At 35.2% G+C, this 61,502-nt stretch overlaps 2 protein-coding genes across 4 annotated transcripts; both read left to right on the top strand.

The window, feature by feature from the left end:
- Positions 1–1,899: 1,899 nt before the first annotated feature.
- Positions 1,900–3,120, top strand: LOC136035793 (lysophosphatidylcholine acyltransferase-like). The gene has a single exon (XM_065717765.1). The coding sequence runs from the start codon at positions 1,900–1,902 to the stop codon at positions 3,118–3,120; it is 1,221 nt and encodes a 406-aa protein (XP_065573837.1).
- Positions 3,121–5,233: 2,113 nt separating this feature from the next.
- Positions 5,234–52,273, top strand: LOC136035659 (uncharacterized). 3 transcript variants are annotated; one of them, XM_065717568.1, is made up of 6 exons: positions 5,234–5,417; positions 14,229–14,416; positions 25,443–25,655; positions 45,782–45,967; positions 47,256–47,442; positions 51,728–52,273. In XM_065717568.1, the coding sequence occupies exons 1-6, from the start codon at positions 5,338–5,340 to the stop codon at positions 51,825–51,827; spliced, it is 954 nt and encodes a 317-aa protein (XP_065573640.1). In that variant the 5' UTR covers positions 5,234–5,337; the 3' UTR covers positions 51,828–52,273. The 3 variants fall into 3 exon arrangements, with proteins under 3 accessions (XP_065573640.1, XP_065573639.1, XP_065573641.1); XM_065717567.1 differs by having other exon boundaries at positions 14,229–14,461; XM_065717569.1 differs by lacking the exon at positions 5,234–5,417 and adding an exon at positions 7,733–7,837 and having other exon boundaries at positions 14,229–14,461.
- The last annotated feature ends 9,229 nt before the right edge of the window (positions 52,274–61,502 follow it).

The raw sequence follows: 61,502 nt of genomic DNA, 5'->3' as shown, positions 1-61,502 counted from the left end.
GGAAAACGCTTAGAGTGAAGAGATCATGATGAAACTCGGTGGGAGTAATACGTACAAGTCCAAGATACGTGACTGACATAACCGGAATGGATCTATTATTTTCATTTGAAAAATTCTTATATATTATTTAGTTTGGTTTATTTGGATTGTAACCTTATATGTACAAAGGTATGGCCCAGTGTTGCCAAATGTCTGGCTTTTAATCATGCCCCTAAAGTACCATTTTTCTAATGAAATTTCACTGAATGTACAATTTTCTCTAAAAAAAAATGTGCCAATTTGAAAATTTAAGTGAGCAACTGCCTCAAAAAAGCACCCAAATGGCGCAAATTCACCCCAGATGGCAACTCTGGTATGACCCTCAGGACAGGGATCAGAAAATTTTTCCAGGGAGGGGGTGAGAGCAAAAAAAGTAAATTTTTAGACAGTATTTTCTAACTTTCCCTAGGAGGTGGATTCCAGAGTATATCTGGAATAAGACAGCCCACACTTTTATTATGTTTGTCTCTTATCTGTTTGTGCTGTACATGCCTGTAGCAGGTGTGTTCATGGATAAGGTCCTTGGGATGTCAGGGATACTTTATTTTTTACTCACCATCTACTCTTAGAGAAATATAAAAGCGTATTTGTAAGGGTATTGTTCCCGGGTGGTCTTCAACTGGAAGTGCCTAAAGTAGCAAAACCAGAACCGACAGCGTTTGCGATTGCTGGTTGCAGCAATCGGTTGCTGCGATTGCAGCATTGCTATATGTCACCTGGTTAATACCAAGTGCCATAAAAAAAAACATTAATTACTAAAAAAAAAGATAATCCGAAAACGTCAGCTCCACATGTTTTGTTGTTGTTTTATGGCATTAACAAAGTGACATGTAGCAATCGCAAATTCTGTTGGTCTGTCAGTCCTGGTTTTGTTACTTACATTAACATTACATTACATTAACGACATTTAGCAAAAAAAAAAGTTGTTAAATGGCCAATTTTCACCAAAACGAAATTCCTTTTAGCAGCCAGAAATATAAGTCAGCACCCATTTTAAAAGTTACAACTGTAAATAATTACAAGCACAAATGTGTTTTTTTAGTCACTACAGAGCGCCTCTGTTCTTGGATAAGAGCCTTTTTCAGGTATGGTTCTTGAAGATGATTCTTGTTTACTAGTAACTGACTGTACTTCTGAACACCTGCATTTAATGATGAGAAAGCTCATTGACTAAAGAGTCAATTTTGATTCCAATTTACTTCAGTTGGAGAGCACATAAAAAAAATAAAAAAGCTCGTCTCTTTTTATTAAATATATCCCGAGTATATTTTGACATCGTAAATCTTATTTCTTCTTTTGCACGCACTATATCAACACCGTTTATGTGACGTCATATTTATTGGGAATCTTTTCCAAATTATAAAAGCATCAATGCAGTTTAGAAAACATGACGTCATGCTTTCTATAAACATCATAACAATTGGACACCATGACGTCATTTTCTTAATATAAGGAAAACTGAACCAACAATCTCAATCATTTGAATAAAGTATCGCTAACTTAAAACATGTTCATTTTTAAAACCATTGTTATTGGGATTCCAGTCTCAGTTGCTGGAATATCAGCTTGTTGGGCTATTAAAAAATACATGGAATGCAAAACAGCTGAATGTTCAATAGAAGGTGAAGAAGCACAGAGCTCTGAAGGCAACAAGGAGAGTGAACCAAATCCAAGTGTTGTCGAAATAGAAAAGAACGAAGACCATAATTACACACGTAAAGAAGAACCCGAAGAGGAAAAATGCTGGAAAAGACCACAGCCTCATGCAGTACTGTTACCGGAAGCAAATGTGATGTAGGCCAGGTCAAACTTCAAACAAATCCCTTTAGACATAGAATAACTCTTTCTATCTATGATAAAATGAAGATGTTTATCTCGTCTGTCGTCCTTCTTCCTCTGAGAGTGATTGGTGTTGCCACTTGCCTAGTTACATCTTATTCGATTGCTTCTATTGGGCTTTTGGGTACAACTGAGGAACAACTAAAATCAAAGCCTATGCAAGGATCGAGACGAACGCTGCGAGCCATTGTATCTAAAATAATGGTTGGGCTCTTTTATTGTTCTGGTTTCAGAGTAAGAGTAAAAGGGAGACAAGCGATGGCAAGAGAAGCACCCATTCTGGTACTGGCACCACATTCGTCGGTTTATGATTCGCTTGTAGTTTTCTTCCTAGGGTCACCTTCCATTGTTGCAAAAGAAGAAGTGAAGAAATTGCCGTTTTTTGGAAAATTGGTCAATTTTACTCAGCCAATATATGTGGATAGAGAAGATCCCAATTCTCGATTAAAAACGATTCAAGAGATGGTGCGTCGAGCAACATCTGAGGATTCCTGGCAACAGACTTTGATATTTCCTGAGGGAACCTGTTCAAACGGGAAATCTCTAATCACTTTCAAGCCTGGTGCATTTTATCCTGGAGTTGCTGTACAACCTGTGTGCATTAGGTATCCTAATAGGCTTGACACTCCAACTTGGACTTGGGATGGACCTGAAGCATGGAAGACTGTATTGTACACTATGACCCAGTTTGTTACTTATGCTGAAATCGAATTTTTACCTCCATATGTTCCGTCAGATGAAGAGAAAAGAGAACCGAAAATATTTGCCTCTAATGTACGCTCTGAAATGGCCAAATGCCTTGAAGTACCCATTGTCGATTATTCCTTTGAAGATTGTCAACTTATGATGAAAGCAACCAAATTGGAATTGCCAAGTGAATCGGGCTTGATAGGAGTGGCCAACTTAAGATCCAAATATGGGTTTGATAGAAAAGACCTGGAGGCAGACCTAGATAGCTTCGCCAAGATTGCAAATAAAAAGGATGGGGTTATTAGACTTCAAGATTTGGCTTCTTACTTGAAAATACATGGAAATAACCCTTGCCTTATGCAAATATTTAAAGCCTATGATCAGGATTCTAAAGGTTTTAAAACCTTTAAAGAGTTCATCGTCGGCAAAAGGTCTGCTACACTTCTTTGCCATCAAAGAACAAAATGTGAAAGCTGCCTTTCAGCTTCCGGAGCGTGGAAAGAAATGCTATGTACATTTATTGACAAAAACATTGCTAGTCTCTCTGCATAGCTTATCAAGATTGTATGATTGACTATTGTATTGTACTGAGTATATTAAGATTGTACTGAGATTGTATTGATTGAAGCTGGTTGAGCAGTTAAAGCTGATTCAAGTATTATAACTATTGTTTCGACTAATATTTTTAATAAAGTTATTGCACAAAAAAAAATTATTTTATTGAGAAGTACAGTTATTGAGAATTGCAAATTATTTAGAATTACAGCCCCCCTGCTTGAACTAAGAGGAAAAACACTTTTCTACGTGGGAAGCAGAGTTTTGTCCCCCTTTTTTCACTGGAGCATCATAGAGAGCTGTTTAAGGGGTTAATTGATTTTTTTTTTCATCTACGAGTATTTCCAAAATTCGTCTTGGTAATGCCGTCATATCTATCTTTACAGATCCTACTATCTCTCTTTACAATTTAAATCTCTCATCACATCATAGCTCTCTTTATAGAGAGCTGTTTAAGGGGTTAATTGATTTTTTTTTGTCTACGAGCTTTACTAAAATTCGTCTTGGTAATGCCGTTATAAAATGCGATATATCACCAATATTGAAACTTTTTGGGTCATTTTTTTAGCAGAAAGAATGGGAAGCAGTTGAATCGAATGAAAAGGTTTTTAATCTTTGGTTAATTCAAATGTGTGTTTTGTTTTATGCTGCTTTAATGCAAAACAGTTCCTCCTACCTCCTTTTCTAAGAAAAACAAAAAATTATCTTTCTGTCTATATTTGAAATTAGCAAAACTTTTCATTCGCAGGGCCCAGACACGCTTGAATTTTTGATACCGGAGGTTACCAGAAGCTAAACGACATGTCAAAAAAAAACTGTCTCGTAAGAAAAATTTGCCGTAATTGTGTTTTTGCGCTGACTCAGGAATTACGATTTAGGAATTATTATTTCGGTTTATCTTAGCAGTAAGTTTTTTTTTGCGGAGACAAATCTATAGGAGTTTATAAAACCAGCTTGAAATGATGACAAGTCTCCTTCTCTTTTTTATAAAACAAATAAAAGTTATGTTTTAACTGAAAGCAAGGAGCGACATTAAAACTTAAAAAGGAACAGGAATCATTCCGTATATGAAAGAAGCTGTCCCTTCCTCGACGCCTCGCTCTTTACGGTAAAGTTGTTTATTGTTTTAAAAAGTACACCTGTGACAAAGAGTCAAACTTTTTCGCAAAGAGCTAGTCATTGAGAAGGGGATATCCTCTTTCATGTACGGAATAATTTCTGTTCGTTTTAAGTTTTAATGTCGCTCTTTACTTTCAGTTAAAAAAAATGTTTTTTTGTTGTTGAATATTAGTAGAAGCAGTTCCTTGTCTGCGTAATTTAATTTAGAAAACGATAATCTATTGTCTACGGTTGTAAATTATGAGGCATTAGTATTTCTGGTCTTGGAAACAGAAAAGAATTAAAATTTTTTTATAAAAATCAAACCTTAGCCATCATTTTCTTTTCTGGCCTAGTAACTTCTGTATTCGGAGGGGGGGGGCTATAAGTCATTGAAGAGGACCTTGACACCTGTTTCTAGTCTTTATTTCTAGTTTCTAGATATTGAAAAAAAACACGTCCCCCTCCCCCTAAATTTTGTGAATTTACGCCACCGTGCCGAAAGTGTTGACAATGTTTTCTGGCTTAACTGACCTGTTATTGTTTAGAAAAATGCTGGACGAGACTCCTGAAATAGACTTAAATACGGATTGGAAAGATGCCAAAAGGCTTATCAAAGAGGATCCATGATATCTGAAATTTTCCAGCAGTGAACACAAATGCGGGAAAGAATTCAATGAATACATGAAAGACAAATTGGCGCAAGCCACGGAAGACTTCAAAATGCTCTTACAAGTAATTTTTTTTACTGGTATCGCCTCTGATTCCAGGGTACCTGTCTTTCATGATTCAATCCTAAAACATGATAGCCTGCCTAAGAATTCAAGTGGGGAAGCCTATTAGGCTTGTCAGTTGTTCGCCTTTGAGTCCAGGCAAATTCAGTCCCCCGTTTTGCATACAAGTCCGTCATGAGTCAACCCAAATATCTTGATAATCCCTTAGTTCTATCATTATCTACCTTAGTTCCGCCCTAGGATGGATGGATGTATGATAGAGTACCTGTCAACAATGACTTCGATAAAAGAGTCCGAGCAACACCTACGAGATATAATCGACATTCTTAAAAAAGACAAAAGGTATCATGTCCTGTAGCCAGTTGCTGAAGAGAGAACTGAAATGATTATGTCCTATCTCGAAGAGCTTGAAGCTAGAGGTCCACCTCCCCCTCCGACAGCTACAGAACCATCAAGGAGGAAGTAATTGTTTTTAAATTTGTATTGCAGTGCTATTACAATTGTGTTTATTCATTTAGAATTTTTTATCATGGGTTTTTATCACATCACATCACAGTTGAAAGTGGTTGTTGGAAGTTTCTTTTCTTTTTGATTTTTCTTTCTTTTCTTTTCTTTTTCCTTTTTTTTTTCTTTTTCCTTTTTTTCTTTTTTTTTTATCAATGAAGATAGTTAGTAAATGAAAATAGTTTAAATAGTCAAACATATGTTTAAGTAGTCAAATAATGAAAATATTATTGAATTTGCAACAATATTATATGTTATTTAATTAATTATTAAATATTATGAGAATAATATTAAGTATTATTGAACTATGTGAATAGAGTAAGATGGTGATCTATTGAACCTTTTATAAAACATTTGAATGGGGGGGGGGAGAGGGAATGCTATAACCAAATTTCAATATGAAAGAATAAACTGGGTTGAAATGTTTAAGCAGTAATGGCTGTTAATAACTGTTAGCGGAATATTCCGTTGAAGTTTTTTTTCGATAATCTTTAATTCTTGCGTTTTTTCGGTGAAATTGCAGTGCTTTTACATATTATATTCGTTCAGGATAAATTTAAATAGTAATTTAATGCTAATAACAGGGAAAATAGATAAAACCACGGTTGGCTCTGGAAGAATCTGTTTTCTGCCCATTTTATGCCATTTATGCACATATTCTGCCCATTTCCACAGCTCGTTGATTTTATACAAGTATGCTCTATGAGGCCAGATTCGACAAAATGGCTGTTTATATCAGAATCAGAATTGGTTAATTTCTGTCATTTGATCCGATAAAATTCTAATCCGATTGTCTATATTTTTTCAGCATTAATCAGGCATAAACAGTTTTCTTAGAAAGAAATTCAATTTTTATGTCATTCTTTTGCGTTAACCTGGCAAAAAAATTTCTTATAATAAAAAAAAATGGTAGCTGCTACTTGTATTAGCCTACTGTATCCCCGACTCTCCCAAGAGCGAGACACGGCTTTGTCTCGAAAATACCTGTGTTGATGGATGAAATTATGATGGACATAAAGTATTAAATGTTTTTGGCATTTTGATTGTGTAAATATTTAAAATTCTTGTTTTTTGGGGGGTGGGGAGATAAACCACCATTTTTATGACTATGGACATCTTAAGCAGTATATTTGTGTAATAGACGTGTATTTATTACTGTCCTTCTTTCCATCAGCCGGATAGCATTGGAGAAATAATTATGTCTTACCTATTTGCCTTACCTCACCCGCTTTCTATTGTGCTTTCTAATGCACTGTCCGACATTGAATAGTTCTTTTGTACTATGTCCTATGAAAAAAAATAGACACGCATCGGTGATCATTCTTCTGGCATAAAAAAAAAAACAATACCAAATCTTCAGATTTTTACAGATGGGAGCTTGACTCTACAGTTGGATTCTCTGATATGCTAAATCCTAGGGCGCAATATTAATTTAAGGTAACTTTGCCTTTTTGGGGTCTTTCCGTCCTTTTTTGAAAATCACCAACATTTTCTCATGCTCGTAGCTTTAATAGATAAAATTGAACTTAATGAATTTTATATATTATATATATATAGAATTTTACATATTTCCTGGTTAAAACTCAATATTATTAGACTTTTACGAAGCTCCTTAGCACGTTAGCTTATTTTTACACAATAATCAACAAATCACTGCAAATACATGAGGTTAATTATAGACTGACCGGTGGCGTGCCACCGCGCCAGTTGTACCGGCTTTATACCGTCAAATTTTTTTTTAAATTTCGACGTGTTTTTTATCGGTGGCTAGCTGCTGATAAATTGTCGTTACGAGGGGGTTGCTTCCACTTGAGATTGCCCCTCAAGGTATCTTTTCTTGCACCATGATCCGACCAAGAAAATTGACAACAATAATGTTGTCATCACTATCGCGTTTACCGGAGTCATGCTACAATCAACTTGTAGCGTTAACTCTCTGTAATAACAGGGGGTAAACATTAACTACTTTAACCCTCGGACTCTTGCGAATCTTTTATAATTTCGACCTTATGAGTGGAAATAGCGTATGATCACCTGAATGGTTTCGGGAAATTCTCGTTTAAATTTCGGATTTTCACAAAGGTGGCATTTGGATGTTCCAGAATAGCTTTAAGTCTCGTCCTATTGGTGTACCATTTCAATTCAATGATGACAAATAATGATGCATTATGAACTTGGAAAATAACGGGTTCCTAACGTTCAAAACATTTTGCCATGCAAAGATTTCAGGTTAAGAAATTGCTCTGGAAAATCCCTGTAGTTTGCCATCTATATTATTATTTATGCATATTCTGCGATCCATCCTAGCCACATAGGAATTTACAGAATAGCCTATTTCAGAATTGAAAAATGGATAAAGCAGGAAATGCTTTGAGAAGGTATTTGTATATCTACTGGATCTTAAAAATGTTTGTAGCCAAATTTCAAGTGTGTGCCTTTTCATTACCTTGGCAGTTGTTCTGCTTGGAAGATGAAATTGCAAGTGGGGGATCTGCAGAGAAGAAGCAACCATAAAATTTTGCAAGGGGGGGGGGTATTCTTAATTAAATTTGCGGGATGACAATAGACTAAAGGATATGTCTCTTGATTAGGATATTTGGCTGAATATTAAACTTGAAGGAGTATTCACAAACCCTAAACTGTGCTTCAATAAGGTATTTGGAGCATGAGACCTAAATACCGGCTAGACTTAGCCTATGGTTACAAGATTTGGTATAATTTTACTTCAGCTACTTTTGGCTATTTTTATTAGTAGTTAGGCTAGGAAAATAAAACTTTCAGGGATGAGTCTACAGGCTAAAGAATGTCCCAGGAAGGTATTCTGAATTAGGCCTGCCTACCTCCACTCCTTCTCCCTCTATAATGCCCTGAAATTCGCTGACATGAGAGGTCTATGTGAAAGGCTTGTGAAAAGGGTGTGAAGCTGAAAACAAATTTGTTGTGCTTCATGTAGGCTAAGCAGAAAATCTATTTTGCAAGTTTTTAATTTTATAACAAATGTTTTTAAAGGTCATCAAGGGTCAGGATATTCAAGAGGAAGAAGGATTAGAGGTAGGTACTTCAAAACACCTTCCAGGGACATACTTTGGTAAATAAATTACAGTTCATATAATTGACCTTCCAATAAAGTAGACATATCACTCAATGCCCTTTTTATGCTCTTTACAAATATATTAATCACTTCTATTACAAGTTCAAATTTAAGTACTTTTTGACCTAGGCCAATTTAATTATAAATAATTTTGACAGTGAGAAAATATAATATTATTTTGTTGAAAACAACCAAGAAAATAGTGCTGAGAAGATATAGTATTATTTTGTCAAAACAACTGATAACTCATACTTTAATTGAAAATTCATCATTTCAAGAGCTCAAAAAGTGCTTGAATTTGAGTTTGCAATGGAAACAACTATTATATTTGTAAACAACTCAAAAAAGGCATCAAGTGGTATGTTCACTTTATTGGTAAAATAACCAATAACTCTAATTGGTAAAATAACCAATAAAATTTGTTGTTTTTAAGAGCTCAAAAAGTTCTTATATTTGAATTTGCAATAGAAGCAATTATCATATTCATAAAGAGCATAAAAAAGGCATCAAGTGGTATGTTCACCTTATTGGTAAGTCAATTACATGAACTATGATATATTTACCCATACTTTAGCATATAGACCCATCCCTGAAAGTTTTTTTTCCTAACCTAACCCCTGTCCAAGATAGCCAAAAGTACCTAAAATAAACTTTCACTCTAGATTCCATTACTCATTAGTGACAAGGTGAATACACTACTGGATGCCCATTTATGCTCCTTCTAAATATGATAGTCATTTTATGCAAAAATATAAAACCAACCATCCCCAACCAGAGCTGTTTCTAAGTTTGATTATTTCCAGGGCAAAATTAATTACAGCAACCTCCTCCTAGCTCAAATATAAGCACATAAAGCCAAATCAAATGGGTAAGTCTCTAGCAATAGTGCCTTGAGCAACTTTCCTGGTTGCCCCTTTCCCTTTGAACAGCTTTGTTCCCCAACCCCATCTGATGGTCCTACACATATACTTAAATCCTATACACAGACAACCCTATGTGTGCAAACCCTGTAGGTTTGCACACAAAAAATACCCAAAAGCTTATTTCTTGCTTTATAATATGAGGTAAGTTTCATTAATCAAATCATGTTTACTTCCATTGTACACATGTCCCCATGCTATACTGTGCTCCAAATGAATAATCTTTAAAGTTGCCCACCCTGAAATTATGTCAAAAGAGGGGTGATTTAATAACAACCCAGAAGCTGCTGAAATCCTGGTTAGTGAAATAAGTATTTATTACTTTTCTCCAAGCCAAATTAGAGGCCACAGTATAAAATTCCATTTTCCCTGGTTTTGAAGAAGAGAGTGGTAAATCTGCAGTTTATAGCATAATTTAGCTAAGATGAAAGTGAATATATAGCTTAATGGTGTTTTGTGTGTTTTTTCATAATTTAATAATTGGTTCTCAGATAAATTCCATTTTGAGAACTTAAAGGGCTCAAAATAGTCCCTAGTCACCAAAAGTTCAAAAGCATGTTTCTAAAAAAGGGGGTAGTGATCAAAAAATTTCCATTTGCATCTGCTTCAGGAATGGTAATTATTATATCCCTTAGTCCTAATAGTAAATTGTTATTTTGAAAAAAATTGAAATTTTTTAAAAAGAGCTAGAAACGCCTCAAAAATGAGGTTAGTTTTGCTATACCATCATTTTTGAGGGATTTCTGGCTCTAAAAAAATTCTGTAATTTTTTTTTTTTAATAACATTTTACTATAAAAACTATGAGGAATAATAATTACCACTCCTGAATCAGCTGAAATTCCCAATTTTTCAATAGTCAGTTTTGTTAAATTTTCGGCAACTATGGACTGACACAACTATGTTTACATTTTGGGACCCCATTAAAGGCTCCAAATGGTATTTTGAGCCCTTAAAAATAGAATGCAAAAATATGTTATAAACTGCAAATTTACCAAGAGAGCAATATAATTTCCTAATGTTTGAATAGTGTCACTGAAGAATGGGTTGACAGAAAATACAGTTACTATAAATTCATTTAAAGCTGGGGATGACAAAGATTGGGCCAATACTATCTAGAAGCTTATTTGGGACTCAAACATAAACTGAAACCATCATACTGGGTATATGAAGAAATCTACAGGAGGTCACCACCTTATTTTGCTGGTAATTGCAACTAAGGTAATTCCTGAATCATTTCAGATGACATTTGATGTTCAACAGATCTGAGACTTTTGTAATCAAAAATTAGGTAGGCTTATGCCCAAAATTAGGTAGTAGATCTTTGCTGCTTAAAGGAAACCATTTAAAAAGAAAAAAAAGCTTCAATTGATGCAGAGCAACAGAGAAGTATATTAATTAGGGCTATGGGACCTTCAAGAGGAGTGTTAGTGCAATTTTGAGTAGAATGATGAGCCTATTATATTTATAAAGAGCAGAAAAAGACAGTGAGTAGTGTGTTTACCTTACTCCCATGCCATTTGCAGAATATCATATTTGCCACAAACAATTCTATTTCTTTCTTCCCAAAAGGGCACTAGGTCTTAAATAAATTTCAGAAAAGACTTTATAAAAGTGAAGGGTAACTGTTATAAAAATGAAGGGTAAAGTTCTAGTTGAGATACTCCTTACTATATTCAAAAGTAGTACCTTGGGAAGGTATTACCAAAGTGTTTTTATTTCTATGGGTTTGAAGTTTATATACATAACAGTTTTATGCTCATCTAGATTTGGATATTTCTTTTTTTTTACGTTTTAGTATAATTCTGGGATTTCAATCTATTTTTCATTGGTTCTAGTTTTTTTAAAAACAAGTATTATTTCAGTAGACTTTTAGCCACATCAAAGGCTTTTTTTCTAAAATATTAAAATTTTATTAACCAGGTTTAAGCAAAGATAAATCAGCCTATGGAATTTTAGAAACCATGACAGCACAGTTAAAAATCAAACAAGTCCTGTACAAATTCACGAAGTTCAAACTTGACATAGTTGCCATTAATGTTGCTAGGTTGAAAGATGGTGAGAAGAGAATGAACAGTGGGTATACAATGTTTAAAGTGTTATGTAGCAGAAAACTGAGAGTCACCTTGCTGGAATTGGAGCAATATCTACAGGGAATTGTAGCAATATCTAAAGCTACAAATGTTCAACAGCTAGCAACACTTTATGCTCATGGATATTGACTATGCTCATTGATATCCACATGGATATCATGGATACACCTTATGCTCATGAATATCTACTCTACTAATGGATATTCCTATGGTCAATACATATTACTATGTCCAACAGATACAAATACCTTATGCTCATGGAAATCAATTATTGAAAGAGAACTGTATGCATGATGTGCTTCTAACCATGTCAAAATGTCACTGATCATGTGCTATGCACTTGCAAATGATGCCATTAAAGATGAGTTGTATGATAACCTTCGATCAGTAATTGACTCAGTCCTGCTCCACAACATCATTTGTATTGCAGGTGACCTTAATTTAAAAGTTTGGTATGAAAGATTCTACTGCTCTGAAGTTATTGGACACCACAGACTTGGCACAATAAATGAAAATTGTAACTAAGTCTTCTGAAAGAGCACAGAATTGAATGAATTAATTTATTGATTACCCATTGAATTAACAAAAATAATGACAGCAAAGAAAAGAAAAAAACTGAGAAAAATCACAAAACAAAGGAGTCAACAAATAAATCAAACATTACATATAAATAAACAATTACTAATAAAACAAATCACTTGGTTACTGTAGAAGTAATTTGTGCCACTGGTGGTTGTGAACCTTTGAATTATGATTTTGAATTTGCTTCTCAACTGATATATATGGTTCTCTGATCTTGTAGTGTTTAATCAGTTTTGTATTTCTAGTCCATAATAAGTTCATTGATTGATGATGATGTTCAGAAATTTATTCTAGTTAGGAATTTTGATTTTTGTCTCAAAAAGACATAAATGTGGCTATACATGTAACCCAAAACAGCTTCTACATCATGACATCACTATTTGACCTTCTTCTGTGTAGCACAGATGTTGACACCCAACAAGCTGCTACAGGATACTACACAATTTCAAGAAATGCAATGCAAGTGTATTATGTCAGTTTCTAGGTGTTAACAGACCAATGCTTCTCAACTATAAAATATTGCATGAACAGATACAAGGGCATATGCAGAGAAAGGGCTGTTCAAAAAACATCCAGAAAAAAGTGTTTATATCAAGAAAAATGCTTCAACACCTCCATCCCTTGCACAATACAAATTTTGACAAATATGATAACAAGTTAATAGTCATTGCAGGATTCTATACTGCATCAAAAACGTAACTCGTGTGCATTGGGTCAATTTGTAAGTTAGGGGCGACCAGTGCTCAAAACTATTCAAAATGTATATAAAGGCACAAGGGTATCCATAGATGAGGATGACTTTGTTTTCACCCCTTCTTGTGCGACTCCCTCCCAATTAAAGGCTATGAATGTAAAAATTGTGCACCACTGGTAAACTCCAGAAAAATGATATATTTCTAGAAAAAATTCCAAGCCCTTGACTCCTAGAAGATATTTGTTTCCAATGTCAACTCCCTCTGCGCCATGCAGATTTCTTAGTGATTTACAGATGGTATGCATCTAAACCGTCATTGTTCCTCTTTGCTAACTGGGAAACTGTAATCTTTGGAATAGTATGCAAGTAAATTTGTGCAGAGCAGTAGAGTCTTAGAGTCCACCAATGTTGTCTTGATAGGAGTGTTTAGCTTTCTTATTTTGCTGGTTAAGTGTTTATTAAAACTCTGGTGTGTCTTTTGAAACTTGTATTTTGTCTTGTGAGTCGAAGAACAGATCAACCACCTCAAAATCTTTTACTATTTCCTAGAAAATCTACTTAGACATGGTCTTGGTGCTTAAAGTTACAAGAAATCTCTTATATATACCTACCTTTTACCTCTCCACTAGATCTAAATCTTGTAAAATAAATAAAGTAGTTGTCTGCTTCTGTGTAATCCAAAATTAGTTGTTGGATTATAATTCAATGACAAACGACTGTAATTGTAGCCATTCTTATTGCTCAGTTTTCTTTAGTTTCATATGTTGAATGCCCTCTGTTTAACAATAGATAGGGGCACATAGGTGGGTGGACAGGCGCCCCCCCACTCCCCTACAGCTTCGCTGAATGCTTAGGCTCTGATAAAACAAGTGATAAAATTCTGTTTGAGAGGAAAATTGTCATTAATATCAATTATTATTTAAGTAAAAAATTAAGATCCATGCCTCTCCTCATAGCTCATTATCCTCCTTCTTCTTTGGCAAAAGTCTCTTGGACTCACATTCCTTTGGGCTCCCTGTCACTTCAAAGTTGGTTGATGCTCCTCCATGACATTGATTTTTTTCTTCCAAGGGGAAAGAACAACTACTTTGGTATTTTCATAAGGGCAAAAAAAGGGAATCATAGGGCCCTGTTAACACCCCCTTGCCATAGGTTTGCTGAAATAGAAGAAGAGGGTCATCACAGTTTGAATTTGAGGGGGAAATCCTTGGATTTTTCTAAAGGTTCGTTTTTAGGTTCCTATCCCAGAGGGAAAAAATTTGGATTACCAAAGGGCAATATTGAGACTAATATGTTCAGGGTTGGGTGTCCAGCTTTAGTAAAATTGTTGAGAAGAAATTTCACTCCCTCTATGTGCAAGTGTGTGATGACTACAGCTGATCTTTTTCTAGGAGTGGTGTCCGATTGATTGGAGCCAGTAAAGGCCACACAGAGCTACAATTATTGATTTCTGAATTAAAAAAGCTAAAAGCCACAGTAGCACAGCTGGGAAAATCAAAATTATCTTCATCACAAGATTTACTGAACTGGACAACTACTGAAGGGAATGCAGCACTGCAAGAAGTGTCCTCTTATAATGGTGAATTGAGTGTGCTTTTTCAAAATTTTACTGCTGATGTTTGTGGTAACTATTATTTTCATTTGAAATATTTGTATATATTATTTAGTTTGGTTTATTTGGATTGTAATCTTATGTTTACAATGGTATGACCCAGTGTTGCAAAATGTCTGGCTTTTAATCATGCCCCTAAAGTACCATTTTTCTTGTGAAATTTCACTGAATGTACGATTTTCTCTAAAAAATGTGCCAATTTGAAAATTTCAGTGAGCAACTGCCTCAAAAAAGCATCCAAATGGCGCAAATTCACCCCAGATGGCAACTCTGGTATGACCCTCAGGACAGGTACTAGAAAATTTTTCCAGGGAGGAGGTGAGAGCAAAAAAAGTAAATTTTTAGACAGTATTTTCCAACTTTCTCTAGGAGGTGGAGTCCAGAGTATTTCTGCAATAAGACACCCCACACTTTTTCTTTCTCTTGTCTGTTTGTGGTGTACATGGCTGTAGCAGGTGTGTGCATGGATAAGGTCCTTGGGGTGTCAGGGATACTTTGTCTTTTACTCACCATCTACTCTTAGAGATATCTACACCACTGGCATGGAACCATTGCTGTAGATCCCAAAGATTTCTTAGCTCTTTTTACTTTGAGGGGCAGGTTCTCAAATTCTCAAAACACACTTTAAAGGCTTTATGTTAGTTATATTAGCAGTGAAGTTAAAACATAAATATATATATATATATATATATATATATATATATATATATATATATATATATATATATATAGATATATATTTATATATATTAGTACTGAACTAGTTTTCAAGGTGTCAACATCTAAACTAATCGAATTATATTTCATTTCACTTACTTGATAATCTGAGGTATGAATTTTAATTCCACATCGTTGATCTCGCAAAATTTGGCAAAAGATCCGTTTTAATTAAAACTTGTGTGAATGTTTGTCAAGGTGTCAATATATAAACTAGTCTGACTGTTTTTCACTTTCACATACTTGATGGTCTGAGGACTTAAATTGAATGTAAAGAGAGAAGGGAAAGAAGGAAAGGAGAAAAAAGGAAGGAAAGGAGAGAGAGAAAAAAAAGTGAGGCAGGATTATTTGAATAAACAATTGAACAGTGTGAAATGGAAGACAAATTAATTTTGAATCCTGTTTTGAACTTTTTAAGCCGATCTCTAATTGATGGAGTTAAGCAAAAGTTAGTTCAAAAGGCAGGCGTTGCTTACTTTGATTGCAATACTATCATCCAATCAAAAAAAGTTCTCTATGCCAAACCAAATGTTCAAACACAAATGGTGACTCACTCTAAAGACGAAGATAATATTTTTAAAATGTGTAAAACCTTAGTTGCTGCTGCCAAGCAAAACGTAAAAATCCAGAAATTTGTGATTCCTAGTCCATGTGAAGTCCCAACTAGCCTCTCAGACCAGTCATTGGTCTTGCCCCAAAGCTATGACTCAATGCCCGAGCCCTCGTATGCCGTAATACTAAAAAACCCTCCAAAAGAGCTAAAAGGCCCAACTGAGCGCCAAGCATTTATAGAAGCCTTTGTCCTAGCACTGGTAGCAGTGTATCTGAGTTACGCTGTGGTAAGAATGAATGGAAGCTTGTCACTTCGTTTAAGGAAACCGCTAGTCTAATTTTTGAAAGGCAAAGCGTTCTGAGCCCACTCTAAATGTTACACTTAAAGAGCCTGTTTTAATTGCTGTTGTTAAACAAGTACTGGATGAACTGGTTGACTCGTCACTGAAGGACTTAATCCCGAAATGCATCTAAACACCTAATTGTGGTGCATCACGCACATTCAAAGTGTATTTCAAATCATAAAAAGACTTAGATCAGTTCGTTCAAGAGTTGGTGAAATTCGGCTATGAGCGGCTTCCCACCCAGGAGTTTGTTTTTGCCTCATCAATGCTTTAACTGCTATGTGACTGGCCACCTTTCAGCAAACTGCACAAACACTATACTGTGCCCCAAGTGCGGAGCTAGTGATTATAAGTCAAATTCTGAATTCCCGTGTAAGAACGGTCCTTTTTGTGTAAGTTGTAAAGCTCCAGGCCATATTTGCTATAGCCTTAACTACCCTACAAGCCGCAAAACCGTGAGCCCATGACTCATGTGATAAATTTCCTATCTCTTAATGCATTCTCGCAAAAAGACTTAATACCAGAGGAAGGCCCTCCAGAGGCTTAGGGATTTTTGTGTTGTCGTCACTTAGGTCTAGTCTGTTTCAAGCAAGTGATCATCATTTAGCCATTCGAGTTGAGAGTTGTCTTTTTACAAATTTTTATTTACCAACAAATTACAACAATGATGAATCTGAGCGTCTATTTGCCCTGTCGTGTAAAAAATTAGGATTGTTTAGAAAAAAATAAAGTGTTTAGGGCTTCAATGTACGATCGTAGGGGATTTTAATTGCAATTTATGTGAAGTAGGCTACAAACTATATATGAGAACTAGTCTGATTAAAGGCCTTTTTGGTGATTTTTTTGTGTGTTGTCGATAAAGAATCTGTTTTTACTTATATGCGCACATCCTCCCATAAATCAAATCTGGATCATCAGTTTCCTCTGATCTTGTTATTAACCGGGTAGAAGTCCTGTGCGAATTCCAGCTTTCAGACTATCTTCCAATAGCTTCTTCTTTCTAATTGAAAAGTTGGCTCCTCATCCCATCCATTGTAATATCCGAGTCTCTCAATTTGTTAGCGATTGGTCAAAAACTAATTCGGAATTATTATTACTTTCGTCAGATTTTATTCTGGATAAGATCCGTATTCCCTTCCACCTTTTACATAAATCTCTTCAGTTTCCTGACATTGAAATGCAGCTATGTTTGGATGTTTATTCTGCGGAAATTTGTCATGCCCTTCGTTTTGCGGAAGATCAAGCAGCTCCTCTTTGTAGAGTTTGTAAGGGTATTGTTCCCGGTTGGTCTTCAAATCCTGAACTTATTTCCTCTTGCCACCATGCAAAAATTTGGTTTTCGTTATGGAAAGATTGTGGTCATCCGACAAAAAGAATGTTTTCAAATGCTCTCGCAGTTGATAGGAAAAAAACCTCATAAATAGTTATTCTGCTAGGCCAGTGTTAGACAGGAGTTATCTTTTCAGAATGGTTTCACAAACGTGGTTGATGCTTCTTCTGCTTATGCCTCTGATATTTCAGATTATGAATGGTATTCGTACTATGGATCCGAATTTTCTTCACCGGATCTTGAGCTTGAGCAACTTTACGAAGCGAAGCTCAAAGTAATGTCGGCTGCTTCCCAGCACGCCCACTTTGTCTTTACTACTAAGTCTGTTGAAAAGCTATTTATGAACTGGAGCAGGAATCATTTAATGGTAGTAATTATGTTAGTGCTATGCATCTAAAGCACGATGGCTCTCTTCTTGTCCAGTATATCACACTTTTAAAGCAAATGATTTTCACTCAGTGCAAGGTTCCAACTACATTTTGTATTGCTGATCTTAGACACATTCCTAAAAAAGGGCGGGTAGACCCTCAATGTTCCTCTATTCGACCATTACTCTTGCGCCATCTCTCTGTAAACTTTTTGAACTTCTCCTCATAGACGATCTTGAAAAGACATGTTACACTCCACCAATTCAGTTTGGGTTCAAACGGGGAACTGGATGTGCAGATGAAATCACAGTCGTGGCAAACGCACTAATTGACGCAGAATCTGCGGGGAAATGTTCTGCTCTTGCTAGTCATGACGTCAAAAGTGCCTATGGTTCGTTAATGCACCCTGCTATGCTTCTGAAAGCTGTCAAGCGAGGTCTAAGCCCTGCAGTTATTCACACTTCGGGACATGTATTCTCGACTGTGCATTCGACTAAAATTACCGCCTGATAAGAATATGCCTCCACTTGCTCGAACAAAGCTTATTCCGGTTTTAAAAGGTGCACGCCAAGGAGCAGTTTCTTCACCTGATATAGTTAATACTACGTCCTTGACCCTCAGGATCTATGTCCCTCTTCATTAATTTTATGGTCAAGAAATTTGTCACTAACATGTTATGCTGACGATGTTCTGGATCTTAGTCGCACCCCGCAACGAGTCAGTGATGTTCTTTCTATCCTCCGAGCAGAATACCTTAAGCTTGGTCTACATGTCATTTCTGCCAAGTCGGAAATAGTCATTTTGAACTGGAAGAGCGATCTACTAAATTCGATCAAACTTGGGAATTCTTCGGTTCATCCTGTCGATCATCTCGTGTATCATGATCTCCCTATAGTTTCACCTATTGGCCACACCCGGTACCTCCTTACTGAACATCTAACCCATCACATTTCCGCCTCTTATGCGTCAATAATTTCCTGCAAGTTCAGATTCAATCGGCATTTGCTATATAGCCTTTTCAATCCAATAGCTCTCCCTCACATTCTGTATATTTCACCCTTTTGGAAACCACTTACCGAACTAAAATACGTTCACTATTCTTCCGTTTTGCAAAATATTTATTCCGTCTTAACCCTGGTAAAGCAACACAAAAATTGTCCGTCAGTTTAAAATTGCTGGCCTGAATATTGCAGTAGCTAGAGTAATAGCTAAAAACAATAAAAAAGCGAATATGACTGCCCAGGAGTGGTATTCTGTATTATTTCAGTAGTCTGTGCCTTTTTTTTTTAGTTGCTTATTTCGTATTTTGTGCTATTTTTACTTGTGTTGTTGTTGTTTGTTTGTTTTTTTCTTCTTCTTTTTCTCTCTTTTTCGCTCCGTCTCGCTCAAAACTTAGTATTTTTGTATACCTTTGTAATGACCTTATATCATACAGTAATTTTTTAATTTGTTATTAATTCATGGTTAATTTTTATCCGCAAATGTTATTGTGATCGGTTTCTTCTTCTTCTTCTGCTTTTCTTTTGTTTTTGTTTTTTTGTGTCTTTTTTCTTCCTCTACTTCGTCTTATCATAATCATCATCACCATCATTTTACTTATAACCCATCACAAAAAAACTGGGCAGAAAGCCCAGAAAAAGACAGAGTAAAAATCAAGAAAAAACAAAAAAGAGACAGCAGAAATAAAAACACACTTTGATAACTACAAACAAGGGACAAATAGAAATGACTAAAGATGGGAAGACATCTGGCATTCGGTAGAGAAATCACAAATACCTTTCTCAATTACCTCAGCTGGGTTTACCAATTAATACTTTCTTTGCAGAAACGAGTTAATTGTCCAATTTGGAAGTTTCTTATGGGGAGAAACTAAAATTTCTCATAATTTTGCTTCTAATTCTGATACGACCTTGATGTCTAAATTCTGATACGAATCCTGATTAAATAATACTTATTTTTTATGGTAAAGATTTTTGATAGCCACATCTCCTTATCAAGTTAGTATTAGAAATGTTTCTGGTGCAATATCTGTCTATTAATTATTAGCTGTTTCAAAATGTTATCAGTTATCTGCCATAAAGATAAGAGTTTAAAAATGATAACTTGTACATTATATATTCTAAAATTTAGACGATTTATTGATATTGGACGTTTTATTTTACCATGAATGAATGAATGACTGTATTTAAAGCCATTTTTCAGGCCGTATACACACATATATAACAACAAACAAACTAAATTATGTAACAATCGACTTTCGAATAACAAGACCCTTCCGGACAAAATTTGCCACTGCTACTATATTTATTTTCGACGTCGACTTCAAAGTTCCAAGAAGGGGCTCACGACCACCCATCCCAAGAAAGCTCCCTCTTAGCTCATTTAGCCCCTGACACCTGAAAGAAAATGGTCTAGCCCATCAAGATCACCGCAAATTGGGCAAGTATACCGCATTTCCGGGTGGCACCTATTTTTCCAAATACTGTGAAGAGGGAGACAGTTTGCTCGCACCTGCATCCAAGACCTCAGGGATTTTTTTTTGGAATCCCTAATTAAAAATATAGCTCTTCACCATAATTTTCTTTCACCTTATAGTAAGAACTTAAACTTTCCGACTGGCTAAGGTCATTCCACCATTTCTGAATTTCTTGGTCTTCCAGCCTTGTTTGGATCTCTGACAGAAAGGCTTTTTGATCTGAGATTGGACCCTCTCCTCCATTCCATGCATACGATAGACCTGTGCTGTCCAATAATTTTTTGACATGGAAGGGCCATGACGATTTTTGTCCCAGGGTAAGTAATTCATCATACGCTGCTCTGATGAGTCTTGAGCAGGGACATTGCAGTATATTCAGCCAAAACTTAATTAATTGGATCTGTCTATGTTTTCTCATGGAGAAAAGTCCCAAATCTCCCTTGATGAAAAGTGTGTGAGTGGTGGCGGGCAGACCTAGCATTCGTTTATAATATTGTAGCTGTAGAGTTTCTAATGAATTTGCCACTTACAGGCCCCATACTTCTCCTCTATAATGCAAGATTGGCCTTATTTTTGAGTTGAACACATTCTTGTGCATCTTTAATGAATTTCTAATGAATTTGCCACTTCTAGGCCCCATACTTCCCCTCCATAGTGGAGGATTGGCCTTATTTTTGAGTTGAACACGTTTTTGTGCATCTTGAAGTCACCCATTCCCGTCAAATTACTGTTCCTGAACAGCGTTGCCATTGATGCTTTTCTTCGATTTGCCATCTTCGAAATATGATTGCTCCATCTTCCATTCGATGTTAGATGGAATCCTAAATATATTGCCTGAGACACAACCTTCACAGCTTCACCATTCAAATTAAAACTTTCTTCATCTTTATTTTCTTGTTGATTGTCTACGGCAAAAAATCATCATCTCTGTCTTTTTTGTGTTAATTTCCAGTTTCTTTTCCTCTAAATATTCAGCTGTTAAATCTAACAGAGTTTGTAGCTCTGAATTGGATCTGGCGAACAAGGCAATATCATCGGCAAATAATAGTAATGATAATACTTTATTTCCAAGGTGTACAACTGGCGCCCACCTTTTTTCAAGGTATTCGGCAAGATCATTTATAAAAGTAGCAAAAAGTTTCGGTCATAGTGTACTACCCTGTTTTACACCTTTTACATTAAAAAAAAAACTCTAGATATACCGCTTCCTGCTATCTTTACCACATTTCTGGTCAAACAATACATCGAGAGAAAAACCCTTAAAAGGGTGACGGAATTCCTGTTCCTAAAAGCGTTCTAAACAGAATTATACGGTCAACATTGTCAAATGCTCTACTTAAATCAAGAAAAGCCACGTACAACTTTCCGTTTCCCTTGCAATACTTACTAATCAATGCATTTAGAACAAACATTCGATGTTATCAAACTGGCGAAACCGTATTAGTCAAAGAAAGATAAGAACTTACAAAAGTCATTTATCTCTTAGTCATAAATTATATTGATGCAATGAGGTTTGAATTATAATTTCAGTCTTATCATATATTTGCTTTCATACTTACATATACATTATATATAGAGCTGATGAATGGGGAAACTTTTCCGAGATTCCTTCAGTATGTTTTCCAGGGGGAAAAAATATCATTTTTAAAGGAAGAAATTGGGTATTGTAGGTTTGTAGGCCATCCTTTTTATTAATTTAAGATCCGGTATTGCCTTCCTCCTTCCGTAAAATTTTTACTACATGCATTTTTGTTCATGTTATTATAAGATATCTACCCATAGGGGAATAGAGGAAGGATCCCCCTTCCCTTGGAGAGAAACATGAAGGAGGGTCAAAACTGGGACATATCATATAATTTAAGGGATATGTTGCATCTGTTGAGGGATATATAGATATATGTTTTTTTATATCTTATGTTTTTGGTCCCAAATTCGTGGTGTTGGGCATAATTAAACATCTGATTTGCGCTAGTCTTTTATCAAGGTTTTCAATGACTATTGAGCCATCTTTTGAAGGAGTCAAAAGAGAAACTTTTAGGGATGACCTCGACGAAGATTATTCCAGATCAAAGTGCAACATGGAATAAAGTTTTTCTTCAAATACATTGTTTTCGGATACCATCCTCAACCTCAACCAACCTTGAGGACCAACCTCAAGATAATTGGAAGAGCTGTGTGCCTTTGTGTCTGCTTGTCGGTATGACAAGGGGGGCACAATACGATAAAGCCTTACAAAAGGAGGTAAATTTATGTACTTGTAGAAGACGGCCATCAACGCTACATCAAACTCTCGCTAACAGTCTAGAGAGAGTCGTGGGGGATGACTGAACCAGCCGTAATAGCCCTATTCTGAATCTGTTGGAGTGGTGCCAAAAATATTTTGGAGCACCAGCATACAGTGAGCATCCATACTCGGCAATTAGTCTGATGCAAGACTTGCAAAGTCTGATGGTCGGACTGGGCGATAGAAGGTTTTTGAAACGAAGGGTAATACCTAGCTTTATCGTGCTGGAGAGTCTCACTGAATCGAGATGGGTTTTGCAAAAGTAATCCAAGGAGATGAAACCCGTCGACTTTCTTTATAACTTGACTCATGGAGATGAATTTGGGGTTTATAAGTGGCACTTTTGATTGGGAGATTATCAGTTTCTTTTTTATATGTAATTTAATTGACTATCCAGGCATTAGACCATTTTTCTATATTTCAAAGATCAGTTTCTAGGGACAGGGAGGCTTGGATTGGGTCTTCTTGTTTTGGGATGACCATGTGTCACGGTATCATCAGCAAAGGGATGCAGAGGGCTACGCAAGGTTATATCCCATTTCATTTATGTAAGGAATGGAAAGCGCAGGTTCCAATATACTACACAGGGATGCGCCAGCCTTTATTAGATATTTGAGGGAAGTGGACCCCTCAAGAACATCCCGCAGTGAACGATCAGAAAGAAAGCTCACGATCACCTTTAACAGACGTCCTCTAACAACGTACCGTGAAGTTTTTCAGTAGGCTACTATACCATTCTCCGTCAAAAGCTTTAGTAATGTCGAATGACAATAACTTGATATCATGTCCTTTTGCTAGAATTTTGACCCCATTTTAGTCTTTAGCCTGGTTATTTCCATTCCTAGTGTTTGGCGCGTACACACTCTTAAAACGCTACATCTGTCCGGACCTTTAGATTCTCTTTCCAAGCTTTGGGTTCCCTTCTCTGCTATGTAACACTACCGCACGTGCATTCTCTTCAAACGCTATGTCTGTCTAGCCCTTTGGATTCTCTTTCTAAGTTCAGCAAGCTTAGCTAAAGCAAGAATCAGTCATGCAGCATTTGAATGGACGCAAACCTCAATGTTTAAACATCTGTGTTTAAACATCAATGTTTAATAATGTTTAAAATTAAAAAAACATCTTAGAGCAAAAGAATGAAATCAGTGTTGCTTTATTGTATGCAAAATCTCTTCGGTGGTTGCTTGTCTCATCATTTTATCAAGTATCATTGTTTTTGCGAATAAAGAGAATAGCGCTAAAGTAAATAGAATACCGTAAAGTAAGAATAAAGTAAAGTAAAGAATAAAGTAAGTAGAATAAAGTAAAGTAAATAGAATAAAGTAAATAGAATAGGTTGTCTCTGAACAGGATGGGAGGGTTTTCTGATTAAGGAGAAAATGAGAACATCTACGAAAAGTGTAAAGAGAGGGACTTTGGATAGATTGGGATGGCGTGAGTATTCGTAGCCGTGTTTCAAATGGTTATCAATTCGTTAAGAGAGGAAGGCACGGACTTCTAAATCGTCTTATACCAACTGTCAAAGGAATTTTGTCTATCAACTCTAATGCTCATAATTTTCTTTTTTAATCAGTGTTTAATTAATTGCACGAAGGGAAACCTTTTGGGACTAGGCTCCCAGCAAATCTCAATAACAATCCCCTGAGATGTTTATTATTTATTTAAGAATCAACGACGCTTCTTGACTACTATGGTCCCTGCGTTGGCCCTGCGGTGCACTCCTGCGTGATTCGATCTCTGGGTCCCATATTACCAAGCTAAGGTCAAATCCACTGCGCCACCACAGGACAATCCTCTAAGATGTCTCTTATATTTATGCTATTTTGAATTTTTAGAATTGTCCCCTTTCCTCGCACCAAAAAGTTTTGCATACGTGCTTGCCTGCAGCCTAAGCTTTCTGAGATTGTAGGGTCTTTTGCGGTATTTTTTGAAGAGATAGACTAAAATATTATTTTACGTATCTGATCGACAAGTATATCACTGGATTTAATATATATTGTGAAATATATTTCGCAATATATCAATTCGCAACTAAAATCAATCCGAGTGATGTACTTTCGGTACCTCAAATACATACTTTATTTGCCCCGATCCTTTCGGAATCATGCTATTGTTCGCAAATACGATGCTACGGATATTTCGATGTCATTTGAAAGATTAAATACTGTTTCAGCTGATAATGCTGTTTATTCTCTAGTCTGTTTCCAACCGTTAATTCGATCGTTTTGACTTTAATGGTTGTGCATTATATTTGTGTATAATAAAAACGCTTGTGTTTTGTTGTTTTGTAGCGGGTTAAAAATAAGTTGTTATTATTATTATAAATGCTGTTGCATAACTATTTAAAAGATATGTTAACAAAGAAGGATGTGTTGTATTCTGTTTTTAATATATTGTTAATGTTTTAGGGTGTAAATAGGAGTCATCATACCTCCGGAAAAAACATAAATTCACACCTGCATGTATTGAATGTATATAACAAAATAGAAATATACAAGAACCAAAGTAATGACATTTTCGCATATTTTGAGTAAAATTATGTATTTTAGATATGCTTGGGGAGGTTTGGAACTGACGGAGGAGGGGGGTTATTTATACAGGCATTCACTGATTATCAGCAAAGTCTATTTTATTTTACCATATTTTAACTGAAATTTGCGTAAGTTTTGGTACCCTTTCCTCAAAAATAGAAATTAAAGACAAGGAATATTAGCTAAAAAATATAAAGAATGTTATATGTATAATAAAAGAAATCTCTTAAATTTTAATTTTCGCAATTATTACCAATTTTTAACTAAAAAATGGAGGGGGGTGCATGGCAATTCTGATTAAAGGAAAGAAGAAGAACTTCAACACGAATTTTTCTAGAAAAAAAAGAGTGTTTTTATTTAATGACTTATTACAAAAAATGTTTTATTTTAGATGTATTGAGGGAGGTGCGTCATGGTTACGAAAGTATTTTGGTAACTGAAACTTACATTGAGAATTTCAAAGAAGAAATAACAACTGCTGAAGCTAAGGCTGCTAAGTTACAAAAGGACGCTAAAAGAAGCACAAGGAGAGGTACCAAAGAAAACCCTGCCGACGAAAAAGTCAGAGAAGCCCAAGGGCATTGTGAGAACTTGCGCAATGAACGTAAGTATTACTTTGAGCTGATCTTAGTTAAGATAAAGTCTTAAAAGATTATTATAAAGCACAGGAAAAAAAACAGCTCATATAGTAACATTAATAGGTAAATATAGTAAATGGTAAAATATGGCACATAAATAATGGTAAATATGGTAAGGTAAAAACATGGCATTTTTTCCCTTACAATCCCTATTGGTGGTGCTAATTTCCGTTTGATAGCACTTCAGCCAGGAAGTGCAGTGGGGGCTGGGGGTCAAATATCCTGTGCTGTCGCACACCGTTTCTGTTTACCTTACCCAGATTTTTCCAGGTACCCATTTAGAGTCGAATCGACTTGCTAAGCTTACAGAGTCACGCTGCATTAATAGGCTCTCAAATAGTTTAAGGCCGTGATTAAGTGAAATTGAAAACATCGAGGTTCAAAATTTAACTTAGGGTAGCCTTCTGTCTCTCAATTCTCTAGAGACCGTCGATTGTCAAAAACCCTTCAAATAGCGTTTATCCATTGGCGGAAGTAGCACGTTAATTATACCAGCTTGTCAATCTAGTCTTTAGGGGTGTTATGGGCGATCTGAAACGATTCTTTCTGGCAAAAAACTTGTAAAAATTTTAGGTAGCTGAATATATTTTATGGGACTGTTCGAAAGCAGGAAAATCCATCGAAAATGGTTGCAATCACCTTAAAGGTTATTGTCTTCTGCTCATGATAGTACCGATTTTGTTCTAAAAGCAATATCCTTTGTAGGGATATTGCTCTTTTTCACTTGTGAAAAAGAGCTAGACATTTTCTAAGATTTCTAAGCAATTAGAGGAAATAAAGCAGACTCCTAGCAAACGTTTTGTAGCATCTTCAAGAAGCTACGGCCTGATATTAAAAGCGTTATCTTCCGCCAATGAATACTTGAGTACTTTTTAAATATAAATTTTCAATTTTAACATGGGATTTTCGAGTTCCATCAGTTCACTTAATCACGACTTTAATTTAATCATTGAACTTCCGACCGTTATTCTGCTGAAATTATGAGGCTAAACTTTATGAGCTGGGAATCTCTATGACGCTTGCAGAGCGTCATACCCGGACTCGGACTTTGGTATGATAGGTTCTGTCGGGGATGCCTGGAACTCCATTCCTGTTGGGACTCGACGGTCCTGTACCCTATCCTCCTTCAAGAAACTGTTAAAGAAAGTTTTATTGAAAAAAATAAATAAAAAAAAATTATAACATTGATCAGATATTTATATTTATTAATTATTTAAAAAGATGTATTTTTTAAATTAGATGTTGTGAATTTTGGTTCCTTGATGTCTTACTCTGGTGGGGATTGGTGAGTAGAATTCAAATATATCTTAAATATATAAGTGTGAATATACTTAATATTTATTTATATTTTTTCCCCAAGTAAAGGGCCATTGAGCCCTTTGGGATATTTTTGTTTATAAATGGAAGTATATTGGCAATAAAAGGAACTTGTACTTGCTTAGGCAGTATAGATGCTGCCAGAATTTATGGCAGTATAGTGCGAACAGTTGGGAGGAAATTAGTGTTTGATGCATCAACACAAATTAGTATTTGATACATTCACACTAATTAGTGTTTGATGTATCGACATAAATTAGTGTTTGATTCGTTAACGCAAATTAGTGTTTCATGCATACCGAGTAATTTCTGTTCGTTTTGAGTTTTAATGTAGCTCCTTACTTCCTTTTAAAAAAAAACTTTTTTATTTATTTAATTGCTCATAAAGATCGTGGATTGAATGAGGATATACACAAAAGGGTAGAGTAGCCAGGTTACAAGATATTCTTTCGTAGTAAAAAAAAAGGTTGGAAAAAAGATAGGAAGATGAGTCTGAGAACTATGATCGTAGAATATTGGAAACCAAAGTAGTGAAAGCGATCAAGTGTTGCTCTGATACACAGGCACTTAGAAAGGCTGAAGATTTGTTAATTGTTTCCTAGAGTAGCTGTCAAAATGACTGTTTTAGGTATTAGCTTGGCAGACCATTTTTTGAATATAAATACAAAAAATACCCTAAAGTTATGTCTTAAAATATACACAAAAGGGTAGAGTAACTAAGAGAGTAATTAAAGAGAGGTAGAGAGTAAATAAAAAAAAAATACCCTAAAGTCATGTCTTCAGTATACACAAAAGGGTAGAGTAGCCAAGAGAGTAAATAAAGAGAGGTAGAAAGTAAATAAAAAAAATACCCTAAAGTCATGTCTTAAAATATACACAAAAGGGTAGAGAAGCCAAGAGAGTAAATAAAGTGAGATAGAGAGTAAATAAAAAAAATACCCTAAAGTCATGTCTTAAAATATGGCATATTTGTCTTCGAAATATATATATAAGATGTCAGTTGATTTTATTTGTTTGTTATTAACTTTATTTTCTTAATCAACGACAATTTAAGAGAAATTTTTGTATTTAATTCAAATAAAGCAATGACGACGAACTAAAAACAACAGCAAAACATGTGGAGTTGACGTTTTCGGTTTTTTTTAGTAATTAATGCTTTTTTTTTCTTTTTTTTTTAGTTTATTACCCGTTTTTATGGCACTTGATATTTACTAAGTGACATATAGCGATCGCAAATTCTTTCGGTCTGTCTGTCTGTCTTGGTTTTGCGAGTTTAGGCACTTCCAGATAAGCTAGGACAATGAAATTTGGCAGGCGTATCAGGGACCAGACCAGATTAAATTAGAAATAGTCGTTTCTCTGATTGAACCATTTGGGGTGGAGGAGTGGAGGGGGGAACGGTTAATTGGGAAAAATTAGAAAAAATAAGGTATTTTTAACTTACGAACGGGTGATCGGATCTTAATGAAATTTGGCATTTATAAGGGAATCGTGTCTCAGAGCACTTTTTTCAAATTTCGACCGGATCCGGTAACATTGGGGGGAGTTGGAGGAGGAAGCCTAAAATCTTGGAAAACGCTTAGAGTGGAGGAGTCGGGATGAAACTTGGTGGGAAAAATAAGCACAAATCCTAGATACATAATTGATACAACCGGAACGGATCCGATCTCTTTTTTGGGGGGGGGGTTAATTCTGAAGTTTGGGGGGGGGGCGGTATTCGGAAAAATTAGAAAAATGAGGTATTTGTAACTTACGAACGGGTGGTCAGACCTTAATGAAATTTGATATTTAGAAGGACCTTGTACTTCAGCGCTCTTATTTTAAATCTCGACCTGATCTGGTGACAGTGGGGGGAATTGGAGGGGGAAATTGGAAATCTTGGAAAACGTGAAAATTGAGGTATCTTTATCTTACGAATGGCTGATCGGATCTTAATGAAACTTGATATATAGAAAAATCATATGTCTCGGATGCTCCATTTTCAGTTTGAATGGGATCCGGGGACATAGGGGGTTTGAGGGGGAAACACAAATCTTGGGAACTGAAAATCTTGGAAAACGCTTAGAGTGGAGAGATCGGGATGAAACTTGATGGGAAGAATAAGTACAAGCTCTAAATACGTGATTGACATAATTTTAACGGGTCCGCTCTATTTGGGGGAGTTGGGGGGGGAGGATTTCTATTGCTTTGGTGAGTTCAGTGCTTCTGGACGTGCTAGGACGATGAAAATTGGTAGGCGTGTCAGGGACCTGCACAAATTGACTTGATAAAGTTGTTTTCACCGATTCAACCATCTGGGGGGCCTAAGGGAGAGGAAAAATTAGAAAAAACGAGGTATTTTTAACTTAAGAGTGGGTGATCTGATCTTAATGAATTTTGATATTTCGAAGGACCTCGTACCTCAGATCTCTTATTTAAAATCCCGTCCGGCATTAAGCCTCTGATTTTCCTATTAAGTCAATCTATTGATCCTTAGAAATTTGCAAGAGCTCATACCATATGAGCTCTTGGCCCTTCCGACCTCGTCACAAGTACCATATAAGCTCTTGTTTCATTTTAGTCACTCATAAATTTTCGTAAAATATTTTGTTGTTACTGTTGTTACTTGTTCTTCTTGTTACTCATAAATTTTCGTAAATGGCAAAGAAGGGTGTTCTAAGAAACGATAAAATGATTCTAATATTTCAATTGTTGTCCTTTATTGAGACAATTTCAGTTACATAAACCATCATAGAAAAACCGTTTGTTTTTGCGCAAGAAAAGCATCCAATTTTTTCATAGTTTGTATTCTCAATTTTTTTTTCATAGTTAATTGATTACTTTATATGTGTATATGATTACATTAACGACATTTAGCAAAAAAAAAAAGTTGTTAATAGGCCAATTGTCACCAAAACGAAATTCCTTTTAGGAGCCAGAAATATAAGTCAGCACCCATTTTAAAAGTTACAATTGCCAAAAATTACAAGCACAAATGTGTTTTTTTTTTAGTCACTACAGAGCGCTCCTTTTGTTGGATAAGAGACTTTTTCACGTATGGTTCTTGAAAACGATTCTTGTAAATTAGTAATTAAAAATAGTAAAATAAGCTGTCTGTTGATTTTATTTGTTTGTTTTTAACTTTATTTTCTTAATCAACGACAATTTAAGAGAATTTTTTTTATTTAATTCAAATAAAGCAAAGACGAAGAACTAAAAACAAAAATAACAACAAAACATGTGGAGTTGACGTTTTCGGATTTTTTTTTCTTTTTTAGTAATTAATGTTTTGCTGGTTTTTTTTTTTTTAGTTTGTTAGCTTGTTGATTTTTTAGTTTGTTGTTTTTTTTTTTAGTTTATTACCCGTTTTTATGGCACTTGATATTTACTAAGTGACATATAGCGATCGCGAATTTTTTCGGTCTGTCTGTCTGTCCTGGTTTTGCTAGTTTAGGCACTTCAAGATAAGCTAGGACGATGAAATTCGGCAGGCGTATCAGGGACCAGACCAGATTAAATTAAAAATAGTCGTGTCTCCGATTGAACCGTTTGGGGTGGGGGTGTGGGGGGGAGCGGTTAATTGGGAAAAATTAGAAAAAATAAGGTATTTTTAACTTACGAACGGGTGATCGGATTTTAATGAAATTTGATATTTTTAAAGATATCATGTCTCAGAGCACTTATTTCAAATTGCGACCGGATCCGGTAACATTGGGGGGAGTTGGAGGGGGAAGCCTAAAATCTTGGAAAACGCTTAGAGTGGAGGGGTCGGGATGAAACTTGGTGGGAAAAATAAGCACAAATCCTAGATACCTGATTGATATAACCGGAACGGATCCGCTCTCTTTGGGGGGGGGGGGTAATTCTGAAAAATTAGAAAAAAATGAGGTATTTTTAACTTACGAAGGAGTGATTGGATCTTAATGAAATTTCATATTTAGAAGGATCTCGTAACTCAGATGCTTTATTTTGAATCCAGACCGGATCCAGTGTCATAGGGGGGAGTTGGTGGGGGACCGGAAATCTTGGAAAACGCTTAGAGTGAAGAGATCATGATGAAACTCGGTGGGAGTAATACGTACAAGTCCAAGATACGTGACTGACATAACCGGAATGGATCTGTGCTCTTTTGGGGAGCTTGGGGGGGGAGGTATTCGGAAAAGTTAGAAAAATGAGGTATTTGTAACTTACGAACGGGTGGTCGACTTTAATGAAATTTGATATTTAGAAGGATCTTGTGCTTCAGTGCCATTATTTTAAATCTCGACCCTATCCGGTGACAGTGGGGGGAATTCGAGGGTTAAATTGGAAATCTTGGAAAACTTGAAAATTGAGGTATCTTTATCTTACGAATGGGTGATCAGATCTTAATGAAACTTGATATATAGAAAAATCATATATCTCGGATGCTCCATTTTCAATTTGAATCGGATCCGGGGACATAGGGGGCTGGAGGGGGTAAACAGAAATCTTGGAAACCGAAAATCTTGGAAAACGCTTAGAGCGGAAAGGTCGGGATGAAACTTGATGGGAAGAATAAGCACAAGCTCTAAATAGGTGATTGACATAATTTGAACGGATCCGCTCTATCTGGGGGAGTTGGGAGGATTTCCAGTGCTTTGGTGAGTTCGGTGCTTCTGGACGTGCTAGGACGATGAAAATTGGTAGGCGTGTCAGGGACCTGCACAAATTGACTTGATAACAGTAATTTCACCGATTCAACCATCTGGGGGGGGGCTGGAGGGAGAGGATGAATTGAAAAAAATGAGGTACTTTTAACTTACGAATAGGTGATCGGATCTTAATGAAAATTGATATTTAGAAGGACCTCGTGTCTCAGAGCTCTTATTTTAAATCCCGACCGTATCTGGTGATATTGGGGGAGTTGGACTGGGAAACTGGAAATCTTGGAAAACGCTTAGAGTGGCGAGATCGGGATTAAACTTGGTGCTAAGAATAAGCACAAGTCCTAGATACGTGATTGACATAGCCCGCGATTGACTGAATCCGCTCTCTTTGGGGGAGCTGGGGGATGTTAATTCAGAAAAATTTGAAAAACTGAGGTATTTTTAACTTAAGAACAGGTAACCGGATCTTAATGAAATTCGATATTTAGAAGGAACTGATGTCTCAGAGCTCTGATTTTCAATTCCGACAGATCTGGTGACATTAGGGGGGGTGGAGGGGTAAACAGGAAATCTCGGAAAACGATTAGAGTGGAGAGATCGGGATGAAACTTGGTGGGTAGAATAAGCAAATATCGTAGATACGTGATTGACGGTACCGGACTGGATTTGTCCTCTTTGGGGGGGGGGGGTCAGTGCTTTGGCGAGTTCGATGATTCTGGACGTGCTAGGACGATGTAAATGGGTAGGCGTGTCAGGAACCTGCACAAATTGACTTGATAAAGTCGTTTTCCCCGATTCGAACATCTGGGGGGCTGAAGGGAGAGGAAAAATTAGAAAAAAGAGGTATTTTTTACTTAAGAGTGGGTGATCGGATCTTAATGAATTTTGATATTTAGAAGGACCGCGTACCTCAGAGCTCTTATTTTAAATCCCGTCCGACATTAAGCCTCTGATTTCCCTATTAAGTCAATCTATTGATTCTTAGAATTTTGCAAGAGCTCATACCATATGAGCTCTTGGCTCTTCCAACCTCGTCAATTTCAGTTACACAAACTATCATAGAAAATCCGTTTGTTTTTGTGCAAGAAAAGCATCCAATTTTTTCAAATAACTCGAAAATTTTCATTTCTTTTGAATTTTTTGTCTTCCTGGGAGGAGTAGTATGATTTTCCGCATGCCATTTCCTGTCGGCAGTCCAGTGTGTGCACTGTAACTGGTTCTTGCGGAGCTCATAGTTTGTTGATTACATTATATGTGTATATGATTACATTAACGACATTTAGCAAAAAAAAGTTGTTAATAGGCCAATTTTCACCAAAACGAAATTCTTTTTAGGAGCCAGAAATATAAGTCAGCACCCATTTTAAAAATTACAATTGCCAAAAATTACAAGCACAAATGTGTTTTTTTTTTTTTTTTTTTTTTTTTTTTTTTTTAGTCACTATAGAGCACCCCTTTTGTTGGATAAGAGCCTTTTTCACGTATGGTTCTTGAAGATGATTCTTGTTAACTAGTAACTGACTGTACTTCTGAACACCTGCATTTAATGATGAAAAAGCTCATTGACTAAAGAGTCAATTTTGATTCCAATTTACTTCAGTTGGAGAGCAAATAAAAAAAAAACTAGTCTTTTTTGATTAAACATATCCCGAGTATATTTTGATATAGTGCACGCACTATATCATCACCGTTTGTGTGACGTCATATTTATTGGGAATCTTTTCCAAATTATAAAAGCATCAATGCAGTTTAGAAAACATGACGTCATGCTTTTCTATAAACATCATAACACTTGGACACCATGACGTCATTTTCTTAATATAAGGAAAACTGAACCAACGATCTCAATCATTTGAATAAAGTATCTCTTACTTAAAACATGTTCATTTTTAAAACCATTGTTATTGGGATTCCAGTCTCAGTTGCTGGAATATCAGCTTGTTGGGCTATTAAAAAATACATGGAATGCAAAACAGCTGAATGTTCAATAGAAGGTGAAGAAGCACAGAGCTCTGAAGGCAACAAGGAGAGTGAACCAAATCCAACTGTTGTCGAAATAGAAAAGAACGAAGACCATAGTTACACACGTAAAGAAGAACCCGAAGAGGAAAAATGCTGGAAAAATCTGGGTCCTGTTTGCAAGAGTGCAGCCTCTATTTGCAAGAGCGTAAAATCTTTTTTGAAGACCGCAGCCTCATGCAGTACTGTTAACGGAAGCAAATGTGATGTAGGTCAGGTCAAACTTCAAACAAACCCCTTTAGACATAGAATAAATCTTTCTATCTATGATAAAATTAAGATGTGTATCTCGTCTATTGTCCTTCTTCCTCTGAGAGTGATTGGTGTTGCCACTTGCCTAGTTACATCTTATTCGATTGCTTCTATTGGGCTTTTGGGTACAACTGAGGAAGAACTAAAATCAAAGCCTATGCAAGGATGGAGACGAACGCTGCGAGCCATTGTATCTAAAATAATGGTTGGGCTCTTTTATTGTTCTGGTTTCAGAGTAAGAGTAAAAGGGAGACAAGCGATGGCAAGAGAAGCACCCATTCTGGTACTGGCACCACATTCGTCGGTTTATGATTCGCTTGTAGTTTTCTTCCTAGGGTCACCTTCCATTGTTGCAAAAGAAGAAGTGAAGAAATTGCCGTTTTTTGGAAAATTGGTCAATTTTACTCAGCCAATATATGTGGATAGAGAAGATCCCAATTCTCGATTAAAAACGATTCAAGAGATGGTGCGTCGAGCAACATCTGAGGATTCCTGGCAACAGACTTTGATATTTCCTGAGGGAACCTGTTCAAACGGGAAATCTCTAATCACTTTCAAGCCTGGTGCATTTTATCCTGGAGTTGCTGTACAACCTGTGTGCATTAGGTATCCTAATAGGCTTGACACTCCAACTTGGACTTGGGATGGACCTGAAGCATGGAAGACTGTATTGTACACTATGACCCAGTTTGTTACTTATGCTGAAATCGAATTTTTACCTCCATATGTTCCGTCAGATGAAGAGAAAAGAGAACCGAAAATATTTGCCTCTAATGTACGCTCTGAAATGGCCAAATGCCTTGAAGTACCCATTGTCGATTATTCCTTTGAAGATTGTCAACTTATGATGAAAGCAACCAAATTGGAATTGCCAAGTGAATCGGGCTTGATAGGAGTGGCCAACTTAAGATCCAAATATGGATTTGATAGAAAAGACCTGGAGGCAGACCTAGATAGCTTCGCCAAGATTGCAAATAAAAAGGATGGGGTTATTAGACTTCAAGATTTGGCTTCTTACTTGAAAATACATGGCAATAACCCTTGCCTTATGCAAATATTTAAAGCCTATGATCAGGATTCTAAAGGTTTTATAACCTTTAAAGAGTTCATCGTCGGCAAAAGGTCTGCTTCACTTCTTTGCCATCAAAGAACAAAATGTGAAAGCTGCCTTTCAGCTTCCGGAGCGTGGAAAGAAATGCTATGTACATTTATTGACAAAAACATTGCTGGTCTCTCTGCATAGCTTATCAAGATTGTATGATAGACTATTGTATTGTACTGAGTATATTAAGATTGTATTGATTGAAGCTGGTTGAGCAGTTAAAGCTGATTCAAGTATTCTAACTATTGTTTCGATTAATATTTTTTAATAAAGTTATTGCACAAAAAAAAATTTATTTTATTGAGAAGTACAGTTATTGAGAATTGCAAATTATTTAGAATTACAGCCCCCCTGCTTGAACTAGAGGAAAAACACTTTTCTGCGTGGGAAGCAGAGTTTTGTCCCCCTTTTTTCACTGGAGCATCATAGAGAGCTGTTTAAGGGGTTAATTGATTTTTTTTTCATCTACGAGTATTTCCAAAATTCGTCTTGGTAATGCCGTCATATCTATCTTTAAAGATCCTACTATCTCTCTTTACAATTTAAATCTCTCATCACATCATAGCTCTCTTTATAGAGAGCTGTTTAAGGGGTTAATTGATCTTTTTTTATCTACGAGCTTTACTAAAATTCGTCTTGGTAATGCCGTTATAAAATGCGATATATCACCAATATTGAAACTTTTGGGTCATTTTTTTTAGCAGAAAGAATGGGAAGCAGTTGAATCGAATGAAAAGGTTTTTAATCTTTGGTTAATTCAAATGTGTGTTTTGTTTTATGCTGCTTTAATGCGAAACAGTTCCTCCTACCTCCTTTTCTAAGAAAAACAAAAAATTATCTTTCGGTCTATATTTGAAATTAGCAAAACTTTTCATTCGCAGGGCCAAGACACGCTTGAATTTTTTGGTACCGAAGGTTACCAGAAGCTAAACGACATGTCAAATAAAACTGTCTCGTAAGAAAAATTTGCCGTAATTGTGTTTTTGCGCTGACTCAGGAATTATTATTTCGGTTCATCTTAGCAGTAAGTTTTTTTGCGGAGACAAATCTATTGGAGTTTATAAAACCGGCTTGAAATGATGACAAGTCTCCTTCTTTTTTTTATTAAACAAATAAAAGTTTTGTTTTAATTGAAAGCAAGGAGCGACATTAAAACTTAAAAAGAAACAGAATCATTCTGTATATGAAAGAAGCTGTCCCTTCCTGGACGCCTCGCTCTTTACGGTGAAGTTGTTTATTGTTTTAAAAAGTACAGCTGTGACAAAGAGTCAAACTTTTGCGCAAAGAGCTAGTCATTGAGAAGGGGATATCCTCTTTCATATACGGAATACTTTCTGTCCGTTTTAAGTTTTAATGTCGCTCTTTACTTTCAGTTAAAAAAAAAATGTTTTTTTTTGTTTAATATTAGTAGAAGCAGTTCCTTGTCCGTGTAATTTAATTTAGAACACGATAATCCATTGCCTACTGTTGTAAATTTTGAGGCATTAGTATTTCTGGTCTTGGAAACAGAAAAGAATTAGTTTTTTTTCTATAAAAATCAAACCTTAGCCATCATTTTCTTTTTCGGCCTAGTAACTTTTGTCTTCAGAAGGGGGGGGGGGTTGCAATAAGTCATTGAAGAAGACCTTGACACCTGTTTCTAGTCTTTATAGACATGGACGCAAAAAATTTTCTTTACTTTTTTTGGAAAATCGGGAAGAGACAGATGCTGAATTTATCTTCCGGTTGATACAAAATTTGATAGGGACTATATTATTTTGCTGGGGAAAAATTTTTCTTTACTTTTTTTGGAAAATCGGGAAGAGACAGATGCTGAATTTATCTTCCGGTTGATACAAAATTTGATAGGAACTATATTATTTTGCTGGGGAAAAATTTTTCTTTACTTTTTTTGGAAAATCGGGAAGAGACAGATGCTGAATTTATCTGCCGGTTGATACAAAATTTGATAGGGACTATATTATTTTGCTGGGGAAAAAGTTTTCTTTACTTTTTTTGGAAAATCGGGAAGAGACAGATGCTGAATTTATCTTCCGGTTGATACAAAATTTGATAGGGACTATATTATTTTGCTGGGGAAAAATTTTTCTTTACTTTTTTTGGAAAATCGGGAAGAGACAGATGCTGAATTTATCTTCCGGTTGATACAAAATTTGATAGGGACTATATTATTTTGCTGGGGAAAAATTTTTCTTCAAGAAAGGAGGTAATCCTTCCCTAAGGTTACTACTAAGGACTCCTCAAAGGTTTTGGGTTAAAATGCATTTTATTGAATTTCCTTCCTCCTTCCCCCTCCTTGAAAATTCTTTTACCGGGAATGATCGGATGCTTGCTCTATGGCTGAGTCCTTTCATATGTGGTATTGTATCAGATTAACGACGCTTCTTGACTACTAAGGTCCCTGCGTCGGCCCTGCACTGCGCCACCACAGGACATTCATATGTGGTTGTAGAGTGTTAGTAAACGAATACATAAGGGAACAATGTTTGTTACAAATAATGTAGTGCCATCTATTGTATTAATACTCAGAAAGAGTAATTTTTTGTAATCTCTGGAAATATGACATTTTTCTTTACAAAAGGGATAATTTTTCAAATATTGCACTCTTTGGTCGAATATTTGGCAAGCCCCTCCCTCTCATTTAAAAAAAGTGTTTCGGTGGAATTAGCTGAAGATTAGTAGGCTAATTCTAATGTTTTATCACAAAGAGTATTGCGTGTGAAAACCCTGTAGGTTTTTGTGCATAAAATTATATTTATCGATAATTTTTTTTTGCTTTTAGTAAGTGAAAATAGTTATATAAACATTTCGTATACATGTTACCGTGAATGCCCGAAATTGGTGAATGTCTGAAATATCACCTTTTTTTCCCTTGGATTTAGTCACCGTTGCCAATCAATTTTTTTTGTTTAATACAAGGTTTGATGATGACAGGTTAGGTTAGGTTAGCTTAGGTTTTTATCCCATTTCTGATATTTATAACCAAATTTAACCTATTCTAATCTAACCCAACCTAAACTAACGTAATCTAACTTACCTCTGACTTTTACCATCATAGCTTTTACAAGACCGAAAAGGCTGACTCGCAGAGCTAATTGAATCCAAGAAGAGAAAAGGGAATTTTGGACATTCACCGGTGAATGTCGACTTCACCGAACAAAACACATGAAACATAACACTTTGTTCATTTTTTATGCGAAGAAACCAGCTGAAAAAAATATCATTCTGTAATTAATCGACTTCACCGAACTTCAATCTGGAATGTCGACTATACCGAACAAAACACATGAAACATAACACATTGTTTACCTTTGATGCGAAGAAACCAGCTGAAAAAATATCAATGTGTAATTAATCGACTTCACCGAACTTCAATCTGGAATGTCGACTTCACCGAACAAAACACACGAAACATAACACATTGTTCATCTTTGATGCGAAGAAACCAGCTGAAAAAAAATATCAATCTGTAATTAATCGACTTCACCGAACTTCAATCTGGAATGTCGACTTCACCGAACAAAACACATGAAACATAACACATTGTTCATTTTTGATGCGAAGAAACCAGCTGAAAAAAAATATCATTCTGTAATTAATCGACTTCACCGAACTTCAATCTGGAATGTCGACTTCACCGAACAAAACACATAAAACATAACACATTGTTTACCTTTGATGCGAAGAAACCAGCTGAAAAAATATCAATGTGTAATTAATCGACTTCACCGAACTTCAATCTGGAATGTCGACTTCACCGAACAAAACACACGAAACATAACACATTGTTCATCTTTGATGCGAAGAAACCAGCTGAAAAAAAATATCAATCTGTAATTAATCGACTTCACCGAACTTCAATCTGGAATGTCGACTTCACCGAACAAAACACATGAAACATAACACATTGTTGACCTTTGATGCGAAGAAACCAGCTGAAAAAAATATCAATGTGTAATTAATCGACTTCACCGAACTTCAATCTGGAATGTCGACTTCACCGAACAAAACACACGAAACATAACACATTGTTCATCTTTGATGCGAAGAAACCAGCTGAAAAAAAAAATTCAATCTATAATTAATCGACTTCACCGAACTTCAATCTGGAATGTCGACTTCAGCGAACAAAACACATGAAGCATAACACATTATTCGTCTTTGATGCGAAGAAACCAGCTGAAAAAAGTATATCTGTAATTAGTCAGAATCACAAAAGTCAATCAAATCAATTACAGAAAAACTCAGTAAAAACACTGTAAATAAAATATTAGAAGATGTAACTGGAATTAAAAAAAAAAGACTGAGAATTAAAGATATTAATAACTAAAATAGAAACAAAATATGGAATGTTGCATCTATACTACTACTATCAACTCACCGCAGCATCAACCAGCCTAAGGCCAACAGGCACGCACGCTTCTCCTCCATCTCAATGTGACAAGCACTGATACTTTTCGCAACAAGTACTACCTGTGTTTTAACCAGGTAAATAATAAACAAAATGAAGTGGAAAATAAGACATATAAATTGTCTAACGATTAATATACAAGAAATAGTCCGACCAAGTGGTTCGAGCACATCCAATGCTCCACGAAATTTATCAGAGACATAGTTTATTATACACGGTGATGACATTTATGGCTTAAGCTTACTTTGACTAGAAGATTCGTTGCTATATTACTAAAATAAAGCCTGGAGGAAGGTTATATAAATATAAATGACAGAATGTTCTGTGCTGTTTTTGTAACCCCTCTCCCAAGACAGTTCTTTTATTTTGCCACCCCTTGAGTAAAACTTGCTCTGGATTGCGGTTGCAATGGGTTTTTTGTAGTTTTAGTAACTAATCAGAATCGTTAATTCCAAAACAGCTGTCGTCATTTTCATAGAAATATCGCAAACTTGCTGTCTTCTACCTCTTAGCCCTAGGGTATTTTATGATTGGTATGATTAAAAAATGTCAAGAATGAATTATTAAACAAGTTAGTTTTGCAAAATTGGTTCTAATTCGTTCTTCCTGGTATGACCTACTGAACTGGCACCGATGAGAAATTGCCGGAAACGCATTATCAACAGAAAGCGATGATTTTTAATGGTTCCAATTTTAATAATTTAATATTTCAATTATTTAAATATTTTTGCTAATAATTAATTTGTTGTTTTAATTAGTTGATATTTATTAATAATTAATATTTTAGTTTAATATTGTTTAATAATAACAATTTAATTCAGCATACTTATAATCAACAAAGTCATCTTGAAGGATGATTTTAAATAATTTTTCTAGAGTTTACTACCATGCAGACATCCTGTTTTGTACCCTGTTGTTGCCTTGTGTATTGTGGTATCAAAATTTCAATTATCTCTTGGAACGAGATTACTTAAAATCTTGGATTAAAAATATATTCTATGTATTTCAATCTCTTTGTCCTATATATAAAAAAAGGCACCAATAGGATTCGAACCCATGATCTCCTGCTTACTAGGCAGACGCTTTAAGCAACTAATCTTTAACCAACTGAACGTCGTTAAGGGGGTGATTAAGTGAACTGATGGAACTCGAAAATCCCATGTTAAAATTGAAAATTTATATTTAAAAAGTACTCAAGTATTCATTGGCGGAAGATAACGCTTTTAATATCAGGCCATAGCTTCTTGAAGATGCTACAAAATGTTTGAAAGGATTTTGTTCTATTTCCTCTAATTGCTTAGAAATCTTAGAAAATGTCTAGGGATTTTTCACAAGTGTACTCTATGAAGGATATTGCTTTTGGAACAAAATTGGTACTATCATGTGCAGAAGACAATAACCTATAAGATGATTGGAACCATTTTTTGATGTATTTTCCTGTTTTCTAACAGTCCCTTAGAATATTTTCAGCTACCTGAAATTTTTACAAGTCGGTTGCCATAAAGAATCGTTTCAGATCGCCGATAATAACCCCTAGAGACGAAAATGACAAGCTGGAATAATCAGCTGCTTGTTAATAGTGTGAAATTTTCATAAATTATTTCAATGCAATGAAGAAACATAGAAATGAGAAATAGTCAGGAGCCTTCAGGAAAGTTATGCACACAAAGCCGAAATCATGGGGAAAATTAAATCAAAGCGAGGTATGGAACTGCGAAACTGCGAGAAATTTGGGGATAGGCTAGTGGATAAAGAACCGAAAAGAGTCTAAGGCGGACTATTGCATGGAAGTTGGAAAGAATGGACTAGTCAACCCCAAACGAGGCCACGACTACTTTTACCAAGTACAATCAGTCAGCTTGAATGTGCTCAGCTATATACTTGCTTTTTCATGATTTTTACCCAGAAAGACTTCTACATTGAAAAGATAGACCGCAATCCAGGCTTTTGGACCGAAAAGATTTTTCCCAAGCTGAAAGGATTCTTCATTGATGCTTTGATCCCAAAGTTCCACAGGGGGTTCCAATACAAGAGCCGTACTTATAAGATTAATCGTCTAGTACCGGTAACAGGAAAATTCATTTTCCTTACATTCTATCCTTCTTTGTAGTTACATACTTAATTGTATTGTCATTTGAAATAAAATACCTTTGTTTATATTGCTTGTCCTCCAACTTTATCAAACAGTTCGTAGTAACGAACTGTAGTAAAGAGCGACCCGGCTCAATAGTAACCGAAACTCTAAAAAATGGAATTTTGGTACCAATAGCTACATCAAAAGAATCGCATTTTAATGCTGATTTTAAATATATTAAATAAAAAAACAAGTTTTTTCAACTGAAAGTAAGGAGCGACATTAAAACTTAAAACGAACAGAAATTACTTCGTATATAAAAGGGGCTGCTTCTTCATCAACGCCCCGCTCTTACGCTAAAGTTTGACTCTTTCTCCCAACTCTTCTTTTTAAAACAGTAAAAAACTTTAGCGTAAAGAGCGGGGCGTTGATGAGGAAGCAGCCCCTTTTATATACGAAGTAATTTGTGTCCGTTTTAAGTTTTAATGTCGCTCCTTACTTTCAGTTGAAAAAACTTGTTTTTTTATTTAATTTCTGAATGTTTTTGAATAAATGCATGTTTTGATTTTGGCTCTCCGCAGAGTAATAATTGAAACAAAATTTGAATTTTTTTTTTTTTTTTTTTTTTTTTTTGCTGAATGGCTTACTCATAATTTTGATCGAATGATTTTGGGAAAAAAGAGCGGGGGAGGAAGCCTAGTTGCCCTCCAATTTTTTGGTTAATAAAAAAAGGCAACTAGAAATTTAATTTATTACGAATGGTTTTATAAGTAAAAGATATACGTAACTTATAAACTAGCTTACGTGAAGAATTTTTTATTCTCATATTTTTATTACACATATGAGAGGGTTTACCCCGTCGTCAGTACCTCTCTCTTTACACTAAATCTTAAATTTGGGCCCAATTAATTAAGAATGACCCCTGAATCACAAAAGCCGTAGAATAAATAGTTGACATTACTAAAAATACTTTAGCGTAAAGAGCGAGGTATTAGGAGGAGGTGAGCCCCTCATATGGGTAATGATTTCTGTTCGTTTTAAGTTTTGATGCTGCTCCTTACTTCCAGCTGAAAAAAAACTTTTTCATATATATTTTTTCATTGTTTTTTTTTAATAATGTTAGTAAATCCTGCGCTCCCTTCATGGAAATTTTCTTCCCCCATGACCAAGTCCTCGATGGAAAGTTCCCCCAGTATATCCCCCTCTTTTCGACCCCTCTCCCCGACCAAAAAATTCTCCTGAAAACACCTGTACACTTCCCAATAACCATTACTATATGTAAGCACTGGTCAAAGTTTTTAACTTGTAACCCCTCCCACGGAGACTATGGAGGAGTAAGTCGTCTAAAAAGACATAGTTATAAGGTTTTTCGACTACGTTGAATAAAATGGCTATCTCAGAATTTTGATCCGTTGACTTTGGGAAAATAATTAGCGTGGGAGGGGGCCTAGGTGCCCTCCAATTTTTTTCGTCGCTTAAAAAGGGCACTAGAACTTTTTATTTCCGTTTGAATGAGCCCTCTCGCAACATTCTAGGACAATTTGGTGGATACGATCACCCCTGGAAAAAAAAACAAAACAAAAAAAAACAAATAAACACGCATCCGTGATCTGCCTAAAAGTCATAGAACACTACTGTAGAAATTTCAAGCTCCTATCTGCAAAAATGTGGAATTTTGTATTTTTTGTCAGAAGGCAGATCACAGATGCGTGTTTATTTGTTGTTTTTTTTTTTCAGGGGTGATCGTATCAACCCAGTGGCCCTAGAATGCTGCAAAAGGGCTCATTCTAACGGAAATGAAAAGTTCTAGTGCCTTTTTTAAGTGACCAAAATCTCGGAGGGCACCTAGGCCCCCGTCCCACGCTAATTATTTTTCCAAAGTAACCGGATCAAAATTCTGAAATAGCCATTTTATTCAGCGTAGTCGGAAATCCTTATAACTAAATCCTTATAAGTGTACAGACGTCTTCAGGGGCGTTTTCATTTGGTCTGGGGCAGGGTTGAGAAGAGAGAGATATGCTGGGGAAACTTTTCATGGAGGAAGAAAATTTCCATGAAGGGAGCGCAGGATTTCCTACTATTATTAAAAAAAAAAACAGTGAAAAAATAAATATGACAAAGTTTTTTCAACTGAAAGTGAGGAGCAACATTAAAACTTAAAAGGAACAGAAATTATTACGCATATGAGGGGCTCACCTCCTCCTAATACCTCGCTCTCTACGCTAAAGTATTTTTAGAATTTCAACTATTTATTCTACGGCTTTTGAAATTCAGGGGTCATTCTTAAGAAATCGGGACAAAATTTAAGCTCTAGTGTGAAGAGGGAGGTACTGTTGAGGGGGTGAGCCCCCCTCATATATGTAATAAAAATGTGAGAATACAGAAGTTCCTTACGTAAGCTAATTTGTAAGTTACGTATGTCTTTAACTAGTAAAATTTATTTTTACTAATAATTTTACTAATAAAAAAATTCGTAAGAAATTAAAAGTTCTAGTTGCCTTTTCAGGTAACCAAATAATCGGAGAGCAACTATACCTCCTTCCTCGCTCCTATTTTTTTCTCAAAATCGTTTGGTCAAAACTATGAGAAACCCATTTAGCCAAAAAAATAAATGCCCAAATTTCGTTTTAATTATTCATCTGTGGAGAGCATAAATCAAAACATGCATTGATTAAAAAACGTTAAGAAATTAAATTAAATAAAAACAAGTGTTTTTAACTGAAAGTAAGGAGTGACATTAAAACATAAAACGAACAGAAATTACTTCATATATGAAAGCGGCTGTCTCCTCATCAATGCCCCGGTCTTCACGCTAAAGTCTGACTCTTCCTCTTAACTCTATTTTTTAAAACAGTAAAAAACTTCAGCGTAAAGAGCGGGGCGTTCATGAGGAAGCAGTCCCTTTCATATACGAAGTAATTTCTGTTCGTCTTAAGTTTTAATGTCACTCCTTACTTTCAGTTTTATTTTTTTTTTAATTTAATTTGTAAGAAAACTTTGGTTTTCTAAGAATCCTCGAAGAAAGCTTTCAACTAAGTTCGCTGTTTAGTTTCGAATTAATGAAATGAGGTATTTTAAATAGCCTATCCCTAGGAAATAAAGTGGAAAAAACAATAAATTTTAAAATGCATTCTATGCATGCCGTCACAGTTGCATATACATGGGCATTTTGTACTTGAGAATGATAGTGCTCTTTTGCTCATTTTCTAATCTCCCTTGGTCGGTAACCAAGCTTTGCAAGACACTGTCAAATATATTATTATTTCTCGGCTGAAGCATCTCACCAAAGGAAGCTGTCAATCAAAACCTTTGACAAGACTTGATAATTGGTGCTATTTGAAGTTTTGACAATCGACGATCTCTAGAGAATTAAAAGACAGAAGGGTAACCTTACTTCAATTCTGAAGCTCGATGTTTTCAAGTTCACTTAATCACGGCCTTAAAATATTCCATGATCAGACGACATCCTGTTTTTCCTGGATTGCTGCCTTGCGCATTGTAATACAAAGTAAAATTGAACTGTCCTACTGGGTGTTATTAGATACAAGACGGATACACTGCTTTGTCCCTTATTATTACCTTGTACAATGGAATTGTCCTGCAGGATGTCGTCAAAATTTGTCCTGCAGGATATCGATGCAGGATAAAAAATGGAATTGTCCTGCAGGATGTCGTCAAAATTTGTCCTGCAGGATGTCGATGCAGGATAAAAAATGGAATTGTCCTGCAGGATGTTACTGAGATGCAATCTCTGTTTTGTATAGTTTAGTGTTTTTCACTTTTCTTTCTGTTGTGTTTATGTTTCTCTGAATGTCCGAAATCTGGTTAATGTCGAAATTCTCTGGTGAATATCCAAAATTCCCTTTTTTCTACTTAGATTCAATTAGCTTTGCGAATCAGCTTTTTCAGTATTGCGCAAGCTGTGATGATAAAAGTTAAAGTTAGGTTAGATTAAATTAGGTTATAAATCTCAAAAATGGGTTAACAACATAATCTAGCCCAACGTAACCTATCACCATCAGGCCTTGCATAAAGCTGAAAAAGTTGACTTGTAACGCTGACTAAATCCAAGGAGAAAAAAAGGCCGGAGAATATCAACATTCACCAATTTCTCACATTCACGGTAATATTTATATTATTATAATTTTTAGTTGTATTGCGTTTCTTTTTTTTTCTGTTGATAAAGGCTTCTAGCATGAATCCGAAATATCCACATTTTTTATTATTATAAGCGAAGAAATTTTTTTTTTTGTTATTTTCTGTTGTCTTATTGAAAACATTCTACCCATTGTCTTCTCTTTTTTTTTCAGTAAAAAAAAAAATCAAAGAGAAGGAGAAAATGAAAATCAAACATGTAAGGAACTCACTTATCAGCCGAGGAAAAGCGACGAGAATTTTTGCAAAAAGACTGGTGATTTTGTCTGAAGCTCAAATTCAAATTGCAGAAACATTGCCTGAAAATATTTCAGAAGATTTGCATGAGTTGACTTACTCAGGTTTTATTTTTTGTATATATATATATTGCTATAAGTAATTATTGCTTTTTTTTCTTGTAACTCCGCCAAACCTACACCGTAGGGGGTAATGGAGGGCTTTGAGCCCACATTACCCCTAAAATCTTCAGATTTCTGTTATTTTTCCTCTGATTTTTGTTCTTTATGAGCATAATACGTGATGTAAGCATAATATTGAGCGTGTACACTTATCACCTCAATCCCTTCATTTTCAACATTCCTAACTTTTAAAATATTTACATCGAGAAGTTTTCTGCCTTCGTAAAAAACGAAATGGCAAAAATAAATGGACGAATTTAAAAATTCAAATATAAAATTGCCAAAAATTGGGTAAAGTCGGGTATCACCTAAATCGCATATAAATAAACATTAGATGTTGCTAAAACTGATAAGAATGAAGTTACAATTTTATCAATTTATACATATATATATATATATATATATATATATATATATATATATATATATATATATATATATATATATATATATATATATATATATATATATATATATATATATATATACAGATTTCTCCAGGTACCCATTTAGAGTTGGGTCATATACGGAGTCATGCCGCTGACCCCGTTCAAGACAAATAAAAAACATCACTAGGACTCGAACCCCTATGCTTTCGTCCTCTGTCCTCAAATCCAGCGCGCTAGCCACTCGGCTACGTCAGCTCGCTTACGTGCTTCGTAAGTAAAGAGGTTTCTTTGAAACACGTTTTTTTTCGACGTGTATCTATGTGTAAACGTGTACCTAGGAAACATATTTGTTTAGGATAACTTCTGTTGTCCCTGAATTAAAAAACTGTCGATAGAAAAGCACCGAGTCGTGTCGTTCGATATACTTTTACATTTCTCCTTGAGGTTTGAATAATAATACATGCCTCTTGTTGTAATATATTCTTTTTTTGTATCTTTTGACGTTATTTGATTTTTATTTATTATTTATTTTATTTTTCGCCCACATGATGCATAAAGTAAATATGGTGGAGTAAAATTAAATATAAAAAAATACACAAAGAGAAAAACAAATACACAAACAAAATAAAAAAAACGGATAAGACGGTGGTGAAGGGATAGGCGCGCAGAAGCTGTACTGGAGAGTTTTCTGTGAAGAATCTCCGACTTTAAAGTTATGTCAAAAACTGAAAATTCCTGTTTAATTTTGGGTTTTTTCTTGTTTGTCTCAGGTTTTTCTTGTTTTGTCGTAAGCCAGTTCCTAATGAGTTACGTATTAATTATTTTTATTGGTACACTTTTAGGTGGATCTATATGTAGAAGCGTAATTGATGACGCAAATGACAAGTTAAGTGCATTGGCAGTACAGGAAAGGATTGCTTCAGAACTTGGAGGCTCATTCGTTCCACCTCCTCCAGAAAACCCGGACCTCCCACCTCGCTATGAAGATTTAGATATGTCTTCAATCTCTCTCAATGGATCTATTCGTGGGTAGGTATTAACGAACCTAAAATAGAATTGTCGTTTTCTTGCCCACAGATTTTTGAGGGGTCAAACTTAAACCAATAAAGTGGGCTGAACTAGCAAATCTCCAATAGAGAGTAGAATTAAGCCCAATTAGGTGGTAGGCAATTTTTACAAAGTGGGTGACAATGTGTAGGATGTGGAAAATAATGTAACCTTTAAAAAAATTAGATCGTAAAATAAATTAAACAAATCCAAAATAGGTGAGATGTCTTTTGTTACCTGATAGACTGCTTGTACTGTTCTTAGTTTTAACCCGTTCTTTAGCAAGCACCTCTTTTTACAGTGATGTATATTGTCAACCATAAGTCTACCATTGATTTTTGTTAAATATTTCAGCAGCTACCACTTTTTGATTTTCATTTTGTATGTTATGCTTACAAGCTGTTGGATGAATAAATAAATAAAACGTAAACCATAAAAAATAATGAGACTCTAAACCTCATTAGATGTCAAAACAGCTTTTTTTTCAAATGTTAAAACAGGAAAAAAAACACACAGTTTGCAACATTTAGCAATTTTAAGTTGTTTTGAAATATATCACATCGTCTTAATCTATCTATGCCCCTCCCCCAGTTGTTGCACCTCCTGCAGGTCTTCCATAAATGTCAACTTAATGCTCTAAATCGTTACTGAGATGTTACAGATGCGTATTATGGCAACCTGCCAATTTTTTTGTCGTTTTTTTTTGCTACTTAAACCATGCATCAATTGTAAGTCCCACAAGAGGCTATAGTGCAAAAACGGTGTTGTGACGTGATTGGAGACAATCATAAAAATAGCATATGGTTGAAACTGTTGAAGATGGGCCAACGAAATTCGGGCAAAGCAAGATCTGGAGTTTGCATCTTCCCCCTCCCTAATAGCAATATATGTTCTCATTCTCGGGCATGAATGTAAAAGAAACCCAGAAATTATCCTCTATGTTCAAATTTAATAACTTACTAAAGTAATTATTATTAGAAATTGTTTTTTTGTAATAAGATAAGATAATATTTATTTTCAAAAGACTATCACAAGCTCTATAGAGCCCAATTTGCTTTATATGTCAGTAAAAGTTAAGAAAAAAAAAAAATCAAATCAGAACATTAAGTCGAACGTTTAAAATTAAAAAGAAATTAAAAAGGCAAAATCTAGGTGCTAGGAAAAAACAAAACAAAAAAAAAAAACACCCGACAAGACCAAGTGTTGCTCTAGCAACACAAATACGAGATGAATTCCCGAATAGTTTTAATTTCTAAATCTGATGTTAAGCTCTAAGTGTATATCGTAATAGTTAAATGCCTTGAATCCAAGGAGCTACTAAAGACATTTTAACTGCAGTAAATTGTAAAAAAACAGTATTTATATACATTTATATATTTATTTCTTTTTATGTTATTTCTTTAGTTAATTAGAACTGATTGTAACAGTAGTTTCAGTATTTGTATGCCGAATCTTGCAATATATACAAAGACTTTTAAAAAAATTACTTGAGAACAAATTAATATTGGGTTTTATAAATCAAGCTGTGTTGTTTAGTCTAGGGCTATAATGAAAGAAAGGTTGAGATGGCTAGGCCACGTTCTGCGGATGAAGGATGACAGATTGCCGTAAATTGTCCTGTTTGGCCAATCGTCTGGGGCTACACGGAAGGCAGGCCGTCCTCGTCTGGGTTCGGAGGATGTCATAAATAAATATTTAAAGGAGATGGGAACTTCCTGGGAGGGTGTAAAGAGGGAGGCCTTGAATAGATTAGGTTGGAGAATGAGCGTGCGTAGCTATGTTGGCCTCAGGCGGCTTGGTGCTGCAGTGAGCTATTAGTAGTAGTAATAGTTTATAAATCAAATTCTCATCATTTCATTTTTGTGCTATTGTATCGTAAGTCTCATTAAAGTTGACGAATATTGTGGGTAAAAATTTGTTCGTGTCTATTGTGGATTTCATCCGTGTCAGCCAGATGAGCAACCTTTTTGACGCTTTAATGCTAAAGCCTGTAGTTGCTTTGCAACTTAAAGAATCCGGGCAGCGTTGTTAAATGTTTTTTAAAGTTGTAACTTTTAAATCCTTCATGTAGGCCATGGCAAGATATATAGGCTATTACGATATTAGCAAATGGACCTTATAATTTTAATATAAAAAAGGAGGCCATGGTTTGCATTTAATGACAAACCTATGTTCCTTATAGTTTCTTTCTTTTTAGCAAAAATCGCCTTTAAGCTGCAGAGCAGCGTGTGTAGCTTTTTTTCCAAGGGTCGTGGGAAGTCTAATAAACGGACTCAATTCCCTATGTCCTGCTTTCCCAGAAATTATAAAAAAAATTATTATTCCGAACTGTCGTGGTGCATTTGGCCCCTAGATTTTTTTTGCCCCACCCCTCTTCATTTGGGCAATTTTGTTGAAAATATCTTTCTTGAAAAAATTTGGTAATTATCTATTATATAAAACACACTCGAGAGGTGAAGTTTGGTTAATGCTAATAAAAAAACAACTAAATATGATGAAAACAGAATATTTTATTAGGAAAATTGTGAAAACTACAACTTGGAAATATGCTCCCAGGTCCTCAAGAAATGTCCTCAAGAATCGCGTTAAACTGAACTCAGCCTTCTGCCTTTACTGCTACCCGCCACATGTACTCTACTAAGTCTGAATGTAAATGACGGTGGGATGTACCTCGATGTCCCTTGTTCCTTCACTTTGCCGAACCCCACATTCTCTATTCTTTTTGGGTTGAGGTGCCGGTTTCTGGGCCGACAAAGTTATTTTTGTGGTTCACTAAACCTGCTTGTTCCAGCTCAGCTTATAATTTCTGCGTATGACTCTCTTCTACCGTTAAATTTATTAATTTTTTCAGTGCAGTACTAAACAGGCCACGTTCTGCGGATGAAGGATGACAGATTGCCGAAGATTGTTCTTTTCGGCCAACCGTGTAGAGCTAGACGGAAAGCAGGTCTTCCTCGTCTGGAATGGAAGGATGTCATAAAGAAAGATTTAAAGGAAATGGAAACTTCCCGGGAGGGTGTAAAGAGGGAGGCTTTGAATAGATTGGGATGAAGGAGGAGCGTACGTAGCTGTGTTGGCCTCAGGTGGCTTGGTGCTGCGGTGCGATATTAGTAGTAGTAGTTGTACTAAATAGCAATAAGAATTATAACTATGTTCAGTTATTAAAAAAAAAAAACAGTACAAATAACGCATAAAATAATAATAAAGCAATATAGAATAAGAATTTAAAAAAAATTACATAAAAATTTATTTACATTCTTTAAGTTAGGTATAATGAATTTTGGAGCCCAGTTTGTGCTTAAAGCACAAACGAAAAGAAGGTTGTCCCTCCAATGAGATGGGAGGATGTCTTTAAGGGAAATTTCTACTTTTTGAATTGGTTAAGAGACTGGACGGAGGAGGAGCGTGCCTATTTTGGCCTCAGGGGCTAGGGCTGCCGTGAGTTGTTATTAGTAGCAGTAGTGGTATTTATACAATTTACGGTGGATATTTACACATGTATTTACATTCTTTTAGTTAGGTATAATGACTGTGGGGACCCAATTTGTGCTTGAAGCACAAACGAAATAAAGGTCACTCCCGATTGAGGTGGGAGGATGTCGTTGGGGGAAACTGGAACTTCGTTGGATGGGTTAATAAGACTATTACGAAGTCTATTAGTTACTAAGAATCCGTTTGTAGAAAACAAGACTTTCACAATTAACTGAAAATTGCAAAGAAAACGGCAATTTTTATACTTATTAGTTGACTAATCAAGAAAATCGAACGAGACTTAGTGTTAGAAATGGTAAATATTAATAAGGCTATTGGAGTTAGAAGTTAAATGAAACGAAAATGGACTGGAATTATGTAAAAAGTCTACTTAAAATACTTTTCATCTTTCAAAATGTAATTTTAGAATGAATTTACACTTGTTGTGATTCTTATTGAAGGTGACTTTAATTGCGTCTACTTTAATTGCAAATTCGAACTAGTGGGAAGTTTTAAAATTGGAAAATCTTATTTGAAAACTGTCGTAATTGATTGCAAATGATTTCTAAGAACACACTTTCTTTCCATAATAAACATAGAAAGACAAGAGAAAAACAACAGGACCTTTGTGTCATGAAATTTTTGAGTGTGCGGTTTTGTACCAGGAACTGTTAAGTTGCACCAAAAGTAGTACAATTATACCACGTTGGCAACGCTGGTCTTGAACCCATGGGTGGGGGATATCTTCTGGTAGGATTCAATTAGACACGAACTTTAACTATTATATAATTTTCAGGTACACTCCTGTATTGTCTCCTAGCCCGAGCGCGCCACCTGGCGACTTAGAAATCCTGCCAGAAGAGTCTACTATTGGCTGGAAGCGATCTGCCCAGTAAACCTGCGTTCTTCTTTTCAATTTAGTATGTACTTAAAACAGGGGGTCTCCCAATTGTATGGCTGGATGGCCTTCATGATAGGTTAGTTTGTTAGAATTTCGGGGGGGGGTAAAGTTTTTAAAAAGCCAAAAGAGGGCAAATTGTATGCAAAATCAAAAATAAAATGCTGTCAAGAGGCCTTTATTGTGCATAACGCTTGTTTTTGTATTGATTGTGCTTTTGATAATCTTGGACGCGTTCCAGAAACCAGTTATCAATGCTTATAAATTAATCATCTTTTATTGCCTGTATTCTAAAATGGCTCACAACTGTAAATCCAACTTCTAATATGCTCACAGTAAGCAAAAGGGGGTAACATTTTAGTTCATCTTGCAAATATACTCTAAAGAATTGGATGTTTTTTTGGTTTGCCGGTGTTTTGGAATTCTAATAAAACCAAATAACTATTTTGGTTAATCATAATGGATTTGTGAGATGCGCCCCTTTATCTTGAGCTAAGTGATATTTCGGGATTTTATTATATATATATATATATATATATATATATATATATATATATATATATATATATAAATATATATATATATATTTATTATATATTATATATATATATATATATATTTATTATATATTATATATATATATATATATATATATATATATATATATATATATATATATATATATATATATATATATATATATATATATATATATATATATATATATATATATATATATATATATATATATATATATATATATATATATATATATATATATATATATATATATATATATATATATATATATATATATATATATATATATATGGTACCTGGTTCGATGTGTTTTTTAAAGTTTGGCTGAAGCTGTTGCAGTGGAAAAGGTGTGTTATTTTCGCAAAGTTATTTTTGTACTAAAAATTTGCTGAAGGCAGTTTATAGGTTATCAGTACATTTAAGCTATTGTTTCTCTATAGTTATATAAATGTCGGTATTTTTGAGTCTACATTTTGTGTTTGAGTCTATCCTTTTTTTTGTGTGTCTTAAATTTCAGTCGCACGGCTTCAGAGGGTAACAATTTATGAACATATTGGGTTAAGAAGCAAAAATATTTTAGAAAAAAACATTTTTTAAGAATATAGGAGTGGGGGGTTATTCTGAGCTCTTTTTATGAAAATAGAAGAAGTTGCTTTTCAAAAACTAGGGGGTGAGATACTCAAACAGTATCCTGTCTGTTCCGTCATTTCTAGTATTCCTGCCAATATAATTCTGTACAAGTTTGTATCTAAGGTGTTATGGGGTTTATGCCCCCCCCCCACCGGAATGTTTGTCCAGTTCGTAAGAACTTAATAAAAATGCATGTAAACGAGTTTTTATGCGTTTTTATAGTTTTTTTTTGGTAACCCGACCCCCCTCCCCCTATCAAAAACATGGACATGGCCTATATTCTATGTTTCAAAGTACCCCCTCCTGAAAAATCCTATGTGCGTACCTGTATAATGACCTTCCTATTGAGGGTAGCGTTGCTATCGGTTTTTGAGAATTATCTCAGAACTGTGAAAATGATAGATACAAGCTTAAGGCGTGACAGCGATAAATTTTATCGTTCATATTTTTTGTACCATATTGTCAAAGTCAAGTATTCAGTAAATAGTTGATGTTAAGTGACACCAAAAATACTATAGATCACCAGTCAATTTTTACTTTTTTTTTTTATTATTACTATTCAGTTAGTGTATTTTTATTCACGAAGTATGCTTCTGAATTCCTTAGTTTATCTTTAGTAGCTCTCTTAACTTTTCCCAGGGTCTTGCCCTTGTCCTTTGTCTTTATGCCCAGAGTCTTGAAAAATCTACAATTTCATAGCACACAATTTGATGAAAAAAACCTTCTTTTTTTTTCAAAGGAAACTATAGCGAACTGTAAGGAGCAACTCGACCCAATAGCAACCGAAGCTCTAAAAAAGAAATTTTGAAAACAATAATTACATAATAAGAATAAGTTTTTTAACCTGATTCCAAATACATAAAATTAATTAAATTAAATGGTATCCGTCAGAAGCTACGAGCCTGAAAAAAATTTGCCAGATTTTCAAAAAAGGAGGAAGATAATACCAAAAAATTCGAGCGAGCTTAATAAAAAAATCCCACCGTAAGACTCAGCATACTGTACAGGTTTCAATCTCTTGTCTGCAAAAAAAACGAAATTTTGCATTTTTTTTTTTGCCAGAAGAAAGATCACGGTTGAGAATTTTCTTTCTCCCAGGAGCGATCGTGTGAAACCAATAGTGAAAGAAAATCGATGAAGGGTTCACTCAAATAAAATTAAAAGTCCTTGTACCCTTTTTAAGAAGACACCCGACCGAAAATTTTAAGATAGCCATTTGGTTCAGCACAGTTATAAGATCAAATGACTATGCATCTGCGGGTGACGTGACCAATCACAGCCCCTGAGAAAAAGGGATTTAGTTATACGATTTGCCCGTTGTTCAGATGCAGTATTTGTTATTGGGAAATATTGGGACATTTTTCGGGGGGACGGATTTTTCCATGGGGAGAATTTTCCGTAGACAGGAGAGCATTTGTCTCTTTTATTTAATTCTTTTTGTTTTATTTATTTAATTAAATTAATTTTTATTTTATTTTATTTAATTCCTTAGAGAATGACCTAAGCTTCAACTATAAAAATTGAGATTTTTCTTGCTTTCGCATGCTGTTTATTTCTTTTCAGTAATTTTTGCAATAAAAAAAAAAATTCAATGCAGATTTTAAAAAGTAAAATTCGGTAAATAAATAAAAAAAATCAGTCGAATAACAGCAAAGTTATCGTCTTAAATTGAAATATTAAAGCCTAGGAATGCAGCAAAATAACATAGCAAAAACTTACACATTGAATATAAACATTCACAGGAAACTATAGAGAAAAAAAATAATATAAATTCTTATCATAATAAAAATTAACTTTAAAATCGTTATTAGGACTATTTTGCATTAAACAGCATTTGGCCATTGAGCTATAATAGGTTACTTTGGGTGTTTTGGCTTTAACAAGCTGAACAAAGCGGTTGGCATGCTCATATTTCTTCCAAACACGTTGAGGTAAGTTTTCATAAGAGTGAATGAAGTCTGCACCACCTGATGGTAAAAGAGGAGGAGTCTCAGCTACAGGGATCCCTCTACTTCTGTTTAGCTGGTAAATAGCAACCTAAATTATATAGTAGAATATGAGAATGAGATTTACTGCTTGAACTAGCACAAGCATTGACGAGTGAAGATACTGGTCAACACGACCCTACTTATAAAAAAAAAAAACTAAAAATGTCTGTTTGATACCCCTAAAACGCCCACCCCTTAGTAGCTAACAATTATGCCGTCAGTAGCGTCAACGCCTGAACAATCAGAGGAAGGGCAAAATCTATTTTTCAATATCTAGAGGGAGATGTTAATTTTTCTTTTTCCCATTTTTACAACAAAAATACCCCTAAAAAAGTATTTTGTAAAATCTAGTAGAAACATGCTTCCCGTCCCACAATTGACGCAACGCTATGCCATGCCCTGCCGAGGTACAAGCAGCATCCGTGGGAACCAATGAGTTACTATAATCAAATATTTTGTGGTAACGAACTGCAAATAAAACGTTAGTTGAGTCAAAAGCAACTGAAACTCTAAGAAACGGAATTTTGGTAATGATATATTCATCAGAACAATTGAATTTTTATGCACATTCTTAATATATAACAGTCATGTAGATCAATTCTACCCGTCAAATACTACGCTTCTGAAAAAAATGACCTGATTTTCAAAAAAGGGGAAAACGCCCCCAAGAAGTCAAGTGATCTTAATGAAAACCACACGATCAAATTCTGCATAGCAGAGAACCCTGCTGCAGACGTGACAAGTTATTTACAGAAAAGTGAGTTTTTGACGAAAATTTTTTCGTGAAAAAAAAAAATTTTCCCGAAAAAAAATCCCGGACGAGTCATTATTTGTTGTTTTTTTTTTCTTAAGGATGATCATATCGAACCAATACTCCTTCGAACGAATCATTCTTCGAACTCATCTTCGAAGAGGAATCATTCGAACGAAAATCGAATGTTCTTATGGAGTTTTTAGAGATGGAAATGAGTGGAGCCTCCCATGCCCCTTTTCCCCAAGAAAACACTTAGCAAAAATTTTAAGAAAGCTTTTTGATTCAGCATGGTTAAAAGGTCCAACAACTATGCGTTTGGGAATGACATACCCCCCCCCCCTCCACAGTCTCTGGGGAAAGGGCTGTAAGATACACAGTCTTCCTGTTGTTCACATATATTGGAAAACATGCTGAATTTTTCTTTTGGTGGGGAGGGGGGATTTTACACGAGAAGAATTTTCTGTGGGGAGTAAAGCTTCCGGGCAAATTTTCCGTAGAAAATTTTACATGGGAGGGGGATTTCCTAGCAGAATCTGGAAAACGGTAAAAAAAAAAATCAACTGAAAGTAGGGAGCAATATTAAAAATTAAAAAGAACAGATATTATTCCGTTCCTTTAAGTGGGGGAGTGTGCCCTCTCACACTTTACATTCAAGTTTAAATTTTGATTGCGTCTCTTTAATAAAGACTGCTCAAACATAACTGCCGTTGAATTTGTATGAGTAGTATCGTTAAAGAACTATAATACTTTAGCATCAAGTGCGACGGATCGAGGAGACGCAGCTAACCTCACAGAAGGAATAATAACTGCTCGTTTTAATGTTGAATTTTACTTAGTGAATATTGAAATTCTTTTATTTTTTATCTTTAATAACCATGAAAAAACAAATTAGCTTAAAATATCAAATTCATATATTCATTACATTGCATCGACAATTTGAAATCGTTCCCTCCTTTCCTATGACTCGTTTGCTCTTTGTTTCCTGTATCTTTTATAAAATTAAATAAGAAAAACAAGTTTTTTGAAATGAAAGTAAGGAGCGACATTAAAACTTAAAACGAACAGAAATTACTCCGTATATGAAAGGGATTTTTCCTCCTCGATGCCCCACTCTTTACGCTAAAGTTTTTTATTGTTTTAAAAAGTAGAGTTGCGAGAAAGAATCAAACTTTAGCGCAAGGAGCGGGGTGTCGAGGAGGAAAAGCCCCTTTCATATACGGAGTAATTTCTGTTCGTTTTAAGTTTTAATGTCGCTCCTTACTTTCATTTCAAAAAACTTGTTTTTCTTATTTAATTTCTGAAAGTTTTTGAATTAGTGCATGTCTGATTTTGGCTCTCCGTACATAAATTATTAAAATGAAATTTGTATACTAATTCTTTTTTTGGCTAAATGGCTTTCTCTTAGTTTTGATCAGACGATTTTGAGAAATATGGGGTGGGGAAGGAGGCCTAGTTGCCCTCCAATTTTTCGGATACTTAAAAAGGCAACTAGAACTTTTGATTTTTAACGAACGTTTTTATTAGTAAAAAATATACGTAACTTAAGAATTAACATACGTAACAAATTTTTATATTCTTATATTTTTGATTATATATATGAGGGGGTTTGTCCCCCCGTTAATACCTCGCTCTTCACACTAAATCTTAAGTTTTGTCCAAATTCTTTAAGAATGACCCCTGAATCAGAAAGGCCTTAGAATAAATAGTTGAAATTAATATAAATAATTTAGCATAAAGAGCGAAGTATTTATCTCCTCCTAAATACCTCGCTCTATATGCTAAAGTATTTTTAGAACCCCTCATATGCGTAATAATCTCTGTTCGTTTTAAGTTTTAATGCTTTTCCTTACTTTCAATTGAAAAAACTTTTTCATGTTTATATTTTTATTGTTTTTTTTTTAATAGTAATGCTAGAAAATCCTGCGCCCTTTTCATTGAATTTTTCTTCCCCCATGAAATATTCCTCCAAGGAAAGATCCTCCCATATAGCCCCCTCCGCTGAACCCCACACCCAAACAAAGAAATCCCCCTGAAAACGTCGGTACACTTCCCAATAACCATTATTGTATGTAAACATTGGTCAAAGTTGGTAACTTGTAGCCCCTCCCCCAGGGACTGTGGGGGGATAAGTCATCCTCAAAGACATAGTTATTATATTTTTCGACCATGCGGAACAGAATGGCTATCTCAAAATTTTGATCCGTTGACTCTGGGAAAAAATGAGCGTTTGAGGGGGCCTAGGTGCCCTCCAATTTTTTTGGTCACTTAAAAAGGGCACTAGAATTTTTCATTTCCGTTAGAATGAGCCCTCTTGAAACACTCTAGGAGCACTTGGTCGATCCAATGACCCCTGGGAAAAAAAACAACAAACAAATAAACACGCACCCGTGATTTGTCTTCAGGCAAAAAATACGAAATCCCACATTTTTGTAGATTGGACCTTGACATTTGTTCTATAGGGTTCTCTGATACGCTGAATGCAATGGTGTGATTTTCGTTAAGATCCTATGACGTCTAGGGGATGTTTCCCCCTGTTTCCCAAAATAAGGCAAATTTTCTCAGGCTCGTAACTTTTGATGACAAAGACTAAATTTGATGAAACTTGTATATTTAAAATCACATAAAAATCCGATTTTGTTTGTATATCCTTTAGCATCGAAATTCCATTTTTTAGAGTTTCGTTTACTATTGAGCCGGGTCGCTCCTTACTACAGTTCGTTACTACGAACTGTTAATAAAGAACTGTGATATAAAACTATCTTAGGTATTAATAACTCATGTTAATTTCAGTCTTTTTTTAGTTTGACTCTGCTATTTATTGTAATTTCTGTTCGTTATGAGTTTCAATCATTGATAGTGGTTTGTGGTAGTTTTACGCTTGGAAAATTATTTCAACTTATTTTTGCTTATTCTTGGCTCAATGGAGCTCTTTACGTTTCTTGGAAAAACTTGTCTTGTTGTAAAAGTTCTTTATATTAATTTCTGTTTATTTTTTATTGATATAGTCTTTTTCATGGAAAAAAAAAATATTGGATATTTTTCGGATTTCATCTATAAGAATCTATATTATGGGTTGCTATTTGTATGTTGGGGAAACTTTTTCAACAATTTTTTATTCTGATACAAACTATTTTTTAATTTAATTTTATAGCTTCTGAAGTTGACTTGAAAAATAAAACTTAATATCATTCCCAAAAGGTTCTATCTATAATCTTTGACAACCTGAATATACTAACACTGTTTTTATTTATTTAAGTTGTAAGAACAGAGGTAGTGAAAGAAGTATACCTAAAAGTTTCAACTTAATACCCCAGCTGTTCTCGACATATTGCTAAAGAGTCTTATTGGCAACTATTGTACACAATGCCTTTTGATTTGTTTTAGAGCAACATTTAGTACTTATATATAATGAGCCAATTGCATAATTGGGAGAGGGGATTAACATGCCTTATATTCCTGTATAAATTGTTGCTGGACCGTTCTACTATGCTGAACAAAATGGCTGTCTTAAGATTTTGACTAGATACGGTTGGAAAATGAATGGGCTTGAGAGAAGGGCTACTTTCCTCTTAAAAAAGGGCGTTATTCTTAAAAAGGGCAGAAGACACTTGCGCTGTAATTGAAGAGCAAAAGGGAGGACTTCTTCTTTGGTACATCTAGTAAAAACAATTTGAACAAGTAAAAACAAAGTGAAAACATTTTAAATTTATTTTGTTTTCAGTTAAGTGCAAATTGTGTTCTGGCCTTGAGAAGGGATGGGGGTGGTCAGCACTACTCATGTTAATTTTCGTCTCGTTTTCATATTGACTCGGTAATTTGTTGAATGATTTAAATAAACAAAATACGTTTAAACTGTTTTAACTTTTTATCTTTAATAAATTAAATTAGTACAACTTTAAGGAATACATATCAGTAGGTGTATACTAAACTGACAATCCACAACCATTTTTTTTTTCATTAAAGTGCAAATTAGGGTCTGGTCTTGAGGAGGTATGGGGGTTGTCAAAAACAATTTCCAGACATTTTAATTACACTGAAGGTAATGGCTATCTCAAAATTTTGATTAAATGTATTGGGAATTGATGGGCATAGGGGGGCTTGTTACCCTTCAATCACTTTTGACTAATAAAAAGGATACTAACTCTTTCAATTTCCAATCAAACGAGCCTTTTTCGAAAATTCTACGACAGTAAACGGCCATCTCAAAATTTCTATCAGGATGCTTTACGTGAAAATACAAGGTTTGGAGGAGTGGGGGTTATCCATCCTCCGATCACTCTGAATCTTAAAAAAGCGCACCAGAACTTCTGATTACCAATCCAACAGGTCCCCTCAGAAGTTTGTAGAATCACCCTTTCTATACACACCTTATATGCCCCCGGGGCATAACTCACCTTGTCCCGAGGGCTGGTGGGTGGGGGTGTCATTTTCAAAGGTATAATTTCTGGTCCTTTCAATAACGTTAAATAAAAATGAATATTTCGAAATTTAGATTGGATGTTTTTGGGTAATGACAGGCAAGGGAGGGGGTAAGTTTCCCTTAGATCACTTTATACTATTAAAAAGGGCGCTGGCCATTTCAATTTCCAATCGAATGAACTGTTTTTGAAGTTTCTATGACAGCAAATGTTCATCTCAAAATTTCAATCAGATGCATTTCGGTAAAATACGAGGTGTGGTGAGGGGTATCCACCCTCCGATCACTAAGTCTTAGATAGGGCACTAGAACTTCTGATTACGAATCAAATGAGCCCCCTCCAAAATTTATACGATCAGCTTTTCTATAGATGCCCCCAGGGCATTACGTACAACTCTTGCCCTGAAGGCTGTGGGGATGGGGGCTGTCATCCTCAAAGACAAATTTTCCGGACCTGCTAATTACGTTGAACAAAATGGCCATCTCAAAATTTTTATTGGATGTATTTGGGGAAATGGTAGGCTTGGGAGGAGGATTAGTTGCCCTCCAATCACTTTCGACTATCAAACAGGGCCCTAGCTCTTTCAATCGAATGGGCTCTTTTAAGTTTCTAAGACAACAAATGGTAATTTTACAATTTCTATCAGATGGATTTCGGGCCAATACAAGGTGTGGGGGGGTATCCACCCTCTGATCACTCTGAATCTTAAAAAAAGGCACTAGAACTTTTGACTACCAATCGAATGATCCCTCTCCGAAGTTTATACGATCATCCTTTCTATATATATACCTTATATGCCCCCAGGGTGTAACTTATAACCCTTGCCCTAAGGACTATAGAGGGGTTATCATCCGCAAAGAGATAATTTGCCCTCCAATCACTTTCGACTTTTAAAGAGCATTAGCCCTTTCAATTTTCAATCGTCTGAACTCTTTTCGAAGTTTCTACGGCAACAAATGGCCATATCTGAATTTCTATCAGATGCATTTCGAAAAATACGAGTTTTTTTTTGGGGGGGGGGATCCAACCACTGATCACTCTGACTCTTAAAAAGAGCACTAAAATATATTATTTCCAATCCAATGAGCCCATTCCAAAGTTTCTACGATCACCCTTTCTAATAATAATTTATTGACACCCTCTGTACAAAAATGCAGTATAGAGGAGTTAATAAAGAAAGAAAAAAGAAAAGCAAACAAGAAAAATCTGAATATTTCGGTCAGATTTACAGTGGCCGTCATCATTACATAAACTAAAAAAGTACAAACAAGACATCGCCGTTCATGCACAACAACGAATTAATTACATTTTGTATACCGCTCTTATTTTCTTCAAAGCAGTTA

Source organism: Artemia franciscana, chromosome 14, assembly GCF_032884065.1.
Source record: "Artemia franciscana chromosome 14, ASM3288406v1, whole genome shotgun sequence".
NCBI lineage: Eukaryota > Metazoa > Arthropoda > Branchiopoda > Anostraca > Artemiidae > Artemia > Artemia franciscana.
The sequence above is the reverse complement of the archived record's forward strand: the minus strand, read 5'-3'. Positions and strand labels throughout refer to the sequence as shown.

What these genes read in the sequence shown, in the direction of transcription:
- LOC136035793 (XM_065717765.1), top strand. Translation starts at nt 1,900, where the DNA reads ATGAAGATGTTTATCTCGTCTGTCGTCCTTCTTCCTCTGAGAGTGATT.
- LOC136035659 (XM_065717567.1), top strand. Translation starts at nt 5,338, where the DNA reads ATGATTATGTCCTATCTCGAAGAGCTTGAAGCTAGAGGTCCACCTCCC. An exon ending in ACAGAACCATCAAGGAGGAA is followed by an intron (nt 5,418 to 14,228) that starts GTAATTGTTTTT and finishes ATCTTTTTCTAG; the next exon opens with GAGTGGTGTCCGATTGATTG. An exon ending in TTTTACTGCTGATGTTTGTG is followed by an intron (nt 14,462 to 25,442) that starts GTAACTATTATT and finishes GTTTTATTTTAG; the next exon opens with ATGTATTGAGGGAGGTGCGT.